Source organism: Archocentrus centrarchus, chromosome 5 (assembly GCF_007364275.1).
Source record: "Archocentrus centrarchus isolate MPI-CPG fArcCen1 chromosome 5, fArcCen1, whole genome shotgun sequence".
NCBI classification, from domain to species: domain Eukaryota; kingdom Metazoa; phylum Chordata; class Actinopteri; order Cichliformes; family Cichlidae; genus Archocentrus; species Archocentrus centrarchus.
The window spans coordinates 33,970,477-34,040,348 of record NC_044350.1 but is presented as its reverse complement, the minus strand read 5'-3'; the positions used below and the strand labels follow the sequence as shown (position 1 = coordinate 34,040,348).

The following is a 69,872-nucleotide window of genomic DNA, read 5'->3' as shown; positions in this document are numbered from 1 at the left end:
CCAGTTATATAAGCAGAGCTCACAGAGGTAACAGAGGAAAATCTCCAGAGTGTCTCATGGTTAAAAAACTATCCAACACTGCTGATGTGATTCTCCGGTCTTGTCAAGCACACTTTACAGATGTCCAAGTTTAAACAAGCTGTTAAACGAGAACAGCATGAGGCAAATCGTTTACTGGTCCCTTTTGAAAACATTCAAGTAATAGACTGCCAATATCTGCTTACGCTGCTCATCACACCATCAAAATAATATATCGTTGAGTTAGGACATCTTGCTGTGCTTGAAGTCGGACCAAAAAGCAGTTGCTGCTGGATGAGCGAGGTAACTCTGGACCTCAGCGCGCCAAACACACCAGCAGATGTTTTGACTTTAACCCTGAAGTCGAAGCACACTGTGAAGTCGTGTTGTCGGCTCGCACTGTTTCACAGTTCAGCTTGTCTGTTTTCCAGACTGTGTGTGGTGCAGCACACGTCCCCGGGACTGAATCATGTGTTCAATCAGACTGTTGAGACAAAGATCTCATCTTCATTTGGTAGCCCTCTAGCATTAAGTGATCATAATAATGCAGTCACATGACTGAGACAGGAGGATTATTCTCATCCTTCTGTGCATAAACAACTGCACACGAAATTTTAACTTTTAATCTGACATAATACAAACGGCACATAGCCACATGTTAGGCCCCTGAAGGTTCTTATCTACAGCTTTTATTTTATGTTTTTGATGATCTGTAACACTCAAATAGATACAAAAAGATACAGTTTTTAAATTATGATTTCATTTATTAACTTGGTCCTGTGTGAAAAAGTAACTGTCCCCTAAACCTGACAGCTGGTTGTGCCACCCCGGCTGTACTTGGCAGCGAGAACTACAATCGAGCCTCTGCGGTAACTGGCAGTGAGTGTTTCACATCGCTGTGGAGGAATTTTGGCCCACTCTGCAGAATTGTTTTAATTCATTGTTATCGAGCATGAACGGGCTGTTTAAGGTCGTGTCAAAACATCTCAATCTGATTTAAGTCTGGACTTTGACCAGGCCGCTCCAAAACCTTCATTTTTTTAATTTATGTTTTCTGGTTTTTTTTGAGGCATTCAGAGGTGGACCTGCTGGTGTTTTTCAGATTATCGTCCTGCCGCAGAACCCGAGCGCAGAATCCACACTTCTATTAATCAGAGCAAGTGGTGTCAAAGGAAATGCTGTTATTTTTCTCCCGGATGTAACGGGATGCAAACAATCCAAAAAGTTCAGCTTTTGTCTCATCAGAATATTTTCCCAAAAGTCTCGAGGATCATCAGCATGTTTTTTGACTAATATGAGACGAGTCTTTTTGTTCTCTTTGGCAGCCTGCTGTGCTTCATCAGGCAGGTTTGAGGGGTGTGGGCGTGGCCAGATTTAATAAGTAAGTCTGTAAAGTTTGTTTATATAACTGACAAAAAGTCACAAAACGCTGTACAACAATCAAAGCCCAAAATCAACATAGAACCATGTTAAAACATAATTACCATAAAAAATAAATACAACAATTTCATAAATTGTTTAAAAAACTGCATTCTGTTTTACATGAGTTATCTTTGTTTAATATTGTAATTTATTTGATCTCAAACATGTAACTGTAACAAAAAAATAAAATCAGAGAATCAAGGAGGAGGAAATATGTTTTCACAGCGCCGTATGTCACACATTATGTCGTCATGTTGGCTAGAAACCACCTGCAGACTGAATATCATTTTAATTTTATGACCATCCAGTTTATGTGCACAAAACTTGAATTATGCTAATTGCATATGTTGTGTCACCACGTTGTCCAGCAACCACCTCACAACAAATAACACTACAGAACCGGTATGAGCTAGTACTGAAAATGTAATTAGGACCATGTAGCAGGGAACAGGACTTACATTCATACAAAAGCTACAATTTATATTAATAATTAATATTAATATTTATTTTGGAGGGGAAAAGTAGATATTCTCTGATATTATATTTGTTTAGTGCAGATTGCCAGAGGACTGTTTTTGGACTTGCTTCTTAAACAAGCCTGTAATTATAAAATGACTAATATGCAAACCTGTAATCACCAGGAAGCTTCAGGCCTGCAAACTGTAAATATGAAGAGTATCTTTAAATGGTGCAACAATCAACCAAATCCCTTTCACAAGGCTGATGCAAAGGTTTGATTACAGGGTGGAAATAAGAGTTATAGGCAGCACTGTTTGAATAAATCAGTTATGCAATCAAAGATATGCTTAAGAACAAAGGAAACCAGTATAGAACTGACTAGAAAAAGCTTTCGTTTTTCTGGGCCATGAAGTGCAGTGGCAGGTGATCTAGAAATGACTGATGCTATAGCAACATTTAAACTCTCCTACAAACAAACAGCAGTGACTGCACGTCACTGCTTGGAATAAGCAGGTCCTCAGCTTTCAATAAAAAGACAGCTGCACAGCAGAGAAAACGTTTGTGTCACCGCATCGGACATCAAACAGCAGGACGCGACGCTTTCAGGAGACACACTGTGGGATCAGCAGGGTGGACCGAGTCCTGCCAAGCGTCACCTCCAATAAAGGGAAAATACCCACACCTGCACATCAGAGGCAGCATCAAACTCACAGGAAACAGTCCTTTTGTTTTTCCTTTAAGCTTGTGCGGCCCTCCCAAATAAAATGACAGCTTTGACCATCTTGAGCTCTGTCGGTCAGTTCCTTTGGAGGTGAATGTGGCCACAAAGAGAGCTTGCTATTGGTCAGTAAAGGCAGAGTTATATCATGATAAAGATTTTGATTTTATGTAGTAGTGCCGGCATTGGAATGCCATCAGCTGGATACTGAGGCCAGTCTGTAATACTGCAGGCAAACCAACAGTTACAGAAGCCCTCTGAACAGTTCCTGCCATTATTATGATTCTGTGCATATACACTGCTCAAAAAAAATAAAGGGAACACTTAAACAACACAATATAACTCCAAGTAAATCAAACTTCTGTGAAATCAAACTGTCCACTTAGGAAGCAACACTGATTGACAATCAATTTCACATGCTGTTGTGCAAATGGAATAGACAACAGGTAGAAATTATTGGCAATTAGCAAGACACACTCAATAAAGGAGTGGTTCTGCAGGTGGGGACCACAGACCACTTCTCAGTACCTATGCTTTCTGGCTGATGTTTTGGTGCTTTCACACTCGTGGTAGCTCTACAACCCACACAAGTGGCTCAGGTAGTGCAGCTCATCCAGGATGGCACATCAATGCGAGCTGTGGCAAGAAGGTTTGAAGGTTAGAAACCGAGTCCATGAGGATGGTATGAGGGCCCGACCTCCACAGATGGGGGTTGTGCTCACAGCCCAACACCGTGCAGGATGCTTGGCATTTGCCAGAGAACACCAGGATTGGCAAATTCGCCACTAGTGCCCTGTGCTCTTCACGGATGAAAGCAGGTTCACACTGAGCACATGTGACAGACGTGACAGAGTCTGGAGACACCGTGGAGAGCGATCTGCTGCCTGCAACATCCTTCAGCATGACCGGTTTGGCAGTGGGTCAGTAATGGTGTGGGGTGGCATTTCTTTGGAGGGCCGCACAGCCCTCCATGTGCTCGCCAGAGGTAGCATGACTGCTATTAGGTACAGAGATGAGATCCTCAGACCCCTTGTGAGACCATATGCTGGTGCGGTTGGCCCTGGGTTCCTCCTAATGCAGGACAATGCTAGACCTCATGTGGCTGGAGTGTGTCAGCAGTTCCTGCAAGATGAAGGCATTGAAGCTATGGACTGGCCCGCTCGTTCCCCAGACCTGAATCCCATTGAGCACATCTGGGACATCATGAGTTAGCGGATGCTTTAGTCCAGGTCTGGGAGGAGATCCCTCAGGAGACCATCCACCACCACATCAGGAGCATGCCCAGGTGTTGTAGGGAGGTCATACAGGCACGTGGAGGCCACACACAATACTGAGCCTCATTTTGACTTGTTTTAAGGAAATTACATCAAAGTTGGATCAGCCTGTAGTGTGTTTTTACACTTTGTACAGAACAAAGTATTCAATGAGAATATTTCATTTATTCAGATGTGTTCCCTTTATTTTTTTGAGCAGTGTATTTAAACTCCAGAGTCTGTTCACTTCCTACAAATCCCACTGTACTGGAATTAGCTGCACTTACCTTTAGATTTAGGAGTGAATGAAGTGAAATGATTACAGTAACTATTTTTTCCTGCTGCTTGACAAAAAAGAATATTGGTGTTTTGAAAGCTGAGGTGATGATTGGCGGGTCCATCACTGTATCCGGGCTAACTTGTGACTGCCAGTCAAAGCCTTCTTGTCTCTAAGTTGGACTCCAGTTTACAAAATGAACATCATGTTTCCTGAGCTCATAAATCATGTGAGCAGCAGGGTCGCTTTCCTTGGACTTCTGCACCGAGTAGTCGCCTTCTGCTGGTCGTTAAAAGGAACACAGGTTTAACCCGGGCACTGCCACAGCCGGGCAGAGGAGGCACAGCTGTGCCCCCAGCCAACAACTCTGTACTTTTGCAGTTCAGTTTTAAAAGGACTGAGCTATGAAAGCCCTTCCCTTCCTGTAGAATCTGCAAAAACCCTGAAAAATGACCCCGGTGCTTGCAGCAGATTGAAATCTCTGACGTCACTGGTCTCAAACTTGTCTTGTAGACAAACTTGATCAATAGACGGTGTTCACCTGTAGCCTGAATGCAGCCGTTTTATATTTCTAGAACTGAACTTGGCTGTGAGGCTGTTTTTAAAGAACCTTTTTCTAATGGTATGACTGCCACAAAAGAAGCAGTCTGCTTCCCAATGCTTTTTGGCAGAAAGGAACTGGAACAAACCAGACTTGATGGCAGCGAAAAGCTGGAATCTGAATCCCAGCCATTTAAGTTTTGTGGAAATAGTAAAACAACAAGGACTTTATTTTCTTCTTAGTGTGATAACTGAGTAACAGCTCTATTAAACACTGAAAACAGATACCAGATACCAAGACATCTGTTATCATGATTCTGTCAGTTTAACGCTCTTCTCACTTCACACCAGCAGGAGCAGCGGGTTTCATGGGTGATGAGTCATTCAGGGTAAACACGTGACCACCTGACTGGCCTAGACATATTTATAACTAGAATATGGCCTGCAGTGTGGACAAAGCTTCAGTTTTTGTCAGACTACTGAACTCCATCAGCCAGGTTTTTGCTGTCAGATGAAGAATGAGAAAGGAGCCTTCAGATCTCAGTTTAAGAAAAAAGCATAAAAGCTCAGCCTGACCATTTATCTTTTTAACTTTAGAGAAAAAGAAATTGGCAAATTGGAGTTTGCATGACATCAGGAATCTTCGGAATGGGAATTCTATGTTTTCTGGATTCACAAAGGAACTGATTTTTAACTCATCCAGTCCTAAAAATGTGACCTGGAAAGACGGAAAGGATTTATGGGCCACAGATGCAAGTGAACCAGACTCATTTGTCCTGGATATGATTTTAATTCTCAGTTTGTACAACATGCCCAACCAATGACAAGAAAACCCATTACTCTTTTTCTGTACTTAGTACACAGCTGAATTGTGATAAATCACAATGATCATAAACCAGTAAATTGCATTTAAAAAAATGAATAAACTCCCCTGGGGCTCCCCTAAAGGCCTGGGAGCTTGAGGGTCCTGCACAGTATCTTAGCTGTTCCCAGGATTGCGCTCTTCTGGACAGAGATCTCAGATGTCATTCCTAGAATCTGTTGGAGCCACTCTTCCACTAACTTCAGAGACTAAGGGAAAACACAGCACGAGGGGAGGACGAGACAAAGGCGCAAATCAAGCAGAGCATGAGTCCAACAAAAAGTCCAACAAAACAGTTCTGGGGGTCTGCCTGACCACAGGGACCAGCGGCAGAGGCACAACAGGTCAGGGGTCATCCAAGAAACCAGAGCCAGAGATGAAGCAACTCTGGGAGTCGGCCAGGAGGCCAGTGGCAGAAACAAGGCACTTCAGGGGACCTACGGGGAGGCCAACGGGGAGGCCAACGGTGGCTCAAGGACCGACAACAGCACAAATACAAATAATAACAGCCCACAGATAAGTTGCGCTTCATACTATTGACACTGCCCCCTGGAGACTGTACACAGCTACAACAGATGATGGTCTGTTGTAGCTGGTCTGATGCATTAAAACAAATTAGATTTATTGGGGAATTTTGTTAACTGAAATTGGTAAATGACGGGTTCTTATACACGACTTGGGGTTCGGTATCTTGCTCATGGAGACTTTGACATGCAGGCTGGAGCAGCCAGGGATCGAGCTGCCAGCCTTCTGATTGGTGGGTGGCCTGCTCTACCTCCTGAGCTACAGCCACCCCCCTGCCAGTGGGCTCATTTGCCCAGTCTGAGTAAGGTGAATTTCTACCCCTCAAAATACTGACACAAGCAGGAGTCTGAACGAATGCTGCAGCCTGGAAAGGGAATGGTTCCTGCACTCCAAATGGAAGCGTGAAGTTTCTGTAGTTTATCCAGTAAGGCGAGCTCAGCCTTGTGTCTTTTTATGAATGACACTCTAACATCCTGAGGAAAGTACACGGCTCATCAGCTGCTAGCTGACTTTGTTTACTCGCCTCTAATCGTGTCTTTCTGCTGGAGCGCTGCAGGTGTTTCGCTGCCTGTAACCCAAAAACAGCTGCCTGGTGCTGCTGCCAGAAAATAAGCTGAAAAGACCGCTAAGCCCGAGTGGCAAATGTGCTGGAAAACCAAATCTAGGCATAAAAATTGTTTAGAAGTGCTTCAAAGCTGCAGCATTGATTATATTGATCTCTCAGATTTTGAGGCTTTATGAGTTATTTTACATTACATAAAAATCCATTGATTCAGGCTTAAGATCAAGTGGATCGCTTGATGCGGGTTTGAATGAGACATTTTTTCCACTCAGTTAAAGAAACTATTTTCTTATGTCTGTTTTTCCATCTTACACACATTAACTGTAATAGCAAAAACACTGTATCGTGTCTGTAAACCATAGTGAGAGTTAAACTGTGCTGTCCTCAGGCAGGGAGGCTGTAAAAATCCAAACAGATCACACAGTTGTTTGTTCTGGCAAAGGAGACCTGAACGTTTCTCTTTCTGAAAATGTATTTGTTTAAACGACTTTCTGACAGCTCGCTGCAGCTGCTCTCAACGCAGAACAAACATGTCACAGACAGATGGACGGAGCGGCGAGGACGTATGAGAGAGGCCGTTTCCTCACAGCAAACAGATGAAATTAGTTATATGAAAGGTAACTTTAGATGTCAGACAAATGTAGTGGAGTGAAAGTATAAGGATTCCTAAAATGGAAATATTTAAGAGCTGACCAGAGGTTTAGTTTCAGGTTCTTTGTCTCTGTTATGCATTATTTCTGTAAAACAGAGCATAAGAGTCTCAGCGTTTGGTCATAAATAAGTTTTACAGGACTCATAATGTCTCTCGTTTGTTTTAATCAAACCATCGCATGTGAAATTCATGATTGCTGAGAGGATCCCTCTTAATGAAACACACTCAGGAGCTGTGCTGGAGTCTATCCACCCTTCTCAGTCACAGAGGGGCTGGATCCTGGTTGCCTGCCCATCACAGGGCAGAGAGACAGACAACCAAACATTTCCACACTCACACCTAAGGGCAGTTTTGGATCGCCATTAAACCAAACCTGCATGTCTTTAGCCTGTGGGAGGAAACCAGAGCAAAGGAAGCCCACACAAACACATGGGTGCTAACCACGGCACCGCTTTGCTGCAGCTCTTACCCTCTAGCTCAGGGCTCTTCAACTCCAGGCCTCGAGGGCCGGTGTCCTGCAGCTTTTAGATGTGTCCCTGATCCAACATACCGGAATCAAACGGCTGAATTACCTCCTCAGTATGCAGTCAAGTTCTCCAGACTCCCGCCAATGACTTCTATATTTGACTCAGGTGTTTTGAAGCAGAAACACATCTAAAACCTGCAGGACACCGGCCCTCGAGGCCTGGAGCTGAAGAGCCCTGCTCTAGCTAATGTCAGTGGCTGCGGCTCAGCTGGTAGAACAGGTTTCCCACTCATCAGAGGGTTAGTGGTTCAATCTCTAAACCCTCCAGTCTGCATTTGTAAGAGTGCTTTGTGTGGATTACAAAAGAGATACATAAATCTATAGATTTATTTACCATCTGTTTATGGTTTTTTTTCCCCTTGTGTAACCATGAATTTTCAGCTCAGTTCTTTTTAACTTTAAATCACAACTGACTTCTGTCTACATTATTTTTGAGAAGAATGTTTAAAATTATAGGGGCAGCCCCCCCCCCGGTATATTCCTGTGACCCAATTTCTCAAAAGCTCTGCAAAATGAAAGCAAGTAATAATATTGCAGCGGCCCCCCACACTTGTGACAGCTGTCAACATGGTGACCACGCCTTTTCTTTCCTAACGGCCTTCGTTTTGATCTCAGCTACACATTTGTCAAGCTTCCTGACTGCAGTGTGATGCTATGTTGACAAAATCTATCCCCACACACACACACACACACACACACACACACACACACACACACACACACACACACACATACATATATAAACTTTTGTCAGAGTACTTAAAGCTACCTTTATGGGATTTCCAGATACAGTGTGTTTTTCCAGGACCACATGTTGTCATAAACATTATACTGCCAAAAGTATTGACTCACTATCCAAGTCATTGAATCCAGGTGTTCCAGTCACTTCCACAGGTGTATAAACCAGCACCTTGGCATGCAGACTGCTTCTACAGACATCAGTGAAAGAATGGGTCGCTCTCAGGAGCTCAGTGAATCCCAGCGTGGTGCCGTGATAGGATGATACCTGTGCAACAAGTCCAGTCACTGCTAAATATTCCACAGTCAGCTGTTAGTGGGATTAGAACAAAGTGGAAGCGATTGGGAACAACAGCGACTCAGCCACGTAAAATCACAGTTGGGTCAGTGGATGCTGAGGGTCATAGTGCACAGAGGTCACCAACTTTCTGCAGAGTCAGTCACTACAGACCTCCAACCTTCATGTGACCTTCAGATCAGCTCAAGAACAGAGAGAGCTTCATGGATGGGTTTCCATGACAGCTGCATCCAAGCCTTAATTCACCAAGCTCAATGCAGAGCGTTGATGCAGTGGTGTAAAGCACGCCGCCACTGGACTCTAGAGCAGTGGAGACGTGTTCTCTGGAGGGATCAATCACACTTCTCCATCTGCCAATCTGAGGGAGGAGTCTGGGTTTGGTGGTTGCCAGGGGAACGGCACCTGTCTGACTGCATTGTGTAAAGATTGGTGGAGGGGGGGTTATGATGTGGGGGTGTTGTTCAGGAGTTGGGCTCGGTCCCTTAGTTCCAGTCAAAGGAACTCTTAATGCTTCAGCAGACCAAGACATTTGGGACAGTTTGATGCTCCAACTCTGTGGAACAGTTTGGGGATGGCCCCTTCCTGTTCCAACATGACTGCACACTAGTGCACAAAGCAGCTCCATAAAGACATGGATGAGCCAGTTTGGTGTGGAAGAACTTGACTGGCCTGCACAGAGTCCTGACCTCAGCCTGATAGAACACCTTTGGGATGGATTAGAGCAGAGAAGATTTGAAGCTGTTATAGCTGCAAAGGGTGGGCTGACATGTTAAACCCTATGGATTAAGAATAGGATGTCATGCGTGTGAAGGTGTAGACTTACAAGGGGAAACAATGCTAGCAATGCCAAATCACAAAAACAAGTCAGGTTGTGCAGTTTGGTAAATATCCATCGCATACATTTGAATTCTGACAGCGTAAATGATTATAAATATCCACAATGTTTTGATTGGAAAGATCTGCTGGTTACTCTGGATAATTTAAAACTGAGCCGTTTTCACTGGAACTGCATCCTCCAGAGGAAATAGTCCATGAGAAAATTGTTGTGCGAATAAGATTGTCTTCAATTATCATAGAGAAGAAGCAGGATTCCTTATAAAATAAGAACATAATTGCAGGGGTCTCTGCACACACGCCTACTGTTTGACATCTGGTGTTGCTTTTTTGGTCTAAGGCAGTTCTTTGTTTAATTTGTGGTCTAAAAACATCTAGCTACATAGACTCTAATTTTTATATATTTCATCAATATTAAAACCGTGTATCAAAGAGAATTCTTCCCAACAAACACTAACAGAGAAGAAGAAGAAAAAGAGTCCAACTTCCTGGTTTCATCCTTTTCAAAATCAGCTAATTCATAAAATGTCAAAATTCACCACATTTTAAATCCACACAGAGAAAACATTTACTTCACTTTAATATGCCCAATAAATATACCCAAAACATCACATCAGGATCTCTTCACACCAACATTTATAAAAGTCATATACAATATCACGTAAGAGTGCAGATGCTGCCACCTGCTGGTGAAATCAGGTTAGTGGCATAAAAGCTCAGATGGGGGAGTGACAGCAACTCAATAAATAACTTATAAAATGAACACATGCAAACTATGGAGGTTACAGTTTTGTTTGTCTTCTTCCACTCATTTATGAGCTTTTTTATCCCAACTGTTATATTTGAGTTTCAGCTCATTTCTTTTAGACCACAAACTCCTTGAGAATTGCCTTTCACTTCAATCACCCACTTCAATAGTTTGATGGAGCTGTACTTCTTTTGTCTTTGTAGTGTTTGTCACTTTGTGGTGAATTTCCCCTGTTGGCTTTGACAGGAAGAGTCACTGACTGGTTAACTTGCATTTGACCCACGATGACCGCCTCCCCTGCTTTCTTCACGGCCGCTGGATTAAAGCCAGATGTTATAAAAGCATTGAAGTTCATTATGACAGTTAGACAGTTTTTAGCAAATGTTAAACGGGTGGTTTCATAAAAGCTGTACGGGCTGATTTGGTTTTAACTAATTCCTCTGGACGCCTTTAAGTCTAAAAGCATGAGCGCACTGACTGACATGTGAATGATGACATATATCTGACTGGTGTCTGTGAGGCTTCACCTCTGCTAGTTTTAGTCACTGAGCTGGTTTCTGTTGTTGGCGTTTTCCGGAGCATTTTACTGAAATTATCTGACGAACACTCTGCTGGTCTGTTATTTGCACTAATTCGCAGGTGTGTGCCTGCATTTCACCCATCGAGCATGGATGAAGCTTTCTAACCAAGCAAACATCAGCTGTAACACTGAAGGCTCATTTACCCCAAATATGGTCACTTCTGGCTGCAAGAAATAAAACCAATATTCAGACATAATTTTATACCCATTGAACTCTTAACTCTGTTTGATTTTCTGCAGGTTTTAGTGTCTCTGTTCACCCCCCCGGCTTCTACAGATGTGATTTATCACTCAGGTATAAACTATTTAACCTTTTCAAAGTTGACACATCTCTGGCTCCCAGCCATTTAAGAATCGATTTTAAGATTTGATTGCTCACTTTTAAAGCCTTAAACGGTCTGACACCTTTGTATCTGTCTGAGCTGCTTCACAGTCACACCCCTGGAAGAGCTTTGAGGTCATCTAACCAGCTGCTCTTACAGAGGCCTAAAACTAGACTAAAACAGAGAGGTGATCGAGCTTTTGCAGCAGCAGCACCAAAGTTATGGAACGATCTACCTCTCCATATCCGCACAGCTCAGACGATACACACATTTAAATCTTTACTAAAAACACATTTCTTTTCCTTGGCATTTGGCTGCAGTGCTACCTCCTTTTAGACGATTGCTTTTTATGGGATTTGTTTTTAAATGTATTTATTTATTTATGTTATTTATTGTCTTTTCATGTTTTTATTTGAGTGTAGTCCTTGGGGTTATAGATCTTGTACAGCACTTTGGTCAACATCGTTTTAAATGTGCTATATAAATAACCATGATTTGACTTGGAGGTCCCACGTGGTCTATATTGCAATGAAATCTCAAGTCATGTGTTGCTGTGTGTCACAATTTACCCTCAAGAGGAGCTACAATCCCCACAAAACTGTGCTTAGATCATCTATTTAACTAAGGAGCTCTCCGACCACATTACAGAAAGAAACCTTTAACAGATGAAACCTCAGGAGACATGCACAGAAAACAGCAGATTAAAATTATACATATTGAGCTTCCCTAACGTTTGCCTAAAGTCAACGTACCCGAGTCATGTTTTTAGGTCCTTCGTTTCTACCTCGTTTTTAAATCTAAGGGACACAGAAAATGATTTAAAGTACTTAAATCTGCACTAGGTCTGCTGCTCTGACATCTGGCTTGTGTTGTGTCAGCTAACTCAATTTTAATAATTTAAGAAAAAAAAAAAAACGGCCACGCCTGATGCCTGGAGGACCTGCACAGCAGACCATCTTATCAGAACTTTCAGCCGGTGGAGATCCTGTTTGGACTGAAAGACCAAACCAGGCAGCTTCCTTTCTGAAAACTCTCTCCGAAGACCAGAGAACCGGAGTTGAGGTGCACAAACCTTTGCTGTAGTGCCACCAGTGGTATTCCCCAGGCGGCTGACCCACAGATGTGTCACTGTAGCATCTCTGGAGACTGCAGTGCCTTGCTCAAGAGGTGTCCCTGATTAAATTTTCAGGAACACTCATGTCCTCCTGTGGATCCTACAGTGGTGTCAGTTATTTAATTGAGGCATTTAGGGAGTTAGGGAATGACAAGTATTGAAGCAGGAGGGGTTTGTTTTGTTGCAGAGGAGAGCGTTCCCAGATCCAGACCTCTGTGTGCCTCCCATCTTCATTGTACTGACATGAAAACACTTTTTTTTGGTGTGGCCCCCGCTTTAGCGTTACCTCTGTGTGCCTGTGGCTTCGGCTGTTCTCAGCTCACTTAATGAGCTGCACCGGGACATGGATCCTTTAGCTATGAGGCTAACCGCTACAAACCAGTCAGCATTTATCCCATACAGCTCTATAAGGCCTTAAACGGTAACAGTCTGCAGGGGTATACACAGAAATACGGTTTTATCAGAGGGGACTGTGGTAGAGCGAGGGTTTGGTCTGCGTTTGGGAAATTTTACCCCCTCTGAGGAATCCTCCACATTATCACACAGAATTTGAAGAAATTTTCTACTCAAGCACTGGAGTCCAGGAGGTTATAAGCTGGTAAAGTCCCTCAAATAAGGCAAAAAGGCCACGTTGCCTTTACTGTGTGTGAATCAGTCGCGCTTGTGTGTGTGGTAATATTAAACACACAAAACAGGTTAATATCAATTTGAAACAGGCAAAGAAGTCAAACACTGATCAATGTTCTGTTGACCCGACCATCCAACTCAAAAAAAGATTCCCCACGAACGTCCCACCTCACACCACATGAGGAGAAAGAATCCAGAGTCAGCACGTGTGCGTTTTTTTATTTTAATTTTAATCCATCATCTACAAGCAGGTAATGTTTGCAAACGAGGCTGTAACCGTAGAGACGAGCTCGTCACCCTCACCGTGATCCGTTTGCACCCAGCTTTAGAGAACCTGAACCGGCCATGGTGAGTAATGAGAAAAGGTGAGATGGGACGTGGCACACACTTTGGCCCTTCACATTGAATTAAATTAATTATTTACTATAAATGGAAGAAAATGAGACAGCAAAAAGAATAAGACTTAAATCAGGCAAAAACACTGCGTACTTTGGTGGTTACTCTGGCGTGCCTCTTTGCTTTAGCGATTAGCCTGGATGAGCAGTTATTGCTTCTTGAGCAGCCTCAGTCTTTTCACACAATTCAAGTGTGTGTTTTTTTTTGTTTTTAAACTAAGCACCAACACAGGTCAGTGTCAGTGTGAGCACACAGGAATCAGGCGGCTGTACGCCAAACATCTTCCTGATTTAAAGACCCAAAAGAAAAACCTGCTCTCACGTTGAGCTGCTACGAGACAGAGAGAAGAGTTTAGATAGAAAAGCATCAGGGTTTGTTTTATTCCATAAACAGAGAGGGAATGACAATCAAGAGGAATTCTCTTTGACAGCTACAGTAGCACTTGATGGTGTGTTGGAAGAGTACTCTTGAGAAAGAAGAGAGCCGAAGAGTTTGTGTGTGTTGGTGTGCCGGAGCAAAAAGATGAGATGAAATGAACAAACTGGGATGACAGAAAAAAAGTGTTTGCAGTTTCACACTTTTACAAAATATTTTAAGCTACTGATGGAAGCTTTAGGAGGATGATGTGCTGCCACCAGAGTCTAGCTTCAACCAGAGGCAGAAAGTGCTTCATCTCACCTGAGTAAAGCAGAACAAGGTATCGTTTCACTCATGCCTCACCACTTGGACTGGCAGATGCAACTCGTGAATTAATGTCTTTAGCATTTGATATAAAAGCCTTTTAGAGGGGAAGAAAATATGTCTCTCTGTATCCCTGAATCACTGAGCTATGGCAGTCCAAAGCCAATCACAGCACGCAGAGTGCAACACGGTTTAAGTGCTCCCACCCACCAAACACCAACACCATTCTGGCCACACCTCTTCCTCTTTCTGCTCTTCTTCCCCAGGCTAGCAGGGGAGCTCAATAGCGATAGTGGTCCGGTTTAAAGGGCCCCTCGGTGGGCAGGCCCAGGTACTTGGCTTGCTTTTCTGTCAGCTTGGTAAGCTTCACCCCCAGTTTATCCAGATGGGCAGCTGCCACCTCCTCATCCAACTGCAGACACAAAGAAAGACAAGAACAAAAAACTTTAGTACGCATACTAAACCTCATAAAGTACTGTGCCTTTAAGTGCCTGAAGAAATTTGATTTAAAAAAAAAAAGTTCACATTCAAACTAAGAAAGTCTAGTTTAAGCGAATCTCACATTTTCAATTTCACTTCAAACACAATTCAATACAGATCCAACATATGTGCTGCTCAAGATAAAGCAGTATTATCACAGCTTCATAGTTTCTGACCTTCTTGGGTAAGAAGTAGACTCCCACAGGGTACTTGGCAGTGTTTGTCCACAACTCAATCTGAGCCAGCACCTACAGGAAGAGACAGACGACTCAGATTTAATAAAAAAAGACTAAACACAATTTTAATGTCATCACTTTAACATTTGAGCATAAAATTAAATCTGCCGACACTTTTAAGTGTTAAAGATGCAGGTTTACTGCGTACATAACCATCTTTTGTGTAGTACAGCTGAAGCAGCCACAGTACCTGATTGGTGAAAGAGTTGCTCATGACAAACGATGGGTGTCCCATGGCACAGCCCAGGTTGACCAGCCTGCCCTCAGCCAGGAGGATGACGTGATGACCGTTCTTCAAACGATAGCGATCGACCTGATGATGATGATGAGGAGGAGGAGAAGTATCAGCAGCTGTGCAGAGACAGCTCAGACTCACAGCAGTGGGTATCTGCTGTACACCTCCTCTGTGCTCTATAGAGTCTCAGTGGTTTACCCAAATATTCAGTCACCTCTAACAATTACATGTGCATCAGGGAAATTAAATAACTCGACAGGTGTGCTGCACCTGGTGTTAAGCTGTCGGTGGGAATAACTCTGAGTACTCAGTGTGTTGCAGAGCCTCAGTGTAAACCACCACCTGTCTCTCTCTCTGCCACCTTATGACACAGCTGCAACACCAGCAGTTGAACTGTAACGCCTCAAGGGGCATTAAGAACAAGTTACACACAATATGATCAGTGTTGAGAATCAGACACTTAATACTCATACTGGTATTTTTCCATATGTCCACCCACCACCTAACATTCACCAACATCCTATCAACAGTAGTTTGTAGTTTACGCTCTATTATCATCCAAAAGTCAGAGGACTCTGTAACTTTGACTCGTTTTAAGTGTTCTTACCTGAGGTTTGACATTGATCTTCTCAGCAGCATTTTTGTTGAGCCAGTTCACATCAATCTCACAGTCAAAGTGTCCAATATTGCAAACAATGGAGTCATCTTTCATCTGCTCAAAGTGGCTGAAGGTGAACACAAACATGCTGGAGCTTTAGCTATGCTTTCAGTGTGGTTGTATTAAAGACATGTGAGTTAGTCAAACTTACTGCCCCAAGATGATGTCTTCACATCCAGTGGTGGTGACGAAGATGTTTCCTTCCTTACAAGCCTCATCCATGGTGGTGACCTCATAACCTACAGGACAGAGGGGGGGCGGGGAGCCTATATGTTTAGTTTAAGTGAACTTGGGGGGGCACCAATTTATTCTGCAGATTACATTATTCAAGTACTCCACAGTTTTGTCCTTCGTCACCTACCTTCCATGGCAGCCTGAAGGGCATTGATGGGGTCGATCTCGGTGACGATGACACGAGCGCCGAATCCCCGCAGAGCCTGGACACAGCCTTTACCCACGTCACCGTAACCTGCCACCACCGCAACTTTACCAGCAATCATCACGTCTGTGGCTCGCTTGATGCCATCGATCAGACTCTCTCTGCAGCCGTACAGGTTGTCGAACTTACTCTGTAGGTGGGAGACGCAACGTTATTAAATGGAGTGATGAGACTGCTCCAGACTGAAGAGTACAAGTGGCAGCCTGGCATCATATTCCCATTAAATCCAAATCTCATTCTAGTTCACAGATGTTCAGGTTACATCATCGCTGCACAGCAAGGAATTCACTTCATATAAATGGATACAAATATTTCACTCTGCTTTCACTGGTTATGTCTATAGGATGCAGGAAAATAAGACATTCACTGGCTAAATACTCACAAGGCCACATTTTACACACAGACTCAATCGGGCATATTTATTTTGGTATTTAACAAATTTATACTTCCACTAAAGAATGACTCGACTAATGAGGACCCTTATATGTTTATACACGATAGGATGGAGATAAAGGCTCAGGATTGCTCACCTTGGTGACAGAATCGTTGACATTGATGGCAGGGATCTTCAGCTCGCCCTTTTTCAACATCTTGTACAGGTTGTGGACACCTGTAGTGGTCTCCTCTGACAATCCACGGATACCTGCAAACACAGAACTGCTTTAAAATCTAAAACTGTTTTATATAAACTTTGACCTGTGAGAAATACCGTTCACAGGCATCACGTAGGGAAAAAAACTGCAGCAGTGAGGAAAGCTCCTTAGTACAGATGTTTTCAAGCCACAAAAGAGCAAAATAATAATGTACTTAATAACTGAACTCTCAATGGTTCCTCACTCAATTATGCATGTTTTTAGTAATTGAAGAACAGGCGGTATAAGTGTGCATTTGACTGCTAGTGCTATAAAATGCATCTAAAAGATTTTTGAGCATTTTAGCCAGCACCATCTTTACTTTTAGAAAACCAAAAACAACTGGTGGCCATCACCGAGTCACTGAGGACACTCTGTGCTTATACGGTAACAATTCAGTCAGTCACAAAGTAGCCACACCATGCAATAACACCCAATTTATTCTTCCTTTTTGATTCTAATGGGAAATTTAAGTTCTAATGAACCTCATGTTGTATTAAAATGAGACCTGAAACTGGTGAGTGGCGCCATAAACTCACCATGAAAGATTAATGAGGTCATAGATCAAGTGTGCAGCAGGGTCGTACAGGGACAAGTTTTCCTACCATAGAAATGCAGGATTTTATGCTGCACTGAGAAGAGAACCCACAATGAGGAAAAATGTTAACGAGGAAATGAAAGAAGACAAACTGCTTGGGACACAGAGGGTAAAGGTCCCCACTGGCCTCCCTGGGAAGCCGCCTGGTGATGAGCCCCCCCCCCTAATCTCTGGATTATGTTAGGCTCTATATTCAAGCCAGCTGAATTCCCAAGTCCCAACTAAAAATTAAGGGATGATAAGATGCATCACTACAGGAGAACTTTCAGATGATTGTGCATAATCATAGTTTGGGTTTTACCTGGATGTTTGGTCACCCATACATTAGTGCAATTTAACAACAGCTACGGCACATCTTTGTGTTAAAGTGTCGGTGGGAATAACTCTGAGTCCCCAATGAGTTTTAGAGTCTCAGTGTAAACCACCACCAGTCTCTCTCTGCCACCTTATGACACAGCTGCAACACTAACAGTTGGGCTGCAACGCCTCAAGGGGCATCAGTCTGACACCAAGAGCAAAAACGTCATTAAACTACATCTTGGAAAATTCACGAGAAAAATAAAAATGCATAACATTAATATCTTTTTTTTTTAATATTAATGTTATCATTGACCTCTTAGGTCTCTCTTAAGGATAATAACAGCAACCTCATATTACACTGTAGGTGCATAAAACCAACCTGCCAGCAGTTTAGGGTACTTTGTGTGGACCATGTTGGTGAGGTCTCCTCCATCATCCAGGATCATATTGAGAGGTTGACCATCTTTGAAGTACAGGGTCTGTTCAATGCACCACACGTACTCCTCATCTGTCTCACCCTTCCAGGCATACACTACAAGCAGACAGAGACATACTGTTTTATTCAGGTATGTATATTCCAAAGTGCCGGCAGTTCTGTAATTTATTTAAAACATCCATCACGCCTTCAGAAGGTCTTAAATGTGCACTTCTTCCTCTGTGACCCTTTTTGCTGGTAGAAATGCCCGTAGAAAATGTGTCAGATCTGAGACTAATTATTACCCCGTTCATTTTACCGCTTACACATTAGCAGCATGTGTTACCTGGAATGCCAGCCTTGGCAATGGCAGCAGCAGCATGATCCTGAGTGGAGAAAATGTTACAGCTCGACCACTGAACCTGAGGGGGGAGGAGGAGAGAGCGGGAGGGGGGGTCACTACAGGCAGACAAAACTGAACCTATAATCACAGTTTTTTTGTTTAGTTTTACACATTGATTTTATAAACAATGTGTACGTGTTATGTTAATGAGTGACAGCTTGCTGGTGTTGAGTGCTTTTAACCGGTTTTCTGGCAGAATTACACAGAAAGCTGAAATCAAAGTCCAACCGAAGTGAGCTACAGCACACCCAGCGTTCAGCTGTCAGTGGGAACAACCCCGAGTTCCCAACATGTTTTGGAGCCTCAGTGTAAACTACCACCAGTCTCTCTGCTGGTTCTCTGGGTGCAGGTTCTTGCAGGACAAGACCAGTTGTGGTCAGAGAGATAAAACCAACACGATAAGGTACAACGGCCTTGAGGCACACAGAGGGAGAGGGGGAGAAAAAGAAAAAAAAACAGACTCCAGATGGGCTGTACTAATAAATGAATCAATTAAAATGTCCTCTACTGTAGCGAGCATCAGCAGAAGAAGACTCAGCAGCAAAGTGGAACCCGTAGTGGTCTTGAGCATCTACACAGTCTCAAAAACAATAAAATGAATTTGACAAAACTTTACGCGTTCATTTCACAGCAGCTCCAGCTTCTTCTAAAGAAGACATTATAGATCTAAGTGGTGAAAATAAGAGGACATATGAGCCATTGCACAGTGTAGGGAAAGTTACTGGAAGCTCTCTTAATAAATAAATGTCAAGAGGCAGCTTTTAAATGTCACCTCAGCTCCGAGGGCAGTGAGGGTCTCGATGAGCACGGCAGTCTGCAGGGTCATGTGGAGGCAGCCGGCAATGCGGGCTCCCTTCAGAGGCTTGGACTGACCGTACATCTCCCTCATCTTCATGAGCCCGGGCATCTCGTTCTCTGCCATGTCGATGGCCTTGCGTCCCCATTCAGCCAGGCAGATGTCGGCTAAGAGGGCGAGGAAAAGACAGCAGTCAAAAGCAGTGCAGAGATAAAACTGATTAATACAATGAGCCTGTTCTCTGTTCTGGGAAACAGCAAGTCCAGAGCCCTATTCCAGGAAGCATGTTCAACAAACTGAGTTGATTAACTCTGACATCGAAAACGTTGAGTTTCCCTTTGCAGAACAGCTGATCAGAGTGAGATCAATCAACTCTGAGTATGAGTCAAGCACATGCGCGAGTAAGGAAAGAAAGCCATCATCATACCAGGATTCACAGGCAACAGGTAAACAAGGAGCAGAGCCTCCATTTTAACCCAACGAGCTGATCATAATATTTATCTTAAAAAAAAAAAAAACAGAGTGAACCAAGCTGATTAAAACGGCTTTTCTTCCCTCCTGTCATCATCATAGAACAACAATTTGATGCAAAACTTAGAATTTCTTTTGTGTCTGCTGTACCATTTACTAAACTTGAATTTTCATTAGATGAAGCTGAAAATTTCTTTGATGTTTCCAGTTTAAGCATTTCTAATCTGATCCAAGATCAGCTTCACTGACAGCTCTCTGACAGCCACAGCAGAGACGTTTCAGTGCAATTTTGGGAGGGTGAGCTATTTTAAATAATTAATTCATTAAGCCATTATGAACCGATCCGGATGGGATGAGCTGGGAAATGACTGGAGCCTGAACTGGATCTGGGCCTGATCCAGTCTGAATCCATGATCCTGATCCGTTTTGGATCCCTCCTGCTCTGCAAGTGGACGTGCACACAGTGTCTGAAATTCAGAGTATGACTTTCGACATATTTTCCACTGAAAATCATGTAAATCATTCTTAGTGGGCCTGCCCAGAACCGGATCTACCCGATGGGATCACAGGCTCCGTAACAGATCAGCAAACGGTGTCCGAGTCCATTTGCAAAACTCCTTGAAATCCAGGAGTTTTGCAAATCAGCAGCTCTGCTGTGCTTTACACTGCAGAGATTTAGAAATATCAAGAAGGCAAATCTAATATCTTCTATTGTGCTGCTGCCCACAATACATTTAAAATGCTGTCCAAGTTTCTTATATAAAACCGTATAATCTTCTTTCTAATCATTTTGCTGTAGGTGAGAAATCCACAACCACAGCTGCGACATAACAGATTTGTACTGCTGGCAGTTTGTCTCTACAATCCCTCCTTTTATTTTCATGACAGCTGCTGTTGCACATGATGTCACTAAATGCATGGAACAAGTTAGAGTGAGAATGCATGTCAAACTGGAATGAGCTTAGTAAGCCAGATTTTTATGGACACCACATAAAGGAACAGAAACTTCAGTTTGTTCTTGACCCTGTATCTTTGTCAGCCATCAGCCTCCCGACACTGTACGAAGTCTATTTCATTCCTGACCAAGCTGATAACCATGTTCCTCTATTAAGGTCAAATGCTTCCTGCAAACTATAGAAGATCCCATCTGACATATAATCAATGGTCACATACAGGGTTCCTGCATAGGTTTAACATTTAAAATAAAAATTATATAGTAGCTCTTCATAAGTGCAGTAATTCATACACAGAATCTGATGCGTTTCTTTGCCACACGTAACAGTAAAGTACAGCTCTTTGGATTTTGGACTGCTGGTCTGACAAAAAATAAATAAATAATCTGAAGACATCACTTTGATTTGTGGTTTTTACCATTTACTGTCCAGGGTCCACATATATTTCAGAAGGTTTTCAGAAGTGTGTTGGACCAACAATGATGAACAAGTGGCATTAAAACCACAACACATGTAAACGATTATTTTTCTTGATTTTAATTTCACACTCTGATGATCCATGTGAACCATTTTTGCTAATAAGAAAATTGATCAAAATACCAAAAAAAGGGTCTGTGTAATACAGTTCAGTGTTGGCCAGTCATATCCAATTTATTTGGAGGAAAGTACACAGCCAAAATCCCAGTGTTAGAAATAAATTCTGTTCACCAGCTGACTGTTGTCATAATGATTTAATAAGACTTAAAGACTTTGTCATTTGTACTTGGGTACATAGGAATTCTTGTGCAGAGCTTTCAGGTAGGAGTGTAGAATAAAAATAAAATATAATAAAATTAAAAGTAAAGAATAAAATATGTCAATATTTACATAAATATATATGTATATACACACATATACAAAAAATACAAACATTTGTTTAAGATGGAAGGTTGATGATACTGAGCAGCAGTTATTGCACACTTAGTGTTACAAAGAACACAGTATAAATTGCACATGTAGACCAGACAGATATTGCATTAACATGATAACATAAAGCAGCACTAATTGCATAATAACATAAAGCAGCACTAATTGCTAATCTCCCAGAACAATGCCACATTGCCTGCAAACCCACTGCAACAGCATTCTAGGAAAGGCTGTGCAATTAATCAAATGTTATTTTCAAATACAAATTTAGCTTTGATAAAAGGTTGCCAACACCTCCTTTACAATGGCCTCTCCATACAAGTAAAAATCTCTACCCATTAGAGCAGCCCCCAGGAAGGAAGTCTACTATACAAAACACTGTACTGATTAACTATGAGTAATCATACTTGTAGTAAATAAGTGATATTGCATATATCATCATGTCACCATTTAACAGGTTCAGCCACTACGCTAAACTCTTGACCCTTGGATTGCATGTAGTCCTTGGAGAGCATGTGGACTTTGCCCCATGCCTATCAATTAGCAGGACATTGCTTAACAACTTCAGCCAGCTGCAGACCATCATTCACAGCAGGCGTGCTTCATTTCTGGTGCATTTCAATAGAGCCTTTTCATGGCAGACACACGAGCACAGCTGAAACTAACAGCAGCTCAGTTTTATCGAGTGATGGCGCAGGAGCATGAAGCCACATAACCATCAAAATAAGAACTGCATTCCAGTTCAGAGACCTCACAACAACACATTACCAAACCTGCGGAAGACGAACACCACGTGTAGTCCCTGCGTTACTGGTATACAAGTTGCACTCAGTGCAGCTTTGTCTATGCCTGTTCTTGTCACTCATGTGGAAACTAGCGGTGAAGCGCAAGTCATCACGGGAAGTGCAGTTTACAAACACGGTCCTAGCCAAAGCGCAGTAGCGCCTCCGGTTCCACTGAGAAACTACAACTCCCAAAGGCTGCGGGAGAAGTTTCTGTTCACAGAGCAGCCCATACTTAACACAAGTACCGCTGTGACATGTCGATTCATTCTCAGAAATGAATCAAAGTCTGCATTGTGCACTTGGTGGAAAGTGTAAATCTATAAATTAGCCGCTAAATTGACTAAGAAACACCGATAAACGAACTAAAAAACTCGCTAAGTCACAGTAGCAGCATAACACGTTTCCCCACATGCTAGCAAGGTAGCGGCAATAGAGTCCAGAAAGACCTACAAACCCTGGGATACGTAACGGTTTAGTCTTAGACATACAAATACCTTTATTTCGGTGCACGGTTGGCTTTTATGCTAAATCCGGCGGCTATGGGAATCATTACCCAACATGCACGTTACCGTGAACTTAATGTAATTCTACAAAGCTAACCGCCAACCTGCTTAACTTCATACGGCATAAACAATAAACATTGACACTGACCAACTTTGTAGGGGAGTTTCTCAGACATGGTTGTTTTGTGGTGTTTTGTTCCGGGGAGGTTGAGAGCAGCGGCAGCCTGGCCGAAGGACAGAAGCAGAGAGGGAGGGACGAAAACATGACGGCTCGGTTTTTATCGTCGAAGCCTCATTCAGGCAAGTTTACACGACAGGGCGGCTAGAAAGCGCTTCTCCCCCGAACTCCTATTGGCTGCAGCAGCTCCCGCCCCTCGCGTAAACGACGTGATTGGGTACCGGGTGATGCGGGCCGCCCAGCCAATCATGAAATGAGTGTAATTTTGAGCATAAGCAAGTTCAGTCTGGACTCCGTCGGTGATTTCCTGGTTGGTAGATAAGCGACGGTGTAACTACTGTCTTCTGTTGTGTAATGCCGACTGCTAACATTTTGTAGATAACACAGGCAGCTGCTTCACGGTTAACCCGACACATACTGCAGAGTTTTTTCTTAGTACGAACTGCAATACACTCCTCTTGGAAGTTTTTCCTCTGTTAACAATGTTTTTTGTAATATTTGTTTAAGGTACATTTAAGGCTGCACTGCCAGCTGAACCCAGTCCCCAATAAATAAGGATTTATGCTTCAGTAAGAAATCTTCGCCGTAGGGTCAGTATGTCATAACTGCAAACCCCCCTGAAACCCTGACTTAGGTCTTATTTAGACTTCTGCGTCGGGTCTCTGCGGGATCTACGTACGTAACCGGAAACCCATCTGAACCTACCGTCTACTCTTCCCGGGCATTTCCGGCTACTTTTTTGAAACAGTTTTTGAATTTACCAGTGAGACAATAACAATCACCATCTCAAAATAAGGAATAATACTCATAGCATCAACACAAGGACTCAAAAATATCAGTATTGCTGCTGATTGCTGAAACTATCTAAAATGAATGTGAGGGACTGTTCAAATAAGTGGAAAAACTAGAGGGACAAATATGTTTGCCCCTGAAAAAACTGACCACAACACAAAGCGAGGACCCAGGAGGAAAAAGTCCCAGCATTTTATTTGTTTCTATCGGCTGGCACCGCATGTAAAACACTGGGACACAACCAGGACAGGGTTGTGTCCTGAACGGGCCAATCACAATCGCTGCAGCTGCGTTGATGCAACATGTAGTTATATTTCTAGGGAGCTGCACATCAGGTTACAACATAGGTTACGTTGTAGGGTTTCAGAGGGGTTTGCTCTTACAGTGTACCTGTAATGTAGATTTTCCACTGAAGCACAAATTAATAGCTAGTAACACAACTACATGTAACTACTTCATTGTATCTTTTAATTCAGGTCTACCCTTTTACCCCTAATATCTCTTACTTGCCTAGTTTTCTAAGGCTCCCGTAATTAAATTGAATTTATATAATTGTTTCAGTTTGTGTGCCACCATGATTCATATTTCCAAAGACTGATGTCTACAGTTAAACTACAACACAAAAACACACAGAGTATTGCATTGAGATAAAACTATCTGTCAAGCCAGTGGAGCCATCCAGTGTATAACAGCCTAAAAGCTGGATTTTAAAATAAGTTCATACAACTGCTGCCAGACAACATCAAGAGTTTAGCTGTTCGAATGTCCAAAGAGAAAGTGCTTATTAAAAGGAGTGACACTAGTATAGATTTTCAGGCAGTCTCACCTAGAAGGCACTGAGAGGGTTGCACTTGGTTATAAACATGAAAAAGGCCAATCACAGATTCACTCGTGGATATTTACACAAGCGTAGCTAGAGATGCAGTAATGGAGGATGAGCCAGTCCTGGTACTCAGAGGAAAACAAATTCTGATAGTGTAGATTAGACCTGATTAAGCAGCTCTTTGCTTGTGCATGCAGAGAATCCAACTGCAGTTTAAAGCTATGTTAGGGCTAGAGAGTGCTAATTCAGACTACACAATGTTTGTTTCTGATAAGATTGCTCAGTTTAATGATCTTTGTTGTGACTTGGCAGTGACATGTCCTTTACCAAGGACTTAAGTACCTTCTCTAGCTGAGACTATAGTTTTGTGCTAATCTGGTTACATTTAGAGTCTATATACAGTCCTGTATAATTTGTTCATGTGATGATATAACATGCCTGTTATTTTTCGGTATTTGCCTAAGGTATAAAGCCTTATTTTAATAACTTACTTAGCTGAATCACTTTATTCTTCTTTCCACTTTAGGCATTACTGATGATTCTTTCTGCACTCTGAGGCCTGTATAATAGATGCACACATGTATGATATAAGGTGACTGGCTAATTGTAAGGATTTGATCAGATCCCTTTTTCACTTGGAAAATGTCACATCGTGGAAGTCTCAGTTTCACTGTGGGGTCATTCCAGGAATAATCATTGAGTGCCTCCCTCCCAACCCCCCCAGAATCAGCCTTCTTGTACATTTTTACATATATATTTATTGAAACTGTGGAGAATTGTACTTTCATACTATGAATATTTTCCCTTAAAGTACCGCCCCCGTGTCACTATCTAGTGCCAAAGTCACATCTTTATTCAGCATGATTGTTTCTGTAGACAAATTCTATCATGAATAGATACATTGTAGCTTCAATAATAAAACTGCACTATTTAATGTCTAAGACGTAGAATCACAGGTACCAGCATTGAGGGTAAAATTCTTCTGAGGGCTTCAGGGAGGAACTTTTTTCCAAATTGAACTGATTTTATATGGAATGACCTGTGACCTTAACAAAAACGGTACACAGAGCTACTTGCTGACGTGAGTCGTATTTAGGCTCAGTAACTGAGCCCAGGTATATCTGTTGTATGTAATTTTAAATGTTAATCCCAATAGACACTATGAAAGTGAAATACATGTTCAAAACAATGTAAACACACTGAAATTAAGTAGAAGACTGGCAGTATGCTCTAAGTACCTCAACTATTACTGTACTATTACTGCTTGAGTACCTGCAGCTGGATACACTGAACAACCTCTGAGGGAAGGTGGAGTCTCCACAAACATTAAGCATTACAAAACTGGACAGATGGAAGACGCAAGAAAGAAAAACAAGGAAACGGCAGTAAACCAAACTCCAGACGTTTGTTTCCTGAGTAATGTGTAAAAAGGTAAACTGATTCCTACTCAGATTCTTGCATTGAATCCCAACTTTATTAAGATAAAATGTATCTATGCAACCTCCCACATTAACAACAGTCGCACGTCTGCAACATGGAAAATGTCCAACCTTATCGTACAGCCAAGGTGAGCTAAGATGGCTACAGGTCACATTGTGTTTCTGATATCTGAGGTAAACAGAAAAAAACAAAACAAAAACAAGCATTGGCATATATAAGTTTTTTTTTCCCCATTTAGTTTTTTTTAGGTCAGGATTGGGGTTGAACCATCCTTAAATACATAAATGGAGCATTTTTACAGGAGAAGCGCCCTGATTTATGAATCAACCCCAATCCGTCCACAGATAAATGTTTGCTAAGAGAAAACAGGAGATGTAGCTGCAGCTGGAAGTAGAGGGCCGGTGAGCAGAACTTGCTTTTGTCATGTTTTTAAAACAAGGCGACCAACATGGAACAAACGTGCCCCACGCCCGTCATTCAATGCTTAAAATCAACTTGTACTGCAGGAGAGTTCAAATGGGGGGGTCCACCTCACCATCTCAATTTGACTAAACAAGAGGTCACTGTGTCAAAAGTCTCAAAAAAAAAAAAAAAACATCACACACTCACACATCAGCTTTAAATTCAACCAGCGTAGGACTTTCTCAGAGTTTTTCACTATTAAACCACAGAGAGCAAAGATGCTGGAGGTGTCAGGCACAAACAGGTCTGAGGTGTGGTAGTGCACCCTCTGGCAGCTTTACTGGAGTAACCAGCTGACTGTATCAATGGTTGTAAAGTCAGTGTAGCTCTATGGGTGCTTTTTAGACTTTTGGGGGGAGAAAAATAAAAAAAATTAAAAAAAAATCAGTCTCATGTAATTGGACCATATCAGCCAGCTTCCTAATGCTATATTGTTAAAGGATCAGTTCACTCAAATACAACCCAGTGTACCTGCAAAGTCTGTGACAAGGCTGTTCTGTGAATAATCCAGAGTAACAAAAACTGGTTTCACCAAAGCATTAAAACTTTGCTGTTCAGTTTCATTAATCCCCACTGCTGGGGTGGAGCTACAGATAAGCTGCAGGCTACATACCACTGAAGGTAAGTGTAGTTTTTCCTTCCTAATTTGAATTCATAAACACCATAGTAGTATGGAACAAGCAGTTTAGTAATGTGCTTCTAAATACATAATTAAAGTTGAAGAACCCATGAAGTTTTGCTCAAGAAGAAGCAGCAGAGGCTTTGGTATCCTGAATATTGGTCATTAATATAATGCATCAAAGTCCAGTTATAGCACTGGTGGTATCTCAACAGCCTGCACTTTGTGGAGACGTAACAACGTCACTCTCAGGCAAAGAAGGAGATACTAATTCCTAAGAGTAAGGAGAGCTTCTGAGAACTGAATGAATCCACCTGCAGTTTGGCAGGTCTGAGCTTGTTGCTGCAGGGCTCACTGATCTGGTTTACAAGTAACTGCCATCCATTTTTTTTCTTTGTCAAAAAAGAATTAAAGACAGTAGCTCCTCACTTCCCAAAGGAGTCCAAGGAGAAGGCCACAAGATGATTTAAGGGGATAATAAAATCCAAATCATAACCACCCTACACAAAATGATATATGGTTTCAAGAATTTCCCCCCCATTATTTTCTGTGAAACATGAACCAATGTCAAGAACCATGAACTCCATAGTGTTATGAAAAAGTGCTTTCCTTCAACACAAGCAGCAACATCAGACAGAGACTGTGAACGAGAGTGTGAGTGTGTGAGGAAGGAGATGAGATGGCCTCTTTAGTCCAGGATGTTAGAAACACAAAAAGAGATGGAAGGTAATGAAGTGAAATATGAGCGGCAGAAACAGACGTAAGCATGCTCAGAGGAACAAACGCAGTGTAGCACCAGCAGTGAAGCGGCAGCAGGTTACAGTCATGCCTGGTAGAGTATTCTGCTTGGTAGAGTATTCTGCTGTCATTCTGAAATTTGACAGTGGCATTTCAATGAGAAAGTCCTACACCTTTTAATATTATTTTTGTGTGCTGCTGTTGGTGTTCAGCAGCCATGGCTTGCTGTCATCTTTGTAGAAGAGCAGAGAGATGACAACACAGGAAGCAGAAAAATGGCAGAGTCATGTTGTCTTTTTTTTTTTTTTCCCCACAAACGTGTTGATTCTTCACATTCCTTTTAGAAACAAGCCTCGTCCTGTTACTCCACACACCCTCCCAAAAAGTATGCACCCAAGTGCTCAAACGTGAACTTTGATACATAACCACAGGCTGCTAGGCAAGACATTGTTCACTATGCCCTTTAGAAATAGGAGAGTGCAGAGCTGGAGCAAAGAGATTCATTCTATAACATTAATCTGAAGAAAAAAGCCCGGGTTCATTTCTTTTGAAGTCAGAAAACGTGCACAAGTGCATACTTCAAAGTTGGGGTATGGTTAGCTACTGGGATGTAGGCTTTAAGACAGAGCAGCATGCCAGCAGGCAGCTCAGCAGCCCGGAGTCCCTGTGTCTCTTCCAGATGCCTGGGATCAGTGTGGTAGCAGAGGGAACACAGGAGAAGGCCACTGGCTAGCCAGCAGGGCAAGCTAGCTCAGTTAGCCGCCCAGGCCTCGAGGTCTGCCATGTCGTCCTCGTCTTCTTCCGCCTTCTTTTTGCCTACAAAAGAAAAAATAAGTGTAGATGAAATACAACATTCAAATTTACTTAAAAAAAGTACATATTATTGTGGATGGTGTGCTGAGCTGAACTACAACCAGTTTTTTTGTGTCATCACACCTGGTTTAGCTGGAAGTGATGTAGATGGTACACTGGGTAGACTGACATCTTCCGTTCCTCCGACCTCCAGAAGATTCTTGTCCAGCTCTTCCTGTTCCAGCTCCTCCAGCTCAGCCATGAGCTCATCCTAAACATAAATAAAATAAGCAGAAATCAGATTGATGCACACAAATCAGGAAAATGTAGAAAAATTGGAAAATCGTAAATGTGCTGAAGCCAACTTAGCAAGACAGTAGATGTAAGTTACGCATGTAATTATTCTCAAATTAATTTAAGATCTCGGATTTCTTGTTTTCTGTCTTAATGTTCATTGTAAAAATCAGACTGAAAAACAAGCATTTCAGACAGTCACGATCAGAAGGCTCCAGGTCAGGTTTTAGCACCAAAAAACACCAACGAAGCAGCAGCCACAGAGATGTTATAGGAAAGAGGCGAGCCACTCACTGTTAAGTAAAGTACTGAGCAGGGCCTTCAAATTATGCTGGCGCATTTTCCACCTACTCCACCACTCTGCGCAGTCTACTTTTTAATTTTCCTAAAAAAAATTTTTTTTGCGCCGTCCGCCGTCTCCATTTCCAGCCACGTGGACCCACGTGGCAATATTTACATGCTTTCAATCTGAGCCATTTGATTGGTTCAGGCCTGCCATGTGACTATTCATATGTGTGCTGCCATCATGGCTTCTCATGCATGTAAGAGAAATAAGAGAAAACAGCAGCCGTCACAAGTGGCCGCCAGGCATGGGGACCAGATGACTGGCCTTAAGAAATGGTTCAAGCCCATGTCCGAGGCTGAAAGTAAGTAATCTAGGTATACATGATCAATGTCAAGAATAGGATTCTAATGATCAGATGAGGTTGCCGGCCTCGTGGAATGCGATCGTCTGCATGACTTGATGATGAATTTCATAGCCGACCGTGCTGTTCGTTCAGGGGCACTGATATCCAGATCCGTGATTTACCTTCCACAGAATAGCTGCAGTATCATTACATGATTTCCCTAATCAGCCATTCAGCAACAGCTGACTGTCTCCACCGCTCCACTTTCCCTTAGCATGATCCTACTTTATTGATTTTATTGCTTTGAAGGTAATCTGGTGCTCTTATAATTACGTGATTCCCCGCCATCAACACCTTCGGAAAAAAACAAGGTAACTGATAATGTGGATGTAGCTGACTTCAGGCCATAATTTCATGTCATTTACACAAGTGACGGGTGAGGCACTGTTACCTCGCTGCTTTTTAAAACATCCTTGCAATGCTTCCACCTCCGATGTGGTACCATTTAGGCCAGGTAAAAAAACCTGCAGTGTCAAAATGTTTCAATGAACCGCAAGTGTGTAAGCCCGCAACCGTAAACAGCAGCGCAAACGGAAGTAAACTACCGGTTTCCACTATGAATTATGGATAATGGCGCAAAGTCAGGAATACTGTGGATAAAACAATATGCATTAGCATATCATTAGCATTAGCTTCTGTACTTTTGAAGATTAACTTTCAAAATTATTTAAAATCAAACCATAACATTGCTGAGATGCATTGCATATAAGTAACGGTTTGTGAACACATCGGCTGTGGCATTTCTTCCTTTCATAGTAGAAGTTGTTCATTTATAGTAACTTTGATATATTTATGGGAGTACTGAATGAAAGTCTTTAAAAAGTAGTAAAATTTAGGGGATAGTACTCATAAAAGCGAAACAGATGGGAAAAGTGAAGAATCAATTTCAGGACGGAAAAATCCAATGTCCTAGGCGAAAGTGAACCCAGGGGAACCGTGGAAGATTATCTATAGCTTCCTTAAAAGCCGTTTATTAAATTTTCCAGGGATTCTAGCATAATTGACTGCATTTGTTTTCCATTTTTCTTCATCTTTAAAAAAATTGGAACCGACAAATACAATTTATATGTACTTGTCAGTTCAGATGAGGTCATGATCTGGATATGGAGTGTGGGCGGGGGTGACGCCCAAGGAGGACAGCAAAGGTCTCGGTCATAAGGTGCCTGCTACTTTGGCATGCCCCCCTGCTACTCCAAAACAATTTGAAAGCCCTGAGTGAGTACATGTACTTTTTTTTTTTTTTTTTAGTGTATTCAATAACTTTTTCATGTGTTACCATATCTATAACCTGAATTGCAGTGGCATTTATTCAGTGCTCTGGTGAGATGAGCCAGAGATTCTAATCTCACATAAGTTAGCATCTGCAAACTTAGGAGAAAAAAAGTTGGCAAACTTTTGTCGTGTTTTTCTTGCAGTTTCATGTCCTGGTGACCATAGAAATGAAAACTGAGGCTCTAGCCACGTTCATTAAGATCTAAATAACCACCCAGAGCAGCTGCTGACACGGCTGCCAAATAACAAAACTTAATTTTGGGACTTTAGAAGAAAAATATTAAACACCAGCTTCAGGCGTCATAAAGTTTCTGTGGGTCTCCTGTTTTTCTTTGCTCTCACCTCATCATAATCTTCCCCAAAGCCAACTGGTCTGGAGATCACATCTGAGATTTCTTGGGCAACTTCCTGCTGTTCTGTGATTTCTGCCATCAGATCGTCGACCTTGTCTATGTCCCTGTGAAACAGGAGGACAAAGAGTCAAAGCTGGCATGTAAAAGTGTTAATAAATGAATGATTGACCATGTAAAAGAAAAGATGAGACTTCAACTCTTTCTAGGAATTGCCAGAGCTTCTCTCATACATGTTTTCATGTGCTGCTTTCATTGCTTTAGCTGCAAAGCCCATGTTCTTGAGCACTTCGGTGTTAGTGTTGGCGTTCTCCAAAGCCTCCCTCTGGAACTCAATCGTAGACAAAGTCCCATCAATCTGAGCCAGCTGCTTCTCATAACGCTTTTTCCTCTTCAAGGCCTGTAGAGCCGCTGGACAGAAGAAAAAAAAAAAAGGGTGGGGGGGTGGAGATCAAGTTAGTTTAGAAAGCAGCAAAAGCGCTCATCACTATCCTATTTTATTTTTAAATCCTACTAAGGTTTAACTGTAAAAACAAATAAGGAAGTTGCTTTTTCTAATAACTAAATTACTGTTTAAAATGTGAAGATTTTAGTTGTTGAATAAGGCAAACAGTTCGGTAACAAATAAAAACAAAGACATGCCTGATTGTTGGAGACGCTGTACTTCTGATTATACTTCTGATAATACTTCCAGTGCACACTGGGAGTGTGACGGGATCAGAATCAAAACCCACATTTTCTAATCCAGAGGAGATTACATCTCCAAGTCCATCAGTTCATTTTATCATTATTTTTTCTGACACCTCTATGTTGCAAAACACTTAAGTCATACTACTGAAGTCATGAGGTTGTTTCATAGTTCAGTATTCAGTTCTGAAAATGTATTTTATTATACACAGTCCAAAGACATGCAGTTAGTGGGGTTATGTTAATTGGTGAGTCTAAATTGGCCACAGGTGTGAATGGTTGTATGTCTCTCTCTGTTGGGCCTGCGACAGGCTGGCGACCTGTACAGGTGTACCCTGCCTCTCACCCTATGACAACTGGGATAGGCTCCAGCCCCCCCACAACCCTTAAAAGGATAAGCAGGAGAGGATGGATGGATGGATGGATGGATGGATGGATGGATGATGGATGATGGATGGATAAAAATCACAAATGGATTCAATAAAGAATGTGACCTATAAGCAGAGTCAGTACTATCTGATTAGAATCATTAAAATCTTATCACCATCCCATGACATCATGCATTACGATAAACAACGCAGCAGCAAAGGTTACTTTGTACTGAGCTGCAGTTAGTGGCTCCCATGCTGTCGTAATCAAGCGGGACACAGTTTGAATTTCTACAAGTCCTGTGTTTCATCAAGCTCACAGAGGTCTGGATCAAACCAACCTAGAAAACACAATGTTTGGAAATCCAGTGATAGCTGTTAGCTAAGAGGTTAAGAAAAAAAAAAAAAGTCTGTATTCTGAGGGAGTAAATACTCTATCAAAACAAGACCGATCACCGCTGAGGATATCCTCCCACCACTAATGAAAATATAAAATAAATACAGAAGTCTGGATAATATTACACATCCATTTCATAACAGAAAATCCTTCAGCGGAAATCTTATTACCTTCTGCAAAACTATTTTGACCAGACGGATGGACAAATATCACGTTGCACTTCTTTGAAGATCAAAGAACACATATGGCAAATTTCATGGCTCAGCTGCTTCTAGTTTTGGACTATTAACCATAAAGGTAAAACCTCATGGACAGAATGCCCGGCTGGACGGACGGACAATATCGTCCCGCTTTATATCAGGAGTGAGGATAAAAAGAAAACTACATCCACACCACAACACTGAGAATTCCCCTTAGGCACTCACACAGGAAACCACTTGACTGACTCACACCTGCTGAGTCAAATGATGAACTAAGAAGAGATATTTCTGTGCACTGTGTGAGTTTAATTTGAGAGCGTGAGACAGAAGGAGGTCAAAAATCTTAAGCTCCCTTTTTTTAAAAACACAGTTTAAATTCAAGACTAAACTTTAAATGGAAAAAAAAAAAGCATCGTGATAAAAAGAGTAAATACATCCACGTCTGTTCAAAGAACATTGTCCAAATGTGCTTATTACTAACAACGGAAAACTGAAGTATTGCTGATGTATCTTATCAGTCTACTTTGGAACAGCTAAACAATGTTTAATTGTTATTAGGTGTTTTATATTTAGTCATAGTATATTATACTTTAAAGTAAATATAGTGGCACTGATGCTATATTACATTATAACAGACAGTACATTACTGTTAAACAAACAGAAAAAGGAGTAAATTATGATTTAATACTGTTTTACCTCCGGATCTAATATCTGTCTATATATGATCACTGATTATTGTATATGAACAAGACAAACCATGATTCAGTGCTCCCTAAATGGTTACAAAATATAAATAAATACAAAAGAAAATAAGCTCCTTTCCATTTCCAAGTTGAGTAACAATGTTGGCAACTAGATTGTTCAGGTTTGCACACCAAATGCTACTCTGAGCAGAATAACAAAATTACGCATTTTACTATATTTTTCACAGAATTCATTCTCTTATTGGTGATTCCATAGCTTCACATTTAGCACAATAAGATTAAAATGTTAATTGTTTGGTTTATGATCAAAACCCTCTAAACCAGGGGTCTCAAACTCCAGGCCTCGAGGTCCGGTGTCCTGCAGGTTTTAGATGTGTCCCTGATCCAACACACCTGAATCAAATGGCTGAATTACCTCCTCAGTATGCAGTCAAGTTCTCCAGAGTCCTGCTAATGACTTCTATATTTGACTCAGGTGTGTTGAAGCAGAGACACATCTAAAACCTGCAGGACACCGGCCCTCGAGGCCTGGAGTTTGAGACCCCTGCTCTAAACTAATGATATCCCCATCAGCCTCCTGTGTAGTTTGTTTTGGTGCTAGTACACAAATGCTTGATTTGTCATTAAATTCCTTTTAGGGTTTGAGAGTGAGGATGAAAAATGAACTGTTAAAAATACATGTACAACCCCTTTGACTCCACTGATCCCTTCTTTTCCCCCCAAATAACCTGTCACACCCACCAAAAACAATGCTGCCTGAGCCCAACAGTGTCACAAACACTGACGTCACATTAGCATTTAGATCAAGGCATCGCTATGAGAACAGCCACAGAGAAAAACAGTGCTGCTGGATTTTATTCTTGTTTTCAGCACAACAATGCGAGTACTACTTTGACTTGTGGAAAATAAAAGCAAATGCCAAAACAGTCTGATAAGAGAACTGCTGAAGATAGATATGAATTTGATCAAGAATTATTGTTTGTTCCACTACCGGAGCGCACCTGTGACACATCAATGTGTGGCTCGTTTCTAACGTTATGTGACTGTGGTTACTACGGTAGCACATTCACATGCCACAGTCATAAATAACCGAGGTGGGCCTGGTGGTGTTCAGTGAGTTTTGATTGTTGTTTAGTTGTTTACTTCAATTATGCCAAGAAAAGGAAATGATATCTGGTACCCTTTTATCATTTCTACTTAATTTAAAGATTAGAGACGAAGGTGACTAAACCCAAGGTGCAACGTTTTGTTGCACATTACTCAGTGCATGCACTGATGTTAATCAGTCAACACACCTTAAATCAATCTAACTGTAACCATTCAACTTGTATGGGCTCTAAGGACTGATACAGTGCAGGACACAACAACTATTGGTAGTATGCAATCGAAATATGAAGGTTTGAATACAAAACTAGATTATTTCGCACACAGACAGCTAGGCTACCTATTGTAGGGACATTTCACCACCTGTCCTCTTTTCTTTGAAAAGCTCATCAATCATAATCCACTAACCCTTACTTTGTGGCCACAGCTGCCACATACCAACAACACACACACACACACACACACTAAGCAATCTACTTTGTACCTGGCCTTTTCCACCAGGAGCCAGACAGCAGCTGACAGTTTCGGTTTGATCAGATTATATCAGCAGCCGGACCTATTTCTAGACTGATAACATTGTTAGCCAACATCATACAAATCATTATCAGATTCTGTGGGTTGCAGAAATGCATTCAGACCCCATATTTCAGTCTCAGAGGTCACTGTGATTCCGTGACCTTTTGTCTTTCCTGCCACTCTGCTTCTTTTCTTGCGACCATCAGCAGTCTTTATGCAAAAAGTATAATTTACATGTAGGGCTACTGTTACTTCCATGAAGTGCAAAAAAAAAGCCTCATCCTCAGTATTACCAAACCGGTGAATGAAACCACTTATTCTTTAGCAATGTTAACAGGAAGCTACAGCCTTTTGGTGGAAGCAAACGGCATTTGAGAAGTGCTGAAAAGCAGAAAAAGTGGAGGGGAGGAAAAAAAAAACAAAGTCAGAGGTCCTCATTAAAACACCACAGAGTAAACCAGCAAAGTGGGGGTGAAGTATAGTAGAAAAATGTAAACCAAGCAGTAAACCTAAGTGTGCAATCACTCAGATGCCATTTTTACAGCAGGTCTGGTATATTGACACGAGGAATTTTTGCATTGTGTATGATCATTCATCCCAAAGATAGACAGAGGCTGAGTTACAGGATGAACTATGTTGAAAATCAGGTTACAGAGATGGAAACAGATGTACCATCTGAGTCAGAACAGGACTTTAAAAACTAGTTGGATTTGTAGTAGCTTAGATGGAAAACTGTATCCATTTGATACACACATTAATCAACCAGGAAACTGACAATATTCAGTTACAAACCTGTGGAAAGTCCTCGTCCCTCCCTGTAACAGGGATGCTAGAGAGAAGCTACTAGTCCTGAAAAAACGTCATAAAAATGTATTTGAAATTTGGATAGATCTGCTGTATGGGAAAGCATCTACTGCTGACAAAATGCTTCATACATTTTAATGCCCAAGGGTAGACTTAAAATGTTATGCGATGCAAAAAGGTCACAAAATACATTTTCCAGGACCTACTGAAAACATTCGTTTAAACCTGTTTCGAAAACAGCTCCAGGTGAAGCTACTTTGCATCTTTTTATAAGATGAGCAAGGATTTGCCTTTTGGAAAAGCTTCACTTAAACCTCTGTTAGTGGCCTAAAAATGTAATTTAAGGCACAACCCAAAGTTTGTGTTACTCGGCAGCTGCATACGTAAAGGAAAGAGGGGAAAGAATAGAATATATAATATTTTGTAAATATTTAGACCAATAACTACGTATATGTACATACAAAGTTAGTTATGCTGCTAAAATCAATTTTGGCTGCCTGACACTTGGAGCCTAAACCTTGCAGACGTTGTAGCCATTAACTTTTAGTTCGTTGTTTATTTCGTCGTTTAAAGTTTTTCTCCCGGTTGTTTTCTACGTGCTGACCCGAAATTAGACTTTTAAATATGGAGTCCTGTGGCCGTGTGGATAGACTGGTTTCAGGTAGGCAGACTGTCAACCAACAACTTCCCTCTTCCTTCTGTTGAGTTAGCCTGCGGCTAACTAAGAAACTAACGAGCGGTTCTGACAATTTCGTAAAATCACGCTCAGTTTACGAGCTTCTCCTCACCTCGTTTGTTTTTCGTGCCGTTTTTCTTCGCCGTTATGAGCTCCTGTTCAATTTTCTTTTCTAGAAAATCCTGTTTTTTGGCCAACATCTCCTCGGTCTCTCTGAGTCGCTGAACAGCCTCCTGGGGTGTCGGCGATTTCCCACCCTTACTCCCGGTGCCGAATAACTTTCCAAATAACGACATTTTTGATTAAATGTAAACTTAAACTGGCGTGATAACCGTAGACAAAGCCCCCTGAGCTTCTGATACCGCACGGGTAGTTATTAAAATACTCGTTCTTCCTTCTCGTCGCCGAGCCGGAATGCTGCTACTGCTGTTGTTGTTTTTGTCTCTTCTTCCGCTTTCCAGACAGGCCTCGTGATGTCATTACGTCAGCGTGACTCATGCGTGGAACAATGGGGAATTTCACAGATGAGCAAACTAAAGGCAATTAAAGTTGTGGTTGTTGTTATTACCAACCACATGCTACATAACCTGTTTTAAGAAGTCAGATAAGAGTTTGTGATATTATTAATCCAGACTGTCACTGGGCAAGAGGTGGGGTAGCCTACACCATCACACGGCTAACACATAAAATCACCAGTTAATCTAACATGTATGTCTTCGGCCAGTGGGAGGACGCCAAAGTACTCAGACAGAACCCATACAGGAACATAAACGCCACACAAAAACAGGTTCCAGCCGGTTGGCAGGTTCAATCTTAATGCTTGTGGTAATTTTCACTAAATGTGTAGTGACAGTATTTTGCTGTTGTGGGGCAGTATTGGGACACAGGTGCAGATTCATCATCATTTTGTATCCACAAAGTTGAGACTGAAGTCAGAGTTGTTAGAGACATTTTATTTCTTTCAGTAATCTGGAATAGCATCAGAGAGACCATAAAATATGAAAAATATGCTCCGTATTTTATTCAATGCTGAGTCAGTAATTAGCTGAGAGAACAGGGGCCGAAGACTTTCACTTATATGCAAGACCCAAGAGGCCAACCCATCTCCTTCAGAAAACTGCGCCTCCCATGATGCACTGTGCCATATTTTTCCAGCTGCAGATGTGAGTGACCTGAACGCCAACCAATCATGGCCTGAGTTGTCTGAGGAACAGGAGGGGAGGGGCTAACCTGAAGGAATCAAGAAAAGGCAGTCAGATAGACAGACAGATAGATAGACAGATAGATAGACAGACAGATAGATAGATAGACAGACAGACAGACAGATAGATAGATAGACAGACAGACAGACAGACAGATAGATAGATAGATAGACAGATAGACAGACAGACAGACAGACAGACAGACAGACAGACAGATAGATAGATAGATAGATAGATAGATAGATAGATAGATAGATAGATAGATAGATAGATAGACAGACAGACAGATAGATAGATAGATAGATAGATAGATAGATAGACAGACAGATAGATAGACAGACAGACAGATAGATAGACAGACAGATAGATAGATAGATAGACAGACAGACAGATAGATAGATAGATAGACAGACAGACAGACAGATAGATAGATAGATAGTCATACATGTATGTATTTTTCTGGAGGGGTCAGAGGTCGTGTAGCCAGGTGCTGAGGTAGCTCCACCTTGACTGCCTTCTTCAGCTTCATGCTCTCCAACTGATACTGAAATGCATAAAAGAGAATTTATCACATGAGTGGACTTCAGAGACCTGAAACAATATTTGAGAGGGTAATATAATTGGTGTAAATATGTGTCATAATTGACTGTATATACAAGATGGGCATAGGCATCATGATGTCACCCATTTGTTAGTGAAGTCTTGAGCTCAGTGTGTTTCTCAATGTTTTGAAAGGGGCGGATCTAACTGACAAATCACTGCGCTCTCATAACAAGTTACCAATCACAGGATCGGCCCACAGTGACACATGCTCTGCTTAAAGTGAAACGAGCAGCTGACACCATAAATGCTTCAGGAAGGTGTTAATAAGGTCAGAGGACAGGAGGGTTTAGTAGTCAGAGACTTTCCAAACCCCACTTTTGTGGGGTAAACATTTGCTAATGGAAATTTTCATCATGCTTTTCACAAAAGTAGTGAAGACAATTTTTAGATTTTTGCCAGTCTTGATTTTAAAGTGGGTTTTACATGTATTAATTTACACCATGGGGCCATACACTAAAAAAACTATCACAGATTCAACTCTGATGATTAAGCTAGATTTAAAAATAAATCTTTTATGTTACAGCTTTTAGAGTACATGTAGCATCATTGTGTCTGAGTACAGAATACTAGGTTGGTTGGTTGGTTACCATTCATACTCCTACATTAGTTTATGTTAAATGACTAGTGACAGAACCAGTGACTCAGTGGAAAACAAGGAAACTAAAACTAAAAAGCAGCTTAAAGGTGTCACTTTTGTGTTGCCCCTGGCTGCAGCAATGAGTTTATGTTAAAAACCAAGGAAAGATTGTCCACCACAACCAGTTGCTTCTTATACATAGTTGTAAGTTTGTGTTGTGGTTGCACTTCTAACATCTAGTTATTGCTTGGAAACAAGCAACATCACGGGAGTGTGTCTTTTTGTAAATCTTTAGCCAACTGATTGGCATGCCTTAGCAGAATTCTAGTGTCAGATGTCGGTGTTGGGAGTGATTTCGCTCCCAAGGTGAGTGTGTTCCAGTAGTAAAGTTGGACTTTTAGATTTTCACACTTAAAAACGCCGCTGCAGCACGTTCATGGATAGAGCCAATGCTCTGCTTTGGCGTACAAGCAAGGCACAAACAGGTTTACTACCGTTTACGTGCACTGGTGCCCTTTTTGGATTGTGAAGTCAGGGTTCTGAGCTGGAAGTCAGACTTGAGGGGTCGTCCCAGATCATTCCAATTGGGAACTTTGGAAATTCTGACTTCCAACTTCAAATGGAACACACCATTTGTCTTTTATCCACATCAGGGGGTGGCTGTATCTCAGGAGGTAGAGCACATCGTCTACTAACTGGAAGGTTGCCAGTTTGATTCCTGGCTGCCAAAGTATCCTTGGGGAAGATAGTAAATGCCAAGTTGTTCTCTGATGTGTTCAGTGGAGTGTGAATGTTGTTGCAGCTGTAGAAAAGTGCTTGTATGAATGGGTGAATGATGCATGTTGGATAAAGCACTTTGAGTGCTTGAGTAGAAAAGTGCTAAATAAGAACCGGAGCATTTACCATTTACATCTTGTGGGATTTTTTCAGCACTGGAACAGGATCTGTGGTTCTCCCCTAACCACTGAACAGACATCAAAAGTGCATGCTCCACTGGTTTCTCTTGCTTCAGTAAAATGAATGGTGCTACGTGTGGTTGTCTTTACCTCCTTGTAGGCTTCAGACAGGAAGCCCCATTTGTTGGGCCAAACTTCAGCCGAATGTTTCTCAGCCTTTACATGTGCCTTCCTAACACACAAACACAAAATAATCTTGTGTCATATGTGGGCCTCTGCATCCTACAGCACTGAAAGGGGAAAGAAACAGGTGTTTCCTCCAGTGTCGGTGCTGTTTGCAAATCCAGAAAGAGCTGAAGGTCCCATTTGAGCCAAACTACTGACGGCTCTGCTGGAGCTTTACCTGTTGAAGACTGACAAACATCATGACCCTTTGGTCAAACAAAACCTCCAATTACAGGCAAAGTCAGAGAACAAGCTTTTCTTGTGTTCACATTTTCCATTTAAAGTGACTAATTTTTCTTATGAGCAGTTCTTACAAATGAATACAGTAAACCTTAAATACATTTTTCTTGTATCATATCGTTTTACATTTGACTTTTTTTTTAACCACATATCTAATCAAAAATGGGTCACACTAGTAATTCTAATGATACCACAAGTAGTTTGTTTTTTTGAATGACATTGGTAGTATGGGATCCTTTATTTGCTATAGTTAAAATATGAAACATATTACCAACCATAATACAAATCACAGCAGTGTTAATAGTCATTTTACTGAAATATGTATATCTTATATATTAACAAACAAAAAGGTCACATATCAGAATTTTGTCCAGTCACCGTGATAATAATAACCCAGTACATATGCAAGAATGTCTGTTTATACAAACACAAATGATATACAAAAATGATAAAAGTCAGACAGTTTACCAGATTTCATCTTGATGCACAAAGTTGATGGGTTCAGATGTTTGCTGTAGCTCTGCCATCTCTTCTGACCAGTGAGTGAGAGTGTGTGTGTGTGTGTGTGTGTGTGTGTGTGTGTGTGTGTGTGTGCGCTCATGTTTCACCTGTGTGTAAGCCACGCTGACAGACCTGTTTACTGTGGTCATGGAGACAGGTTCCCTGACACATGCACATCTTCAGTCTGTTCTGTGTGTGTGTGTGTGTGTGTGTGTGTGTGTGTGTGTGTGTGTGTGTGTGTGACTGTGGTGATGAAGCCATTGGAGGGTTACTGGAAGCTCAGACAGTTTTGTTTTCATAAGCTGCTGAGTTGCTAACGTGCTAACATGCTAGCATGTAAAATGATGTCTATGGTAATCCTTGCAAAGAGCTAAAGTGACACCAGAGGCTGAGAAGTGAGATTAATGTTGAGTTGAAAGTTTTCTGTCGTGAAAGTGGTTTTCTTTTTGCCTGGATAAATCGCTGTGATAACATGCTGAACACATAACTTGGTTGGGAGCAGGTGACCTTCAGAGCTTCGGTTTAGAACATTTGGGAATCTCCACACTTTCACTCATTCTTTTATTTACAGCATGTTTAAAGTGCATTATTGATTCTCTGCAGGGGCGATACATTTTGTATGTGCAACTTGTTAAGCCATACCTGACTAACATTAGAAATGAAGCCCAACTGTAAAGTTACAGTAGTGTCAACCGTGCATTGTACTCTCACTGGTATTTGCATGAATTCAGCTGGAGATGCAGAAAATGTATAAATATTATACCTGGTTCTAATTTCCTGCTAAGTTTCTTACACTGTTGGAAACTGCAGCTGCTAGAACACAGAATACACACCAAGAATACCTGTCCAAGCAGTTAAATCAATTTCACTTTGATCTGCGACAAACACAAAGTGTTTTCCACGTCTCCTTCATTAGGCTGTGAGAATTAATGTTTCTGAGCTCTAATGTGCACTCAGAGTGCTAAAATCACCAGATTAATGATTTTCTGCAACATTAATCTCTTATTCACAACAGTGTTGCATTTTACTGCTGTATTTTTATGTTCTTTGTAGATTTCTATCACCATTTTGTTATCGTCTGATAACGCCTCTAATTGAGTTGGCAACATTAACGGGGTCATTTTGCGCAGAACAGTAACAGGATGCGTGAAATGCTCTTTCGATGTGAGTGAACACACACAGAGCCTGAAACAGAGAACGCTCATAACCACCATCGTGGTACCCGTTATCTCTGACAGGGGTTTTAGGTTTTGTCGAACCAGCTAACACATCCTTTGTAACATACCCCTCAGGTAATGTTCCATGGGACAGAAGAAAAGAAAGAAAGAAAGAAAAAACTTAAATTCATAAACTTGGTATCCTGCTTAAGAATTTTTGTTGTTTCCAGTCTTGAACAATGTAAATTGCCTTTCGTGCATTTTATGTCATTAGAAAATGGTTTAACTAATAAAGTTTCTAAAGTGCTCCAAAATTAGCAAAATAGACACATCAAAGTTATTTTAACAATTAACAAAATGGCTGCACTGAGTAAGGCTACTTTGACTGCAATATGTGCCGATTTTAGTACTTAGATAAATACATCATAATATAAAAAACAGGGATAGCTACTGTTATGTTGCTCCAACCGGGTTCTGAGCCTGGTTCTGATGGAGGTTTCTTCCTGTTAAAGGGAGTTTTTCCTTCCCACTGTCACCAAGTGCTGCTCATAGGGGGTCGTTCTGACTGCTGGGTCTTTACCTTACTACAGTGGTTCCCAAAGTCAAGAGTGCTGTGGCCTCCTTAAAAACTGGATAATCCCATGCCCCCCCCCCTTTGTATGTTTTAAAAATGTAGCATCAGATGTATCAACCCAATGAAGATGGATGCAGTAATTTGTGATGTACTTTATTACACAAAATCAAAAAGTGATTACTGAACAATTACCTAACAAGTGCAGCTCTTTGGATATATTTTCTCAAGGTGATTTTAGCATTACAAGCTCACGGTAACCCTGTCCAGAGCACACAGCTTCATTTTTAATTCATTGTATTATAATTCTTATTGTCTTATTGCTTCCTGATCAGCAGTGAGCCACAAATTTTAAATCATTTAATTTCTGTTGGAGTTCTTAACTAAAAAAAATAAAAATAAACTATAACTGTCACATCCTGTCACTGGATGTTAAATACATAAATAGAAAATTCAGCTTTTAAAGATTCATCTATTAAAGCTACTTTTTAAATATATCATTAACTTAATCAGCAATCACCTATAATAGTTTTCTTCCATGTTGATTTATTTATGTCATGGTCCCCGGGTCTTGGACCAGGATTGTTGAGATTTTGGGATATTTGGGGGCTTTGCCCACTTTGTATGGTTTAAGTTAGTTTTTCCCCTCTTGTTCCCTCAGTCTTGTTATTGTCAAGTTCACATGTGTAGATCTGTTAACAGTCACTTCCTGTTTTACTTTGGCAGCCCTTAGCATTGTGTGCTTTATATTTAGTTTTGCTTCCTCTTGTCTCGTTAGTGTGTTTCAGCTCACCTGTTCGCCCCGGCTGTTTCCACTTTCCTCTCATTACCTCCTGTGTATTTATTGTCTGTGTCCTGGTCTTTGTTGCGTTCGCCCTCATGTTGTGTGTTTTTAGTGCAGAGAGAGTTTGTTCTTTATTCTGTATTCCTGGTTTTAACCCAGTTTACTTCCTTTGTTGTTATTCTTTTTAGAAAGACTCCAGCAATAAAGCTGAAGTCTGAATCCTGTTTCCAGAGTTCTGCATTTTGGTCCTAACCCTGCCTGATGAACAAGAACAACGAGATGATTTAATGGCTTATAGAGGACTTGAAAATGATTTTTCTTCTGTAATAGATCAGTCCCAGAGACAACATCAATGCTCCAAAAAGCAAAGCACAAACTCCTCCCGTTACATAACTCCATTCAGACTGTTTCAAGGAAGAATCTGCAACAAAACAATAAGAGACATATTAATTATTAATAATACATGTCTTATATTAAGAAAAGGACACTGTAAATGTACAGAGCCATCCCATTTAACAACAGCATCATGACTAAAACCACCCCCTCTGCCCTCACCCCAGTGAGAAATCTTGGGCTCCTTGAGGCTGACATGCTCCAACATACAGGTGACCCTGTCCTTTGGGCCAGGTGTGTACTCCAGGTAAGAGTGAACCTGATAGGTCCAGTCTCCATTTGTCATCACTTCACTTATGGTCACGCCCTCAGTCACTTCCTGCCCGTTCAGGTACCAAGTCACGAGGATGTACCTGGGGTAGAAGTCGTAAGCGCTGCACACAAGTATTACGCCATGACTGGAAGTGTGGTCCCCCTCCTGGAGAGTGATGCTGGGTTCAGCTGAAATCAGAAGGTTCAGCAGCTTTAATTCTGTAAACCAGGGATTGCCCTCCCCCCCCAGTGTGATTTAGTTAAAAATTGCTGTAACTGTGAATTCTGGAGTATAGAGGGCTACACTGTTTGATCAGGTGCAGCCAAATGCTGCTAAACTGATCGGACAGCACTTCACAGTGCAAACGGAGAATAACCCAAAGCATGTAATAATCAACCAAAGCACTTCCAAAGTACTGCACATCCTCAGTACTGATAGTAATGCACGTATCCAGTGTTTGAATATTTACCCATATTTTCCTCAGTTCCATTGAATATTGCATCAACAGTGTTGACACATATCAGCTGTTTCTCTATTTTTCTCTGCTGAACATCATATTTGTCTTCATTAAACTGAGACGCTGTGATTTTTCCAGCTGGAGTGAAACCCGTCCAGCTGCCGACTGTGCTGTTGTACTGCATCATAAACTCTTTGTTAAAATACCAGTCGATCAGATACTCCACGTTCTCCCACTCTCTGGAGTGCATAACGCAGTAGAAGTCAGCAAACATGAAGAAGCCATTTCCATCAATCTGAAAGGAAGAGAAAAAGCATTGTGGAAGTTTTCTACCGTCAGAAATTCACAGCGATTTTTCTTTGTGTGATTCATTTTCACTTTCACGCTCAGCAAAGTTTCCTCACATTTAAACCTAAACTCTTATCAAGCTGACGGCGTTCCCTCTGAGAAGACTCAAGACCTCTTTTCTTATCAAGGAGCTGGATCAGCTGTGCCCTTAAAAGCAGAGATTCAAATTTACTGTCCACTGTTGTGCTCAGGTATTCTCACTCTGAATTGGACAGTTAAATCCACATCAGACTAATTAATAAAATCCTGCTAAAATAATGATAATAAAAAAAAGTCACTCTCTGTTTTAATAGTAAATATGATGTTTTCAAATTACAGATGTGAAAGAGGAGTGCGTCACATTTTTAACATTTTATTTTTGGACTTCACTGTATTTTGTACCAAGAAGCTGCATCACATCATGAGCATGACTTTTTACACTGAGCCCGAGGTCTGAATCATTGTCAGTTTTGTAGCCTTCTTACTAACAAAGAAAGGTGATTAAGCCAAGGAGCTGTGCAAACATGTTTCACTGGGTACTGAATGATGGGATGTGGAAATATCTATTTTCTTCCACTTATCCAATTCAGACTCCTGGGGATGGGGGTGAGGGGGTGGGGGTCTCTGGACCGGTCATCTGTTGCAGAGCTAACACAGAGAGACAGAAAGACAACCATTCGCATTCACACCTGTGGGTAATTTAAAATCACCTATTAACCTAACCCCAATAACTGTATATCTTTGGACTGTGGGATGTAGCTGGAGTATCCAGAGAGAACCCATGCAAACATGGGGAGAACACGCAAACTCCGCACAGAAAAGCACTGTCCAGATGGTGGATCTGAACCCAGGACCTTCTCGCTGAGGCAACAATGCTAATCACAGCGCCGCCGTGCTGCCAAGAAACATGAAACAGATAGTTGATTCTAATATTTCTCAAGCTGGTCCCTGTCTATTTTGAAAATGGTTCTGAATTTTCAGAATGCAGGTTTGAATGTAATGGTTTTACCGATCCAGCCCATTAGATGTCAGATTTGGTCGCTTGTGGCTCATGAACTACAAGTGTGACAACAGTGGTTTAGACTGAAACATGTCGACACTGAATGAACTGCTGCTAAACACCAAGTTATTAACATGATATTCTGAATCTGCAGCTTTCAGGCACTGATGTGTCATTGTACAGCTCCTCAGAGCTGCTAGCATACCTGTAAAGTCAGATTCACAAACTGATTAGGTGGCTTTAACTGTGATCCAACAGTACTGAAGGACAGGTCTATGTATTTTCCATATTTGTCTTGAAACAACAGTCAAGTGACCACACGGGTGTTGAAACTGTCACTCACACTGAATGTAATCATTCCTTCTGTGGCAGCTTGCAGCAAATTAAAAAAAATGGGAACAGTAAATAAAAGCTTTTAACATTTATATCCCCACCAGACTATTCCTTTCTTTCTCATACAGTTGCATGAAATTAAAATCACTTGAAAACGATGTATAATGTAATGACTTATGCTATATATTTATACATAAAAAAATCAAAACTTACCCACCGCAAATGGAGAGAAGGAACGCAGCAGCAGCAGGTAGCTGAAGCGGTTCATGTCGAAGCCAAAATGAGGCATGACTGTTATTGAATTTCACACCGGTGTGTGTGCAGTTTGTGAACGAGCCTTTCCTTCCAGCTTCAGTTACACCTTCTGTTAACTCATCTCTCCAGGCAGTTCTCCCAGGAGGTTTTGATAAGTGTTACTTTGAAACGGTACGAGCAGTTTAACAACCTTTAACAAGCGTAACCATGTGCTGAGGTATTTAAAACAATTTTGCTGAAAAATCTTGAAGAATGCTTTTGTAAAATCTTTATGCATTTCATCAGTTTTACCTGCTAAAGTTTGTAATGTTGTTTTTTGCCATTAATGGGGATTTCTTGCTCACACATAGTCAGTGACCATCTGTAACAAACAACCAAAAAATCCAGATCCTGAAAAATGGTCAGATTTCTCACAGCGTGCTGTAACCAATACTAAAAAGGAAAAATGGTTCCCCTGTTTCATTTAGAAAAGCACAGGACGCCTTTATTCCAGCTGTGTATTTAGAATTTTGTACTTTTCTTTCTTTACTTCAGTTCTTCTGCTCATTGGCTCTGTACACTGTAAAGTTGTAACTGTATCAACCAACATGAAAGAAAAAAAAGGTGAATTGTGCAGAACTGTGTAAGATCAGAGTAGCTTTTTCACAAGAAGCTACACAGTGCAAAGAAAAATAATAAAATAGATACATTAATGAATTTTTGGTGTATTTTATTGCATAAAATCAAAAGATTGAACAATTTGAAGAACAAGTACAGCTGGTTGAACAAAATTCTTTTAACATTGTAAACACACAGTGACTGTAATCCCGTCCATAGTACACAGGTGTAATTTTTTGTCCTTGCATCATCACTCATTACCTCATGTTTTCTCCACAGTAGTGAGCCACAAAGTATTTTGTAAGACTACTTTAAAAAATATTAGTCTAACCAGCAATCACTAGCAACACTTTCTTCTATGTTTGGTTATTTAGCTTTTTATTTTTGTACAGTAACTTATAAGACTATTAGAGACCTGCTCACAAGAAAAAAACTCTATAACGACAGTATAGATAAAATTAAAAAGGCCAGAATATTATTGTCCCTCAATCTGTTAAATCATACATAAATGGAGTTTATAGAGGATTGGAAAATGCTGGATCACAGGTTTTTCTTCTGTAATAGATCAGTCCCAAAGATAACATTAGTGCTCCAAAAAGCAAAGCACAAACTCCTCCAGTTACATAACTCCATTCAGACTGTTTCAAGGAAGAATCTGCAACAAAACAATAAGAGACACATTAACTATTATTAATAATGCACGTCTTATATATATAAAAAAAGGACACTGTAAATGTACAGAGCCATCCCATTTAACAACAGCATCCAGACTAAATTCATCTCTTCTATGGCAGGCTGTTTTAACATAAAATCCCTTTCACCACACTTACATTCCAGATATCCGAAACTGATTTATGACTAGATGTATTAGTAAATTAAGATATCTCTAATTATATTTTGACTAGACAAAATACCTATTTAAGATATCTCTAATTCATTTACCACTGAGTTGAACAGAGGCTTCAATTAAATATATCTACAATGAATTACTATCTGAAATACATTTCAGATATCTACAATTAAATTATGACTAGTCAGAAAGTAAATTCAAGATATCTTGCTTTTTGTCCTGACTAGTCATAATTCTAATTCAAGATATCTTAAATGTATTTTTAGATAAGAGAAATAGTTTTGACTAGTGCAAATTAAATTCTAGATATCTAGAACTGTAACTTGGACTAGTCAAAATTCACTTTAAGATATCTCCAAATGAATTAGCGATATCTTGAATTATCTGGCTTTTATATTTAAGATATCTTAAATCAACATTCTGACTAGTCAGAATGACATTATTGATATCTTGAATTTGAATTATTCTGTCGAGTCAAAACGTCACAGATTTACGGAGCATTTTGGCGGAAAGTTTTTAAGGCAGTTTGTTAAAACAGAATGCCATGAAATCAGAGATTCTTTGCAGATTTCTGAAGCAGTCTTCAAGTACACAATTTTCTCCACATATCCCATACTGAAGAGCTCTTTCTATATTGTGGCATTTTCAATTGCCAATTTACAGTTTTGTCCACAACGGCCAGCGCCATTGCAGCCACCTGAAACTCTACATTGGCAATTGTTTGGACAGCTCAGTACAGCACAAGGGGGCTTACACACAATCTCTTAATTCAGATATCCAAAAATGTCATTTTGACTAGTCATAATTATGTTTGAGATATCTTAAATTGTAATTACGGATGTGACAAATGACGAATCCGGTGACATCATTTCAGATATCTTGAAATTTTGACTCATCATAATGTAATTGAAGAGATCTTGAATTACCATTCTGGATCATTAAAATGCAGTTGTAGATCTGAACTGTAATTATGGATAGTCAGACGAAAAGGGTTTTATGTTAAAACGGCCGCCATATCCCCTCTGCCCTCACCCCAGTGAGAAATCTTGGGCTCCTTGAGGCTGACATGCTCCACCGTACAGGTGACCCTGTCCTTTGGGCCAGGTGTGTACTCCAGGTAAGAGTGAACCTGATAGGTCCAGTCTCCATTTGTCATCACTTCACTTATGGTCACGCCCTCAGTTACTTCCTGCCCGTTCAGGTACCAAGTCACGAGGATGTGTTTGGGGTAGAAGTCGTAAGCGCTGCACACAAGTATTACGCCATGACTGGAAGTGTGGTCCCCCTCCTGGAGAGTGATGCTGGGTTCAGCTGAAATCAGAAGGTCAGCAGCTTTAATTCTGTAAACCAGGGATTCCCAAAGTGGGAATGTGCTACCCCCCAGTCTGATTTAGTTAAAAATTGCTGTAAAATATTTAAACCTAAAGAAGAAACAGAACTAGTGGATTCTAAAAATTGCACACACATCTTAATTTTGTCTGTAAATTTCACAGTACTGCCATGTTGTACATTCACAGTGAACTTCGTCCAACAGGAACTTTCAGGTCCAAGTTGGAGACGTTATTTTAACAGGAAAAAGTACAAATCTGTGTTTTATTAATTTTTTATTAATCATTTGCCAGGTGACAGTTCTGAGATTGTCAATCAAATCTAATCAAACCACCTTCAGAAAGACCTGGTGGTGATGATGATGATGATGATGATGATGATGATGATGATGATGATGATGATTGGGCTACTGCAGAAATCACAAGATTTGAACTCGTGTTTATGTTAGTGTTTTGGTTATTTCTGATTATATTTCTGCTTCTTGTAATTAAATATTGTAACATTCTGCATAATCTCTTCATATATGGAAGATAATATTTGTGCACATCCTCACTACTGATAGTAATGCACGTATCCAGTGTTTGAATATTCACCCATATTTTCCTCAGTTCCATTGAATATCACATCAACATTGTTGACACATATCAGCTGTTTCTCTATTTTTCTCTGCTGAACATCAAATTTGTCTTCATTAAACTGAGACGCTGTGATTTTTCCAGCTGGAGTGAAACCCGTCCAGGTGCCGACTGTGCTGTTGTACTGCATCATAAACTCTTTGTTAAAATACCAGTCGATCAGATACTCCACGTTCTCCCGCTCTCTGGAGTGCATAACGCAGTAGAAGTCAGCAAACATGAAGAAGCCATTTCCATCAGCGGAGCAATCTGAAAGGAAGAGAAAAAGCATTGTGGAAGATTTGTGTAAAATTCACTGTGATTTTTCTTTGTGTGACTCGTTTTCAGTCGACCTTCAGCAAAGTTTCCAGCCACACATTAAGAGGAGACAGGTGTGATCAAGGAGCTGCAGCAGCTCTGCTCTTGGAAAGATGTAAAGGTACTCTTCACTGTCATGCTCAGGTACTCTCGCTCTGGACTGGACAGGTTAAATCCAGGTCACTGTTCAATGTAGTATTTTCATGAATAAGACTGTGTCATGATTAGCTGTGTAGCAGGGAGAGGGAACCAAAACGCAGGACTCTACCCAGAACTGAATCTGATTCAGCTTTATTGCTGCGACATTTGAAAAGCAGAGCTGGACGTGGCCAGCTGCACAAAACAGAAAACTTACTCTGACTGACAGACCGGGGAGCACACAGCTGGAGGAAAACCAACAACACAACAAAGGGCACACACACACACACACACACACACACACACACACACACACACACACACACACACACACGATGACGAGAGGAGAGTGGAAACATCCAGGGAGACCAGGTGAACAGACTTACACTAACGAAACAAAGGGAAGCAATACTAAACAACACACACAGAACAGGGGAGTGGCAAAATAAAACAGGAAGTGACCTCATGAAATCTAAACAGGACAACACAGAAGACTGGACAAAGGAGGCACACAGAGGGAATCTAAACCTGTGATTAAAATGGGGAAGAAAGACAAGAACAGAATCAGGTACTAAATACCAATAATATCTATAACCAAAAACAGAACACAAAACCACAACAAACTGAGAAGCTAAACTGTAAGAAAAACTAATAAACACAACCAGAGATATAACAAAAAAAACAGAACTTCACCAAAAGGACTCGAAACACTGGGCCACCGGCCCGGGCCCATGGCAGATTGAATCTTTCTGCTAATGTAAAAAGAAATGAAGCTCGCTTTGTGTTTTAATACAAATCATGTTTTACAGGAGGAGTCTCTTAATCCACTGGAAAATGTTCACATTGAAAAATCTTTTGTGTAAATATAAATTACAGCACGAGGCTCATTTTATAAATTCCTGCAGATATGATCTGGGTCTTTGTGTGGCTTTGACAAGTGTGAAAACTGCAGACAAAGAGGGAATTTTTTTTTCTACCAGGAAGCTCTACAGTGTGTTAAAAGTCATTAAGAATGGGAAGAGGTCTGAATCACTGTCAGTTTCACAGCCTCTTACAGGTTGTTCAGAATTTCAGAGTTCACTTATGTTCCTTAACACTAAGAGAAAGGGACATTTAAAAAGGTTTGTATGTACAGGTGCTGGTCATAAAATTAGAATATCATGAAAAAGTTGATTTATTTCAGTAATTCCAATCAAAAAGTGAAACTTGTATATTATATTCATTCATTACACACAGACTGATATATTTCAAATGTTTATTTCTTTTAATTTTGATGATTGTAACTGACAACTAATGAAAACCCCAAATTCAGTATCTCAGAAAATTAGAATATTACTTCAGACCAATACAAAAAACGGATTTTTAGAAATGTTGGCCAACTGAAAAGTATGAACATGAAAAGTATGAGCATGTACAGCAGTCAGTACTTAGTTTGGGCTCCTTTTGCCTGGATTACTGCAGTAATGCAGCGTGGCATGGAGTCCATCAGTCTGTGGCACTGCTCAGGTGTTATGAGAGCCCAGGTTGCTCTGATAGTGGCCTTCAGCTCTTCTGAATTGTTGGTTCTGGCGTATCACATCTTCCTCTTCACAATAGCCCATAGATTTTCTATGGGGTTAAAGGTCAGGTGAGTTTGCTGGCCAATGAAGAACAGGGATACCATGGTCCTTAAAGCAGGTACTGGTAGCTTTGGCACTGTGTGCAGGTGCCAAGTCCTGTTGGAAAATGAAATCTGCATCTCCATAAAGTTGGTCAGCAGCAGGAAGCAGGAAGTGCTCTAAAACTTCCTGGTAGACGGCCGCGTTGACCTTGGACCTCAGAAAACACAGTGGACCACCACCAGCAGATGACATGGCACCCCAAACCATCACTGACTGTGGAAACTTTACACTGGACCTCAGCCAGCGTGGACTCTGTGCCTCTCCTCTCTTCCTCCAGACTCTGGGACCTTGATTTCCAAAGGAAATGCAACATTGACTTTGATCAGAGAACATAACTTTGGAGCACTCAGCAGCAGTCCAGTCCTTTTTGTCTTTAGTCCAGGCGAGACGCTTCTGACGCCGTCTCTTGTTCCTCGACACGAGGACTGCGACAGCTGAAACCATGTCTGCATACGTCTGTGCGTGGTGGTTCTTGAAGCTCTGACTCCAGCTGCAGTCCACTCTTTGTGAATATCCCCACATTTTTGAATGGCTTTGGTTCCACAATCCTCTCCAGGGTGCAGTTATCCCTGTTGTTGGACACTTTTTTTCTACCACATCTTTTCCTTCCCTTCGCCTCTCTATTAATGTGCTTGGACACAGAGCTCTGTAAACAGCCAGCCTCTTTAGCAATGACCTTTTATGTCTTGCCCTCATTGTGCGAGGTGTCAAAGGTCGTCTTTTGGATGGCTGACAAGTCAGCAGTCTTTCCCATGATTGTGTAGCCTACAGAACTAGACTGAGAGGCCATTTAAAGGCCTTTGCAGGTGTTTGGAGTTAATTAGCTGATTAGAGTGTGGCACCAGGTGTCTTCAGTATTGAACCTTTTCACAATATTCTAATTTTCTGAGATACTGAATTTGGGGTTTTCATTAGTTGTCAGTTATAATCATCAAAATAAATATATCAGTCTGTGTGTAATGAATGAATATAATATACAAGTTTCACTTTTTGAATGGAATTACTGAAATAAATCACCTTTTTCATCATATTCTAATTTTATGACCAGCACCTGTAATAGATTTCTGGTCCCGTCCATTAGAGATCAGATTTAGTCACTTGTGGCTCATGAACTTAAACGAGACATGGCTGGTTAAGAGTGAATGACACTGCACCTGCTAAAGACCTGGTTATCAGCATTAGATGCTGATGTTGCAGTTTCCAAGCACTGCTGTCTGTTGCACTGGGATTTGTGTTCTTTCATGTAGTTATCATATAGATTTACCTGAATGTAACCAGACTACAGATTTGAGCTGTGAGACTATAAACCTGGTTATTATGATCTGTAACGGCAGCACAGAGTTTAACGGCAGTCCAAGTTCCTCATTCACATCACTGAAGCTAACCTTGAGGAAATGAAACAATCTAAATCATACTGGTTCTAGTTTAAGTAAACGCATCAAATTTTATACAGTGGTCATAGTACATAATAATTGTATATGAATTCTTATCGGTGTAGAGCATTTTCTGAAAAAGCACTATAAAGCTGCATGAAATGAAAAGCACTATAAAATTATGTTTACTGTGGTTACATGAATCAAATGTTTTGTATAAACGTTTGACTTTGTGGTCATACAAAGTTCAACACAGTAGGTGAGACATAGTTTAAAAAGCCAAAGTTACTCACCCACCACAAACGGAGAGAGGAACCCGAGCAGCAGCAGGTAGCTGAAGCGGTTCATGCTGAAAACAAAATGAGGCACAACTGTTGCTGATTTTGAAACCAACTGGTGTGCAGTTTGTGAACGAGTCTTTCCTTTAGTTCCAGTTGCACTTTCACCTCAGTCTGAACCCGGTGCTGTTCCATCCGTCCATCCATCCCCTTCCATTTATCTGGGGCCGGGTCGCAGGGGCAGCAGCCTAAACAGAGAAACCCAGACCTCCTCTCCACCCACCTCCTCCAGCTTATTTGGGGAGCACTGAGGTGTTTATGAGCCAGTCAGGAGTTATAATCTCTCCAGCGTGTCCTGGTTCTGCCCTGGGGCCTCCTCCTGGTAGGCCAGGAGAACACCTCATTCAAGAGCTGCCCAGGAGGCATCCTGGTCACTGGCTCCTTTCAATATGGAGGAGCAGCAGCTCTACTCTGAACCCCTCTTGAATGACTGCACTCTCTAAGGGAAGAATGCTTTTGCAAAAATGTCGGTGTATTTCAATAGTTTTCTATTTTTACCCACTAAAAATTGCAATGCTGTGTTTTTGCACCCATGAGGATTCATTGTTGACTTCAGCCAATTGACTGCAAACTTATGATGAACAAGTTTGAAAAATCCAGATCCTGAAAACAGTCATATTTCTCACAGCGCGCTGTAACCAAAGCTCAAGAGTCTGTGAAAGCAGCAGCTGTCAGGCCGAAGGAAAGACTGGTTCCTCTTTTTCTGGTTCAAACCACACAGAAATGCCAGCAGAACCTCAGCTGTGCATCTATAGCTCTGTAGTTCCTTATAATACGACTCTTTCCTTTCATTGCTTCAGTTTTCAGCTTTTTTGCACTATACATGCCAATGATGCACACATCATCACCCAACACTAAAGGGAAAAAGAAGAAAACTAGACAGAAGCATGTAGATTAATATCAGTGAATGCAGTCAAAAAAAAAAACAAACTTGAGTGCCTTCATTAGTTTTACTTCCTCGATGTTACATTTCTGGTTCTCTTTATTTGGTCCCCGTTCGACTCGGTCCATTCTCACCACACAAGAGAAACAAATGCTGTCACATGAATCACTAAACACAATCTGTAGTTTCAAATGAATTCTACAGAAACAATAATAGGAAAATCTATGCAATCTATAAATCACCGAAAACAGAAAAACCAAACAAATAGAAAAACATGCAAATATGTCAGCTGGTTAGCCACTCTATAATGGAAATGGCTAAAACCAATTGCAAAAAAATTTTATTATGTACCCCCCCCCCCCCTTTTTTTTTTTTTTTTTTACTGAATCAACTGGTTCTCTTAAAACGTGCAACTCCTATTTTAGGCCAGCAGATGTCACTGCTGACCTTCCAAACACTGGGGCCAACCTTTATATCGTTCTATGGTTTTGTTTCTCTCTCTTTGCTCTTCATGCATCAGGGTTACTCGCTAGTTTCTCACTTTGACTAAAAAGCACCTGAACCCAGGAGGATGAATAACACTGCTATTACCGATCAGTATTAAGCATTTGCACAGAAATCAATTGAACTCTGGGAACAAAGTCTATCTTGTGCATCTGCAATAAGATTTTTCATATTCAGTGTGTTAAATTAATGCTTAGATGTGGACATCTCATACAGTCTCACAGCAGTTCTGATCTATTGATGGGTGTTCGTCCTCTGTCCACACTCATGTGTAGGCCGGTGGTTTGTGTTCCCGTACATGAAATTAATATTTTCCAGTTTTAAACTCTGCATTTGAAGTTTGGATGGGATTTTGACTCACACGTGTCAAAGATTTTCATGCTTCATCTGTATTTTTTTTTTTAAATATGATATTACATGGCTATGGTGGCATGTCTGACATCGTAGGGTCAAAATATGGATTCCAGCCACCAAGTAGGGGGTAAAAAACGGTCTTACAAAGTCATGCTGGCTGTTAACAAATAGCTTGTTTTTACTATTTTCGTCATAGTCCTCTGTCCTCCTGGCCATCCTGCTCCTCTCCTGTCTGTGTGAGTGTGCATGGGTGCATGCGGAGACTGTGCTTTGTGTCTCAGAGGCGGAGCACATGGAAGGTCTCCACCCAGTTAGCACCTGAGTTCCTGCACCTGATTACACCTCCGTTTGCTGTTGAGTTGATTGGATCCTGACTGTAAGAGAGTGGAGCGTCTTTCAAGTCAGTGCCAGATTATTGCGCTGCAAGCAATAACGCAAGCGTGGCTCCTCAAAACTTTGACGTTTATTTTATTGTATTTTCAGCCACTCACTCCTTCCCTCCTCTCCTCAGCAGACACAGTGTGCGAGACATGGGCTCAAGGAAGGAGGGAGAAAAGTGCCGCAGGAATAATCTGCACCTTTAAGACTGTTGTTTTCACAGTAAAAACCCTTTTTAGCCTCACCACCGTAATTTTAGGCTTTTGCTATGAAGCAGGGCTTCTTCATCTTCATGCCAACCTGGTGGGCTTGTTGTGAACAAACTGAATTCTGTTTAGTGGAAATAACTTTGATTTCATCCATAGTGTGAGGAATCATTGTGGCCTTAAAACACGAAGTTGCCCTCTAATCAAACACATCACCTTTTTTTTTTTATCACTGCGTCTAAATTTGTCAGTTTTTACTGCAGCAATCATCACTCTAACTTTTTAAGAAGACAAAAGGACTTTTTCCCCCTGTACTGACAGACACCACAGCCCTGACACAGACACAGAAGGTGTGATGGAAAATCATAAAGATTCGATTAGCTTGTGAGTGGATGTGCGGCTGTGCAGTACTGTGTGGTCTAAATTGGAAGCAGTACAAGGCAAACAAAAGCCAGCATTTGGTGCACCAGTGTGGTGTGGTGACGTGATGGAGTGAGACGGAGAGCAGGGATGTTCAGTCCTGAATGTGTTCACGTGAAACCACCTGCGCTAACACAGTTTCTGCCAGGCTGACTCTGAAAGGAGACACTGAGGATTAGCAGCAGCAGCTCAGGGCGACATCCTCAGAGTCGAAGTGAAAACACTGACGTATCTGAAGAAACGTTTAGCTTTTGAAACGGTGACATAAGAGTTTCCATTAAAGTTTGTCACACATTACGGCACCTTTGATGAACAGAGTTTTCTCAGCAAGGTCCCCCGGTGTTATCAGGCGCGCGTCTTTACGTCAGCGCGGCAGCACTTTAACCTCCTCTGATGCAGCTGCTGTTTGCTGTGGGGTTCGAACCACGCACCGCACACTTCGGACTGAGGCTCAATGACACACTTTGGTCTGTTTTCCAGCTGCTGCTGCAGTCACTCTGATCAAAAACACTTTGTGCCAACACAGCAAAGATAGTTAACAGAAATATATGAACCACATTTCTGATGGTCGGTTTATGCTCGATTCAGCTCGTTCTGCAAACTGATTTCAGCAAAAAGTAATAAAATCATGAGGATTTGTGTGTTTGCAGTTTCTTTTTTTGTGGTTCATATACTATCCCTGCAGCAATACTGCATTGTACAACCATCAGAGAGGATTTAATGATCTTTGAGTCTTTTCAGCTGATTATCTATCTGTAGCTCATAAACTCATCCTGCCTTATCTGGACCTTCTTTCTTTACAGATAAAACCGATCAATCTCTTTCATTCTCTCCCCTTCAGTGACACATATTAGCTGTAGATGTTAGAGGTTGTGTAAGATGATCGCAGTGAAACAGTTAAACCAGCCAGACAGCCATTCAGGGCTGCAGGGAGGCTGGAGCCCTCCCAGCTGTCATGGGCTGAGAGGCAGGGTGCACCCTGGACAGGTCACCGGTCTATTGTAGGGTCCGAGTTTAAACATGCAACTTTTTAAAATTGTTTTTGCTTTATTAGTATATTTCTTTGCTCATGGAAAAAAAAAGCACTCAAATAACCAACATGGCATCAGTCTCTTATGTTGTGGCATCAGGTTTAACAGGGAGCGATTCACATGTGAGCAGCAGTAAATGAGTCTCTGATGTGTTGACTGACTTCACCAGTTAGCACACCGCTAACCACATCACAACAGGAAAGGCTGGAGATAGCATATCTGCTTGTGCCAGTTTAACACCTAGCCCTGTTAGTGAATGTTCCCGTGATATACCTACAGCACGCTGCAGGCTCTTGTTACACAGAGGATTACATAACAGCTCAGAAACATTTTGTTTTATTCGTAAACAACCGCCTCATGCTGATGACGGCGGGAAAAATTTGCAAGTTTTTGATTGTGTGGAGAGAAAATGTAATTTTCCACAAACACACTTTTTTTCAGGTCCTGTAAACTGAAACTATTATCTGCTGAGCATACATTTAAAGTGTGAGAGGAATAAATGAAAAAAGGGTCTCTAATTTATTTCAACACTCCTCCTGCACCGGTCTGAGACGCACACAGAGCTCAGCTGTTGACCAAGTCGCTGTTATTGATGAACGGTGTTCAGTCGGTGCTGCTTTATCAGTGTTTGTGTCCCAGAAAGCTCATAAACAGACTGAGCTGCTGATGCGCGCACAGACACACACACATTGTCAGCAGAGTTCATGCTCCTTCATATTAAACTAAGTTTGTTCTTGCTGCCTTTAGCTGTTGAAAATATCAGATATAAAACTGTTTAGGACGTGCATAATGCAGGATGGGAGCTCTGGGCCATTGTAACTTGAATATATGTTCCTCCAGGGGTATTGTGTGAGTGCTCACATTACTCCTAAGTTCAAACTACCATAGTTGCCGCTGTAAAAGCTAGTTTTGAATTTTGATAATGCATAAATGTTGATGCAGCACCACTCACAGCTGTTAAATGCTGGAAACATGGAGGAGCTCTGATCCAGAGTTTTTCCCAATAAAGAAAAGATTGATCACATGGAGCCGAGCTGCTATGGTAAAGTTTACCTTGATGAGTCACAGTGAAAGGCTGAAGCATTTCTCATCTCACTGTAGCAGCTTCCATTTATGTTTCCACCCTGCAGCGTGTCAAACTAATCTACTGACATAAAAGTGCAGAATTTGTGTATCAGACTTGTTTGATTAATGCTTTCAATGAAGAGACTCATAATCAGCAGTGAAGGTATCCCAGCATTTATATTTGACCTGCTGCATCGTCCTGCATTAGTTTTAGTTTCAGGTTGTGGTGCCTGCAGCATAGAGCACGATCTACAGGATATTCAGCATTCATAGAGACATAAGATAAAAGCTTTAGAAGGCTTTGCACTCTTAGCCAGGCTGGGACCTGTAGTGTATTAAAGAACATTTATTTAACATCTTCAGTGTCCATTATTCATTCTTTTTGTCATAATGTTTCCTCTCTGCAGTCACTTTTGCCCCAAGAGCCGGGAGTTTCCCCCTAGAAAAAAATTCACAAAATACTGTGTGAAACAGAGTGAACAGATAATTTAAACCCAATACTTAAAAGTCCTTAAACAGGCTAAATAGCAAAAAAGACAACAAATCAAATGAAATGAATGCCAGGGTTGGATAGCAGCAAACTTCAGGCCATGAGGCAATGCAGCATTAAAAACAGAGGAAATGGGCTCAGACCACCGTCAGCGAGCAGCCTGTCACTGTGTCCAAAAATGCAAGTTAAAATGCTACAATGCAAAGAAAACTACATATATAGACAATTTCCAGTAAAGCCATCATCTTCTTTGGGTCTGAGCTCAGTTAAAATGGACTTGAGCAAAGGGAAAACTGTCCTGTGTCTGACCAATAAAAATACTGTAAGTTATTTCTGACCCCCCCTCGTCCTCGGGGCTAATCAGGAGAGGGACTATCAGCACACGAGTGAAAGGCCTTCACAGAAGTGCATTAGCTCACATCTGTGAAGGTCCCATTAATACTAGATGATACAAACTTTGAAGCTACCCAGACGACATGTTTCATCGGGGAAGGCCTGCTTATTTTAACAGGCCAGACTCCATTCTGACAGCTTTGAAATAAGAAAAGCCACACTGAGCAGCACCCGTCACCCACTGTGGAAACATCTTATCAGACGAAACACACAAAGAAACGACTGAGACAAAAATCTGCTGGGAAGCAGGATCGGACACATTTACCCCCCCCCCACCCCTGAAAGAAGCTCCACATGAATGATCAGGTTACTCATTGACTGCTCGATGTGTAAAGAAACGACTTTTTGCTCCTGTTGCAAGTCAACAACTTATCATCTTAAAAAGTGACGTGACAGTGCTGCGCTCACGTACAAAAGATAAGTTGAATGGATGTTTGTTTGTATTAGAAGAAGAAGGAGCTTTATTTGTCACATACATGCAGTGAAATTCAGTCTCTGCATTTAACCCATCACACATGGAGTATGTAGCACACACAGCACAGCGTGGAGCAACCTGGGGTTGTAAGGGCCTTGCTCAGGGGCCCACAATGATGTTGTCTCATTCGGCCTGTGCAGGGCTCTTGAAGTCTGAGTGAGGTCACTCATTTATATCCTGTTACTGCAGATTTGTTCAGATTCCATTCAGTTTGAACAGTGTTGGCACAAATAGTGGCAAAAAATGAGTGTGATTAAAGTTAAGCAGGCAGGTTGAAGATCCTCTTGGTATTTTTGTTTCATGACTGCTGGCAGTTCATTGAATAATTGAAGCATGTTGTTCATGAAACACTCGAGCTGCAGGTTTTATTATCAAGGAGTTTCCTTTCTATTAATGCTCGTGTTCAGCCTCCAGTCAGAACCTGTGAGACGTTACTGCTGTTTGCTGCTGCATCACTGCCAAAGTCACATTCAGGAGTATTGACATCATCAGTATTGACATCTGTCCACTCAGCTGTTCACACCATGTTCAATACAGGAAAAAAATCCCTCCTGAATTTCACCATCATGCATGCATTTATATACAGAGACAATATCTGCACTAAATTAGCTCTCCGCTCCTTCAAGAACCACAAAAGTTACAAGGCTTAATTACAGTTACTCTGACCATTACTGCTCACCCGTAGCTATCACTGATAATAGCACTCCTGCATTAGTAAAGTGGGTTAACACTGGAACTGCTGCCACTGCAAATAAAATGATACTTTTCCTGCTGATATTATTAGTAATTTGCTGCTTTATCATTTCAACAAATTGTTGTAATAAACACAGTCATGAAAACACTTGAGGACCATTTCTCTTTAACTACCAAATTGCTGGTGCCATTCATCACCTCCACCACCACAGCTCATCCTCCTTTTGAAACAAGCAGTTACAGCTCCTCTCCCTTTAAGACCAAATTTTTTCTGATTGGCTGTCCCTTAATTGAAGGTTTGAATGGTAAATGGACTAGTTCTTATATGGCACTTTTCTACTCAGTCTGAGCACTCAAAGTGCTTATACAACATGTTTTACATTACCCATGCACTTCTATGATTAATTAAGCTAAGTGCTTTTAATTATCTAACACTCACACACATTCACAACTTGGGGTTAAGTATCTTGCCCAAGGATACATTGGCCTGGAGTAGCCAAGAATCGAACCGCTGACCTTCCAATCAGTAGGTGACCTGCTCTACCTACTGAGCTGCAGGTGGGGGCTGAATGTCTGAAATGACCATATTAGAGAAATCCACCCTCTTTGACATCATTCAGAGCCAAGAAAAAAAAACTGTCTGAAGCCTGAGCTTCGTGCACTGACCTCATCATTTTGCCACATGAGCATCCGTCGTAACAATGTATAGACTTAAAAAAGAGAGAATAAAGAAGAAACTGTTTTCAAATGTCTTTCCTTCACTAAAACTCAATTATAAGTTTAACTTAAAAGAAAGGATACATTAAAACACAACTCATTCATAAAGACATGTAGCATAAAACCCCTCAGCTCACCAAGAACACACTCATGCCATTAAATCATGCTGAAACATATTCCTTTATTACTCCTTTAACTGTTGACTTTTACTAACGCCTTGAACTCATCTCCAACATGCACTTTTACCTTTTATAGCTAAATGCTGCTGACTTAGTTCAGCAGTTCCTTTGAACTACAGCACACACACACACACGCACGCACGCACTGATTTCCACAGAAGTGAGCCCTCGCCTCTCAGCCAATAAAAGGAGGCCAGCTAAGGAGCCCATGTCACACAGAGTTCTGGCAAAACTGAACTCTGAACTTACATCAACTACTAAAGTAAGTCAAAGTTCAGCAGCAGCACTGAAATCCTTACAGGATTGCACCACGCTGTCAGAAGTAGGCTGAAGGAGAAAATATTGTAATTGAATCATCTTTGCTGATTCAGGGGAAAAGTTGTAAAAACTGGTAAAAAAAAAAAATAATTATGCAAATATGTATTTTTATTTTGCAAAAAAACTATCTGAACATGTTTTACTTTTTATTTCAAAAAAAGGTTTAAATCTTGTATTATTGTCACAGCCCTCACTTTAGCTGGATTGCAACAGATTAATTGCAGTGACTCCAAATAAAGTATATTTGCCCGGGTGGGCCCTCCGTGGCTTTTCCCTCCAAAAATCTGTGTTACGCAGAGAGAGAGACAGGCACAGCAGTGAGACCACAGCTGTCTGTCTCTCTCTCAGATCTGAACCAGCTCTCAGCGTTCAGCGGCAGCGGGAACCGGTTCCACAAAGATGACACGACATCCTGCTGCTGATTAATGATTCACTAGCAGCCTGCTAAACACTCTGTTTTTCACATCTGCAGGGAACAACAGGTTCATGCCGCTAACGCAAGGGCCAAGCCCCCCTGACACACCTCCTCACCCCCCCACCCCCCCATTCCCCCCTGTCTTGTCTTGCGAGACACCTCAGGGTATAAAAAGGACGAGGCTCTCTTCAGCAGATACAACTGACCAAGAAGGAGAAACAGTCCTCACCTCTCCTGTAAACAGGCAACAGAGACGCCTCAGCTGATGAGACCAAGCTAAAGGCTCTGCACTCCAGGAAAACTACTGAAGGTAACCCAACGCTCTTTCTGTTCAGCGGGGCTTCTGTTTAATGGGGGGTTTACTGCAGAGTGAGGGGGATCTGTGCAGGGATGCTAGTGCATCACCCAGAGTTTGATTTCTGGATTTTGCAGCAGTTTTGAGTTTTAAGACAAATATATGTACGTGCAAAACTGACTTTATTCTTTCTTCTTCCACATCTCTCTTTTTACCCTTTATTTTACTCCCATTATTTCCCTCAACTTTGATCATTTTTTCTGCTTCATTCTCTCTTTTCCCAAAACTCTTCAAATCTTCACTTAAATCTTTTTTCCAGACTTCTTGTCAACTTTTCTTTTTCAGTCTATCAGCACACGCTCTTTCCAGAACCTCCACCATGCCTCCCCAGATCCAGTCCCAGAACCAGAGCGGTACCAGGATCCTGCAAGGTGACCTCAACACCCTCAGCACGGCCGTCAGGGAGTTTGTGGAGACCAATGTGACCCTGTGCCAGCCAGACTCCGTCCACATCTGCGATGGCTCCGACGAGGAGAACCTTGCCATCCTGACCCAGCTGGAGGAGCAGGGGATGATCAAGAAGCTCAGCAAATATGAGAACTGGTATGTTTTGGCCTGGCCCGTTTTGGATGAGTGAGGGTGTCAAAGAAAAGACAAAAAGATACTACTGATGATAGCTTTAAATTTTTAATATAGCTTGGATTGTTTTTACAGAATGATTTGTGGGTGGTTCAAGAGATGTTAAAATTGTTGCCCTACTTTAATCTAAAATACGACAAAATTTAAATGTAAAAAAGAAGCCCTGATGTCTTCTTACACCCTCCTCATGCACTTCCTTTTCTTCTTCCTCTTTCTGCAGCTGGCTGGCCAGAACTGACCCGAGGGACGTGGCCCGTGTGGAGAGTAAGACGGTGATTGTTACCCGGGAACAGAAGGACACGGTGCCCACTCCACTGGGAAGTGGAGTCAGCCAGCTGGGCCGCTGGATGTCCCCAGAAGAGTTCGACAAAGCCGTGGCTCAGCGGTTCCCTGGCTGCATGAGAGGTACCAGAGATGAACACATTTCTCTGCTGCATCAGTTCTGACCAGAAGGGATGACCAAAGAACCACAGCTGGAAACTAAAATCAAAATCTTTAATTTACAAATGAAAAACCAAGTAAATGCATTAAAATTTTGCCTTTTTAGCACTGCAGTATACCCTCAGACTACTGTGACTTTAACATTAAGCTAAAGCAAAAACCACCTTCTTAATATGCACCCAGTGCAGTAGTTACTTTTCAGAAAGAAGAAACATTATTGGATTTTTTCTTACAAGTTCAGAAGTCTTTACAGTGTTTAACTGTCAGAGCAAAATTTCCTCGTTTCCTGACTGTTACCTGAGTGTCTCTGCTGTTCTCAGATACATAAAAACCTCAACTTTTAAATTTAATAACAGACTTTTTATCAGCTGTGTTGAAGAAAACATGTTAAACATAATAATGCAAACGTCCCCGTCTGTCCCTGTCTGTCCTCAGGTCGGACCATGTACGTGATTCCCTTCAGCATGGGCCCAGTAGGTTCCCCTCTCTCTAAGATCGGGGTGGAGCTGACAGACTCCCCCTACGTGGTGGCCAGTATGAGGGTGATGACCCGTATGGGGAAGGCTGTGCTGTCTGCTCTGGGGACCGGAGAATTTGTCCGCTGTCTGCACTCCGTCGGCTGTCCTCTGCCACTCAAACGTACGTCAAAAACTCATTTTCCCTCACATTCCTTCAGCAGCCGTTATAGGAAAAAACTGGATACTTATAAAAAGACCCACTGCTCTGTTGAACTATGAGCATGAATCTGTCACTGCTCTGATTACTGCTGATATATTCTCTAGTACTTTAGTTACCTAGTACTACATTTGGTGCAAATCTACTGATAGAATGGTGACCACTGAAATTAACAAATGTACTAATTGATCTTTCAGAGGCCCTGGTGAATAACTGGCCCTGCAACCCTGAGCTGACTTTAGTTGCACACATCCCAGACTGCCGACAAATTGTCTCATTCGGAAGTGGTTACGGAGGAAACTCCCTGCTGGGAAAGAAGTGTTTTGCCCTTCGCATTGCCTCACGCATCGCTAAAGAGGAGGGCTGGCTGGCAGAACATATGCTGGTAAGAAATGAAAAAAAAAAACAAGAACTGTCCCTTAATACTGGCCACCTTTGGATTAACCACCCAATCCATGCAGTCCATCTTACGAAACCAAATATTTCTTGTGTTCAGATCCTGGGCATCACCAACCCTGCTGGAGAGAAGAAGTACATGGCTGCAGCTTTCCCTAGTGCCTGTGGGAAAACAAACCTGGCCATGCTCTGCCCCACGCTGCCCGGCTGGAAGGTTGAATGTGTAGGAGATGACATCGCATGGATGAAGTTTGATGACCAAGGTGAGGGAGGATGACTTTTTGAAGGTCTTCATGGACATACAAACATCAACAATCTGAATGATCCAGTACAGACGACTTTAACATTTCTCTCCCTTCTCCCTGGCTGTAGGAAACCTAAGAGCCATTAATCCCGAGAATGGCTTTTTCGGTGTTGCCCCCGGCACCTCAGCCAAAACCAACCCCAACGCAATGGCAACCATCATCAAGAACACCATCTTCACAAACGTTGCGGAGACGAGCGACGGGGGCGTGTACTGGGAGGGAATGGACGAGTCACTGCCTGAGGGAGTCACCATCACGTCCTGGAAGAACAAACCGTGGAGCTCAGATGATGGTACGCAGTCACTGATTTTATGTAACATCATAAAGAAAAAGGAATGTGATGTAAAAAAAGAAACAACGGTGCAAAATATCTTTGCTGGCTAGGACCCAAAAGCTTCAGAATACAAGATTATACTATCAGATTATCTATGTACAGATTACACCCTGAAGAATGAGGAAAATAGGGATGAATAAAGGATAAATCTTAAACGTTAAGGCTTATATGTGTCAGAAAGGTAAAATGTTCTCCTTCTCATTCTTCTTCCTCCTCCTAGGCGAACCCTGTGCTCATCCCAACTCTCGTTTTTGCACTCCGGCCTCACAGTGTCCCATCATTGACCCACAGTGGGAATCCCCAGAGGGAGTCCCGATTGAGGCCATCATCTTTGGAGGGCGCAGACCAGAAGGTAAGAAGAAACTAATAAGACAGTTGCCCCGAGAATAAATACATGAAAAAATGAAACAAGTACTTATTAGAAAAGAATTAGATCACACTTATTAATCTGCTTCCTTTCAGGTGTTCCCCTGGTGTATGAAGCATTCGACTGGCAGCACGGCGTGTTTGTTGGCGCCTCCATGAGGTCAGAGGCCACTGCTGCAGCTGAACACAAAGGTCAGTGTATTTTAATGCCTTTTTTTGGGCCTGACTACTATTCAGTGGGTACTGAAATGAGTTTTTTTAGCTGATAATTATGACTTTTTTAAAGATTTTTTTTAATGCCAACAAATAAGGCCAGATTAATGTTCCAGAGTTTCACACACTGTACCAGTCCACTCTCTCTAATAACTTCTTTTTTTCCAGGCAAAGTAATAATGCACGACCCCTTCGCCATGCGCCCTTTCTTTGGCTACAACTTTGGGCAGTATCTCTCTCACTGGCTGAGCATGGCCGATCGCCCCGGCGCCAAGCTTCCTAAGATCTTCCACGTCAACTGGTTCCGCAAGAGCCCCACAGCCGGCTTCCTCTGGCCCGGGTTTGGTGAAAACATCCGCGTTCTGGACTGGATGTTCAGACGGGTGAATGGCGAGGCGGGCGCCATGCCATCGACGGTGGGCTATGTGCCTCTTAGAGACTCCCTAAATGTCCAGGGCCTCCAGGGGCATGTGGACCTGCATGAGCTGTTCTCCCTGGACCAGGAATTCTGGCAAAGGGAGGTGGATGAGATCAGGAAATACTTCACCACGCAGGTGAACGACGACCTGCCTAATGAGGTGGCTCATCAGCTGGCTCTCCTGCAGCAGAGGGTGAAACAAATGTGAAAAGGAAAGTCAGCAGCTGTGAACAACTGTGGGAGAAATTCTTGTTGTCTGTAATTCTAAAATAGAGTCTCAGTAAACCTAGAATGATATATGAGACATTTTAGAACTTTAATTTAGTAATTGTGAAACAGTATCTTCAAATTTGACAACAGAAAAACTCTTTAATGTATTCTTCCTTTAAAATAGAGCCTCATGACCTTTATGAAAAGGAGCAACTCTCCTTGTAGCATCAGGTTTTCACCATGACACCATTCTGTAATCTGATTGGACGATTCAAGAAATCCTCCCCCTTTTTTTTCAGATTCTTTTTCTGAAAATGCTCAAGTTAAACGTTCCTGACTGTTCTCATCCCAACTGCTGAATTCAGCTGGAAATGTGACATTTCCATGCATCTATATTCACCTGTAGCAGCAATATTTTTTTAAAACTGTTGTTCCAGTGTATCGTCAAAAGTCTTCTATTTAATAACTTATTGTGAATGTACATCTTGTTGTCACTGTCATATAGATTTATGTGGCAGAGACAGCGTCGAGGTTAGCTCAGGTCTAACGAGAGGGAATTTTGTAGTATTTCTGCTTTAATTTATTTTTATACTGACTTGTCTCTGTTTTGTTGTAATCTAATCCCCCAATGAGGTGAGACGACAATAAAAGTATTTGAACTTACAGCTGGTTCTGTTTTCTTCTTCTTTTTTAAAAGTCTTTAGGAGGGCGTGTCAGAAATCAAAGACTAAACAAACATTAAAACACAGAAAAATAATGTCAAGAATTTAATTGAGATTAAAAAACAAATATTACATTTAATATAGAACAGCTGAATGAGAGTAAGGTTTTCAGTGAGTGATGTTGGGAAATAAAGACAGATGCCAGTTTTATAACAAAATTTTAATTTTTACTCAATGGTTGTATGAAGCATCAGCAAACCCGATATTTTTAACTTGCTTCTTCCAGCTTTTTAAGTTAATTCAATAACTGCATTTTCTCAAAGAGGCTTCGAGTCTTCCACAGTTGTTTTTTCCTCCTTTAGATCCGTTTGGAAAGAACAAAGACAACTACAGTACTTCAGGTTTCCTTTGAGTTTGTGACCCGGAGCCGATGGACTCTTTTCTAATTATTTAGTGAGGGAATAAAGTATTCATTTCAAGTCACCATTTTTGGAAAGCAAAGCTGTCAGACATTTCTTACAGTTTGTCACAGGGTTGCTCCGTGACCGTACGGTGCTTCTTCCTTTGTGGTTTTACTGTTTGGATCACTGTCGTCTCATCCAAGATATTTCCATCTTTCCATCAGTGCAGTGCAGTGGTCCTGTATACCTGGCATAAACATTCCCAAATCATGAAGCATAAAACCTCCACCACCATGTTTGGGATGGTATTCCTGGGGTCATAGTCAGGAAATGCAGTAAGTGGAGCGATGCAGGACAGCTCTGTTTTCTGTTGGCTAGCTGACTGTAAATCCTGCCAATGAGAGTTCTGTTGGAAAGTTAACTTTTACTTGAGCTCTTCCTGGTCAGTGGGGGATCAAATCCTTACGTAACTTACTAAAATGAACATTAATTTGTAACTGTTACAGAATTCCTTTTTTCCTGATTATGTTGATGCTAATTTATCTTTCCACATTAAAATAAACCCACGGCTGAAATTCTGAACTGTTCATTTTTTGGTTGGGGTTAGACGTGACAGGTGAACCTGCTATAGGCTCAGGCTGCTGGGGGACTTCCTGTGATGTGCTGAGGATAATTTCTTCTCCGCTCCCCTCTTTTTACTCCAGATACATTTATATGTCACTGCAGCTTGTCACTAACGTTTGTCTTGTAGTTTGTCTTTAGTTTGGTGTTTGTGCTCTGTCCACGGCTTCGTCCCCTCATTTCTCACTGGTGATGGCTGTCTCTGCCTGAGCCTGGTCGTGTAGGTCTCTTCCCATTTACTTCCCATTTACATCACCGAGTGCTACTCAGAGGAGGATCATGTGAACATTAAGGCTGAAAGCTGAAACTCTGTTGCTGAATTTGTCGGTTGCCGGGGTTTTGTACAGTACTGCGTCACAGACAGAGACACAAATAGTTGCATAATATTGCCCACTGTGTTCACTACAGTCAGGGCTGTAGCATCACAAACAATATATGCTAGGCCTGTTTTCAACACAGAAGTTCATACATACAAAAAAATCATGTCAACAGCCGGGCAGCTACACGGCTACACAGTTATATTCCACAAGGACCAATAATGACACTGCGGTAATCAACATGTGGTTTACAGAAGCCTGTAGTTAGCAAATGAGACTACAATAAAGATGAGTTTACAACATTAAGACCTTAATAGGTTAAAATAAAAAAAGACATTTTGACCCTCTTACTGATTGGTTATCTTGAGGGTTATAGTGTTATAATGTTACAGTATAAAGATTCAAAAATTGCAATGATTGAAGGTTTAGTTTTACACATTTTTAAACCTCAGATAAAAGTTTAGTTTTGTATACATTTGCCACGTTGTGCTATGATTCCAGTATACCACTAACTATTAACATTTTATATTGCAAATCAATCTTCTTCTACCATCCACCACAGTTTCCTAATGCTACAGTCACACAATAATGTTGCAATAATGTTGTTCATGCGGCATGAACGTTATATCAACCGCATGCAATGAACTTGCAATCGTGTTGTTTTGAAGACGGGGACCACGTCTGCAACCACTCACGTTCAGTTGCCGTCATCAAAGCAACTTTGGTGTTTCAAGATGGCGATAAAAAGGCAATATGATAGAATCTGTCTGCTATCAGTTTGTGAATCAGTGGGGTCAAGTTGGCAATTACATGCAGTCAGTTTATCGTAATATGGAGGTAACCTGTGATAAATCAACAAACTGCAAATCAAAAAAAAAAAAAAAAAAATAATCAGTTAACCTAACCCCCCCCGTGGGAGGAAACCAGAGTACCCAGTGAGAACACGCAAACTCCACACAGAAAGGCCCGGGCAGAATCAAACCCAGGACCTCATTACTGTGAGGCAACCGTGCCAACCACTGCACCACTGTGCTGCCTCAGTTTGTGCTCCAGTTTTGGTGAATTAAATTCAAGCATTTTAATAGCTGCTTAGCACTAATAAGCAGATATGTGTGTTTGTGCATTGCACCTGTACAGTTATGTACAGGTGCAACACACAGGTATGTTTTTCAGATGAATAAAAGCCCTCTGCCAAGCA

General features: G+C 41.4%; 6 protein-coding genes and 2 non-coding genes across 8 annotated transcripts; 1 reads left to right on the top strand and 7 right to left on the bottom strand.

Annotated features, from left to right (window-relative positions):
* Positions 1 to 13,822: 13,822 nt before the first annotated feature.
* LOC115780270 (adenosylhomocysteinase B) lies at positions 13,823 to 23,271 on the bottom strand. The gene is made up of 11 exons (XM_030729369.1): positions 23,112 to 23,271; positions 19,322 to 19,512; positions 18,493 to 18,568; positions 18,111 to 18,263; positions 16,732 to 16,844; positions 16,124 to 16,331; positions 15,914 to 16,001; positions 15,712 to 15,829; positions 15,060 to 15,182; positions 14,810 to 14,881; positions 13,823 to 14,565 (listed from the first exon to the last, which is right to left on the bottom strand). The coding sequence occupies exons 1-11, from the start codon at positions 23,137 to 23,139 to the stop codon at positions 14,434 to 14,436; spliced, it is 1,302 nt and encodes a 433-aa protein (XP_030585229.1). The 5' UTR covers positions 23,140 to 23,271; the 3' UTR covers positions 13,823 to 14,433.
* LOC115781055 (small nucleolar RNA SNORA17) lies at positions 15,385 to 15,519 on the bottom strand. The gene has a single exon (XR_004020047.1). It is a non-coding gene; the product is annotated as a small nucleolar RNA SNORA17 (small nucleolar RNA).
* Positions 17,798 to 17,930, bottom strand: LOC115781057 (small nucleolar RNA SNORA17). The gene has a single exon (XR_004020049.1). It is a non-coding gene; the product is annotated as a small nucleolar RNA SNORA17 (small nucleolar RNA).
* Positions 23,272 to 26,208: 2,937 nt separating the features above from the next.
* chmp4ba (charged multivesicular body protein 4Ba) lies at positions 26,209 to 37,330 on the bottom strand. Its single transcript, XM_030729842.1, has 5 exons — positions 36,981 to 37,330; positions 31,646 to 31,823; positions 31,405 to 31,519; positions 28,952 to 29,078; positions 26,209 to 28,831 (listed from the first exon to the last, which is right to left on the bottom strand). Exons 1-5 carry the CDS (start codon positions 37,162 to 37,164, stop codon positions 28,767 to 28,769), a joined length of 669 nt encoding a protein of 222 aa, XP_030585702.1. The 5' UTR covers positions 37,165 to 37,330; the 3' UTR covers positions 26,209 to 28,766.
* Positions 37,331 to 37,942: 612 nt separating this feature from the next.
* On the bottom strand, positions 37,943 to 41,157 carry LOC115779990 (uncharacterized protein C20orf85 homolog). The gene is made up of 4 exons (XM_030728902.1): positions 41,080 to 41,157; positions 40,297 to 40,378; positions 38,516 to 38,614; positions 37,943 to 38,098 (listed from the first exon to the last, which is right to left on the bottom strand). The coding sequence occupies exons 1-4, from the start codon at positions 41,136 to 41,138 to the stop codon at positions 37,943 to 37,945; spliced, it is 396 nt and encodes a 131-aa protein (XP_030584762.1). The 5' UTR covers positions 41,139 to 41,157.
* A 2,751-nt stretch (positions 41,158 to 43,908) lies between these two features.
* On the bottom strand, positions 43,909 to 46,676 carry LOC115779989 (rano class II histocompatibility antigen, A beta chain-like). The gene is made up of 5 exons (XM_030728901.1): positions 46,601 to 46,676; positions 45,647 to 45,702; positions 44,740 to 45,022; positions 44,180 to 44,458; positions 43,909 to 44,045 (listed from the first exon to the last, which is right to left on the bottom strand). The coding sequence occupies exons 1-5, from the start codon at positions 46,674 to 46,676 to the stop codon at positions 43,909 to 43,911; spliced, it is 831 nt and encodes a 276-aa protein (XP_030584761.1).
* Positions 46,677 to 47,351: 675 nt separating this feature from the next.
* On the bottom strand, positions 47,352 to 53,938 carry LOC115780726 (rano class II histocompatibility antigen, A beta chain-like). The gene is made up of 4 exons (XM_030730096.1): positions 53,816 to 53,938; positions 50,012 to 50,302; positions 49,122 to 49,400; positions 47,352 to 47,894 (listed from the first exon to the last, which is right to left on the bottom strand). The coding sequence occupies exons 1-4, from the start codon at positions 53,868 to 53,870 to the stop codon at positions 47,755 to 47,757; spliced, it is 765 nt and encodes a 254-aa protein (XP_030585956.1). The 5' UTR covers positions 53,871 to 53,938; the 3' UTR covers positions 47,352 to 47,754.
* Positions 53,939 to 62,533: 8,595 nt separating this feature from the next.
* pck1 (phosphoenolpyruvate carboxykinase 1 (soluble)) lies at positions 62,534 to 67,336 on the top strand. The gene is made up of 10 exons (XM_030729521.1): positions 62,534 to 62,691; positions 62,996 to 63,279; positions 63,536 to 63,720; positions 64,192 to 64,395; positions 64,629 to 64,816; positions 64,928 to 65,090; positions 65,200 to 65,424; positions 65,687 to 65,818; positions 65,929 to 66,024; positions 66,214 to 67,336. The coding sequence occupies exons 2-10, from the start codon at positions 63,056 to 63,058 to the stop codon at positions 66,669 to 66,671; spliced, it is 1,875 nt and encodes a 624-aa protein (XP_030585381.1). The 5' UTR covers positions 62,534 to 62,691; positions 62,996 to 63,055; the 3' UTR covers positions 66,672 to 67,336.
* Positions 67,337 to 69,872: the final 2,536 nt, after the last annotated feature.

Excerpts from the sequence above, each read along its gene's own strand:
- LOC115780270 (XM_030729369.1), bottom strand. The coding sequence starts at position 23,139 with ATGTCTGAGAAACTCCCCTACAAAGTTG. Across the intron at positions 19,513-23,111 it reads GAAACTCCCCTACAAAGTTG|CCGACATCTGCCTGGCTGAA; the intron begins GTCAGTGTCAAT and ends TCGCCCTCTTAG. Across the intron at positions 14,566-14,809 it reads TCTACTTCTTACCCAAGAAG|TTGGATGAGGAGGTGGCAGC; the intron begins GTCAGAAACTAT and ends TTGTGTCTGCAG.
- LOC115779990 (XM_030728902.1), bottom strand. The coding sequence starts at position 41,138 with ATGGCAGAGCTACAGCAAACATCTGAACCCATCAACTTTGTGCATCAA. Across the intron at positions 38,615-40,296 it reads TGTCTGAAGCCTACAAGGAG|TATCAGTTGGAGAGCATGAA; the intron begins GTAAAGACAACC and ends TATGCATTTCAG. Across the intron at positions 38,099-38,515 it reads CTCCAGAAAAATACATACAT|GTTAGCCCCTCCCCTCCTGT; the intron begins GTATGACTATCT and ends TGATTCCTTCAG.
- chmp4ba (XM_030729842.1), bottom strand. The coding sequence starts at position 37,164 with ATGTCGTTATTTGGAAAGTTATTCGGCACCGGGAGTAAGGGTGGGAAA. Across the intron at positions 29,079-31,404 it reads TTGGGGAAGATTATGATGAG|GATGAGCTCATGGCTGAGCT; the intron begins GTGAGAGCAAAG and ends ATTTATGTTTAG. Across the intron at positions 28,832-28,951 it reads ATCACTTCCAGCTAAACCAG|GCAAAAAGAAGGCGGAAGAA; the intron begins GTGTGATGACAC and ends TTTCTTTTGTAG.
- LOC115780726 (XM_030730096.1), bottom strand. The coding sequence starts at position 53,870 with ATGAACCGCTTCAGCTACCTGCTGCTGCTCGGGTTCCTCTCTCCGTTT. Across the intron at positions 50,303-53,815 it reads CCTCTCTCCGTTTGTGGTGG|ATTGCTCCGCTGATGGAAAT; the intron begins GTGAGTAACTTT and ends TCTTCCTTTCAG. Across the intron at positions 49,401-50,011 it reads TGGAACTGAGGAAAATATGG|CTGAACCCAGCATCACTCTC; the intron begins GTGAATATTCAA and ends TTCTGATTTCAG.
- pck1 (XM_030729521.1), top strand. The coding sequence starts at position 63,056 with ATGCCTCCCCAGATCCAGTCCCAGAACCAGAGCGGTACCAGGATCCTG. Across the intron at positions 63,280-63,535 it reads CTCAGCAAATATGAGAACTG|CTGGCTGGCCAGAACTGACC; the intron begins GTATGTTTTGGC and ends CTCTTTCTGCAG. Across the intron at positions 64,817-64,927 it reads GGCTGGCAGAACATATGCTG|ATCCTGGGCATCACCAACCC; the intron begins GTAAGAAATGAA and ends TCTTGTGTTCAG.
- LOC115779989 (XM_030728901.1), bottom strand. The coding sequence starts at position 46,676 with ATGCCTCATTTTGGCTTCGACATGAACCGCTTCAGCTACCTGCTGCTG. Across the intron at positions 44,459-44,739 it reads TGGAACTGAGGAAAATATGG|CTGAACCCAGCATCACTCTC; the intron begins GTAAATATTCAA and ends TTCTGATTTCAG. Across the intron at positions 44,046-44,179 it reads GCCCAAGATTTCTCACTGGG|ATTCTTCCTTGAAACAGTCT; the intron begins GTGAGGGCAGAG and ends GTTTTGTTGCAG.